This window comes from Thamnophis sirtalis, unplaced genomic scaffold (genome assembly GCF_051295495.1).
Source record: "Thamnophis sirtalis isolate CommonGarterSnake01/CBP01778 unplaced genomic scaffold, rThaSir2_p1.2 scaffold_1, whole genome shotgun sequence".
Taxonomy (NCBI): Eukaryota; Metazoa; Chordata; class Lepidosauria; order Squamata; family Natricidae; genus Thamnophis; species Thamnophis sirtalis.
This window is the reverse complement of record NW_028261381.1, coordinates 152,125,982-152,197,688: the sequence shown is the minus strand read 5'-3', so window position 1 is coordinate 152,197,688 and position 71,707 is coordinate 152,125,982. Positions and strand designations below refer to the sequence as shown.

At 43.8% G+C, this 71,707-nt stretch overlaps 1 protein-coding gene across 5 annotated transcripts; it reads left to right on the top strand.

Annotated features, from left to right (window-relative positions):
- The first annotated feature begins 35,255 nt into the window (after positions 1-35,255).
- Positions 35,256-56,541, top strand: OTX2 (orthodenticle homeobox 2). 5 transcript variants are annotated; one of them, XM_087728011.1, is made up of 5 exons: positions 35,256-35,386; positions 36,828-36,924; positions 44,835-45,078; positions 46,392-46,543; positions 53,185-54,282. In XM_087728011.1, exons 3-5 carry the CDS (start codon positions 44,982-44,984, stop codon positions 53,803-53,805), a joined length of 870 nt encoding a protein of 289 aa, XP_087584137.1. In that variant the 5' UTR covers positions 35,256-35,386; positions 36,828-36,924; positions 44,835-44,981; the 3' UTR covers positions 53,806-54,282. The 5 variants fall into 5 exon arrangements, with proteins under 5 accessions (XP_087584137.1, XP_087584129.1, XP_087584152.1 ...); XM_087728003.1 differs by lacking the exon at positions 35,256-35,386 and adding an exon at positions 35,458-35,656; XM_087728026.1 differs by lacking the exons at positions 35,256-35,386; positions 53,185-54,282 and adding exons at positions 36,223-36,587; positions 56,335-56,541.
- Positions 56,542-71,707: the final 15,166 nt, after the last annotated feature.

Sequence of the window (71,707 nt, the reverse complement as noted above, 5' to 3'; positions counted from 1 at the left end):
AACAGCAATAGGATTTAGACTTATATACTGTTTCATAGTGCTTTACAGCATTGTCTAAGTGGTTTACAGAGTCAGCATATTGCCCCCAACAATCTGGGTCCTCATTTTACCCACCTCAGTAGGATAGAAGGCTAAGTCAACCTTGAGCTGGTCAGGATCAGACTGGCAGAATTAGTCTGCAATACTGCATTCTAACCACTGTGCCACCACAGTTCCTACAATAACAAGTTTTTGCAATCACAAGTAACAGGAGCCAAGGTGGTGCAGTGGTTAAATGCAGCACTGCAGGCTACTGCTAGATCAGCAGGTCAGCGGTTCAAATCTCACCGGCTCAGGGTTGACTCAGCCTTCCATCCTTCCGAGGTGGGTAAAATGAGGACCCAGATTGTTGGGGGCAATATGCTGACTCTCTGTAAACCGCTTAGAGAGGCCTGAAAGGCCTATGAAGCGGTATATAAGTCTACTGCTATATTGCTATATATATATAAATCAAAGGCCAGTTTGAAATGTAATTCTCATCATTCATTTCGGATAAATGGAAAAAGTAGAGTCAAGGAGCCCAAGAAATGTGTATGAACTGATCCTGCTGCTTGTAAAGGCTTGGTGACTTTTGATAACATCAACCATAGTATCCTTCTGGACCAGCTTTGGGAGCTAGGAGGCAGTCTTTGGTGATGGTTCTCCTTTCTCTCTGGCTGCTTCCAGTCATCACATGACATGGAGAAGACAAGCCTAGACCTCTGTAATGCAGGCTGCCTCAGGGGTTCGGCCTGTGTACTCTTCTTTAACATTTACATGAAACTGTTGAGTAAGGTCATTCAGTGACACAGGGTGTAGTATCATCAGAATGCTGATGGTGCCCATTTATATTTCTCCACCCCATGCTGGGCAGATGATGATGTTGTAGTGATAACCAGGTGCCTAGAGGCTGTGCAGGATAGGGATAGGGGAAAAACATCTTTAACTCAACTCTAACAAGATAGAGTGACTGTTGAGGTTTTTTTTCTCCCAAGGCCTGGTGACATGACATCTTTGACTCTGTACAGGGTGGCCCCCTTCCACACTGAGCTGTTGTGAAATTTGGGGTTTTCCTAGACTCACAGCTTATGCTCAAGGCACAGGTGTCAGCCATAGCTGGAAGTTGGAGGTCTTTGCACAGATTCATCTGGTGTAGCAATTCCAGCCTTTTCTGAGCCAGAAGGCCTTACATCACTTCTCACTTGGACTAATGCAATGTGCTCTTCATGTGGCTGCCCCTGAAGACCACTCAGAAATTTCAACTAGTCCAGAATGCAGCAGCAAATACCATGTGGGGAGCCTCCATGTCACATCACTGTTACAACAGCTGCACTGATTCCCAGTTTTCTTACAGATGCAATTTGAGGTGCTGGTTATCATCTTTAAAACCCTACATGGCTGAGGACCAGGCTATTTGCAGGACTGTCTCTTCCTGAGGATATCTCCCATCCTACTATACTGGATATGGTACGTATGTTCCAAGTCCCTTCTCTTAAACATCGCTATCTTGCAGAACCTCAGAAATGCCTTTTCTGTTGCAGCATGGAACACACCTCCCCTTGGGATCTAGAAGACCCCCCCCACTTTTTTAACCTTCCTGAAAGCACTTAAGACCTAGTTTTTCTCCCAGGTACTGGGATAGGGTGAAATCAAAGTGGAAGGACAATGCTGTGGACTGCCCTGGAGAAGCCACCAGAATTTGGATTTTGCTGCGTAGCCACATAACTGTTTTAAATAAAGAAATGAATACAAATAAATCATAAGTATACCCAAATATGCATAAAAATGCACACTGATTTGGATGGACATTCTATTCTGAGAGTTTGGAGTACTGCACAAATGACAGTATCACAACAGCAACAACAATTATAAGAAATGGAAATGACCAAGTCTAGCTTATCCTTTGAAAAGCTCCATGCATTAATTAATGGAGCATTAATGAGGTTCTGGATTGAAAACATAATTATACATCTGGGTTATGAAAGAGCACATGTATTAGTTACCAAATTGCTTTTATTAAAGGGGAAAAAATATATGTTAACGGTGAGCTGGGAAGGAGAACAAAAAACAGACCTGCATTCCACTGTCAATTCCATGGAAGTCCTCCCATCTTCCTCCCTTTGGATATTAAAATTGCCTTCCTTTAACAATGTCCTGTTACACTCAAGCATAAAAGAGATACAGAAGCTGCAACACAGATTGGGTTTGTGGAATATGTTTTAAACATGCCAACAGAAGAGAAAATGCCAGTCCAAGTCCCCTTTCAGGGCTGAGTATTTTGTTCCACTTCAGAGAATCCCTTTCTGCAGTCTCTGATATATTCCCTCTGTACTGATCTCAATATACTGTATGTGGTCATATATTGAGATCAGGGTTGATGTTTAAGAGAAAAATGGAGGGAGAAAAGCAGGCTTTGACTACAATGAAGCAGCAACAGCATTCGAAAAAGATCAAGATTAGGATTAGGAATTTGGGAAGAGGCAGAACACCAGCACATTTTTGTGAAGTCGTTGCATGAACAACAGTTGGTGGTGGCAGTTTATCTTAAATAAAGGGAAATTTAAGCAGTAACATACTATAAACATGGGCATTGCTGAGCAGTAAAATCATACAACATCACCGATTTGAAAGGGCTGAGGGAAACACACCAGGCTCGGCTTTTTTTTCTTTTTTTACCTCAGAAACATTCTACTTGGTGCTAATTTTCCTTGTGACAAGTAGAATTTCTAAAATCCTACACCATCACCAGGCATATTCTGCCAATATAAGGTTGGTATACCTTAATATCAACATCATATGATACCTTGACTTATCTTTAATAAGTAATTTGCTAGAAATATTGAAGCTTTTCAATGATGGCATCACAATAATGGGATTCTCTCCTTGTAAAAAAATAAAAAAGAAACATCCTCCTTTATCCTGAATTTATGAGGATGTTGAAATCGATTTCTATCCAATTGGCATTCTACAGTACATTTTTGTTGTTGTTCCAGATAACTCCCTACACTTACACACATCCAAATCCCCCATGCTGCCTCATTGTGGTGGGGGAATTCTTGGGAGGGATAAGCAAAGAATGCCAGGAGTGTACCCCAAGAATGTATATTCCCAGCAGTGTCACTCAAGATAGAAAAACCATCCAAACTGTCCAGCTAAGCAAGCAGGAACCTATATTGGGCACAGCAATTGAAATGCCCTTCATGTTACATATTACATGACAAAACTTAGAGAAATAGAGTCATTTGAATCCAAAAGTAAGAGTTCCAAATAAAACTAATTGGAATGACTAGGAATGTAGTTAAATGCAGAATTAATAGCATAAAACGTACAGTGTAATAAAATATACTTAGTGGTTTTAGTGTTTCCTTCTCTGCTTGGACATAGTATGGACTTGAATGGGATGTCCTTACCTCCCCACTAAAACTGCTGATGGGAATGCATTAAATTGTGCCAAGGTTAAGGTCCTCCTTAGGTTGGGGACAGTAATTTGATTTAGATATCTGGCAGGTCTGAAAGAATGACTTTGAAGTATGCCTTTGGAGAGGCACTTCAGGTTGGATTGGATATCAGTTTCCTTTAAGACGTTGTTTGATTGCAGCAAAGTATGATACAAATCTGGGAAACAACCCAATGGTTTGGGTTTCCTAATATTGTTGAATCAAAAGACTTAAAAAAAATCATGAGGACTGTCTAGCTGAAACTAATATTAGTACAAGATCAGTATCTAGAGTGACTGACTACAATTCAATCTCTGCTTAAATAACTCCAACAAAGGAATCGGCCATCAGTCTATTAAGGCAACTTGTTCCATGGCTGACCACCTTGTCTCATTAGAAAGCGTTCCCTAATGTGTAATTGAAATGTGCTTTCCTGCAATTCTTTACTAATTCTTTCTGCTCTGCTCTTCAGAGTAAAAGAGGACAAGACTGCCCCATCTTCTCCAGAACAGCCATTCAACTGTTTGAAGACAGCTATTTTGTCTCTCTTTTAATCTTCTCTTCGCTTGCATCCTCCTGGCCAAATTAATAGGGAGCAGGTCACTGCTGGAGGGGAAAGGGTTACTTATGTTTAAATGAAACTTTCAGACCAGCTAAGTGTTCTGTCTCAACACATCACAGCCCAGCAGGCTATGAGGTCTGGGCTGTGGGAAGAGGATGACCTGTGCTATTCAGCCAGCTAAGGAGATGTAACTGGCCTGATTGAATGCCAGAAAAGAGATGAACAGAAGAGCCTCCTGGAAGGAACTCAGGTAAATCATGAAGGAATGGCCTCCTTATGTCCCATTTCCACAAGATTCCTTGTTTGCAGTCTTAATATATGTCACTGTCTCTCTCAACCCAACCCACCTCACAAGGTTGTCATTGTAGGGCAATATAGGAGGAGGAAGGAGTATTATGTATGCCCTGAGTTATTTTGAGAAAAAATAATAAAGATAAGATAGAAATTATAGTCTCTAGGCCTGCACATACCATATGGGATCCTTTTCATGATCTTTGGGTGCCTTTCTGCTTATGATTTCCAAAAGCTTCTTTGAGATAGGAAATCCAGGAAAAACTGTGGTATAAGCCCTAAAGTAGACATGTCACAATTTTACAGAAATATATTTAGAATGATAACTATATAATGCATATATAATGGCATATATAACAAAACTGTGGATATAAACTGGTATAGAGTTGTTGCAAAGATGAAATTGTGATGTAAAATGAAGAAAATTGTATAATAAAAATATTTTTTTAAAAGAAAAGACATGTCACAATTTTAAAATTCTGCATAGGAACTGAGCCCTGTGCCATACATGTGCAATGTGGTTTTACCAATGTTAAGTGCAGCCTTTGCCCATCAGAAAATTGCCCACCCTTGGCCTAACACAATGCAGGCCCTGAATTTTCTGGTGTTTTCCCCCATAGCTCTTTAGATGCTTCGGGACAGCAGGGAACAACAAGTTAGCTGTGTGTTTTAGCCAATCCTCCTGTTTAAAATATTCAAATAACCTTTAAAATGACAGATAACTGTGCTGCCAATTCTGAGCACTTTGCTGCCAAATTTTCAAAATCGTGATTGGTCTCCACAAACAATTAAAAAAAAGAAAAATCAAGGGACTGCATGCGGCTGACACTCTTTTGATTTAAATACCACGCTAGGCATGGTTTACAAACTGCAAAGGCAGCCTTGTTCACTCCTGGAATAATGTGAAAGGTTGATAGATGTATTTCAGCAGATAAAACTGATTCCTATCATGCAGGAAGAACGAAATGTCCCAAGAACAAGTCCACGCCGTAAGGTGGCTTCCTGCAACCAAGAGTCATGCTGGCTGAGGATAATGAGACTTGTGACCTAAAATGAGCTTTCATTAAAAGGCTTAGAGAAATACATTAGGCCTTTGTCTCAAAACCTGCAAGGGTGGACTTAGATTGATGGTTTTAACAAATATATTCCTGAATTCCAAAATGAGGTCCCAGTAGTTGTTTTAAAGAGACTTTTGAGCAGGGCAGTTATATAAATTTAGTATATAGTCAGATAGATAGATAGATAGATAGATAGATAGATAGATAGATAGATAGATAGATAGATAGATAGATAGATAGATAGATAGATAGATAGATAGATAGATGATAGATAGATAGATAGATAGATAGATAGATAGATAGATAGATAGATAGATAGATAGATAGATAGATAGATATAGATATAGATGATATAGAGATAGAGATAGAGATAGAGATAGAGATAGAGATAGAGATAGAGATAGAGATAGAGAGAGATAGAGATAGAGATAGAGATAGAGATAGAGATAGAGATAGAGATAGAGATAGAGATAGAGATAGAGATAGAGATAGAGATAGAGATAGAGATAGAGATAGAGATAGAGATAGAGATGATATAGATATAGATATAGATATAGATATAGATATAGATATAGATATAGATATAGATATAGATTAGATATAGATATAGATATAGATATAGATATAGATATAGATATAGATATAGATATAGATATAGATATAGATATAGATATAGATATAGATATAGATATAGATATAGATATAGATATAGATATAGATATAGATATAGATATAGATATAGATATAGATGTTGTGTTTTATTGTTTTATTTTATTATATTTCACATTTTCTTTTTGTGTTTTGTCTTGCACTCCCTTCCTACAAATTGTAAGCCGCCCTGAGTCCCCTCAGGGAAAAGGGCGGCCTATAAATGTCAAATAAATACATAATAATAAATATATCTATCTATCTATCTATCTATCTATCTATCGATCGATCGATAGATAGATAGATAGATAGATAGGGAGGGAGGGAGGGAGAGAGAGAGAGAGAGGGAGGAAGAATGCTGACAACTGAAGTAGTGCTGAGAAAAATGAAGAAGTACTATGGAGACCTCTCAATGTATTGTTGTGTAAATGACACTTTTCCAATTGTTAGAAGAAAGGTTGAAATCTACATTTGGTAAAATACCTGCCCTTCTCTCTGCAATTTCAGTCAATAATATGCGATCTCTCCTACTTAATTTAATGGAAGCCACTGACAACCAAAATGGCCCATATCAGCAAACATCCATCTCTCTTCATCTGCTCGTTGTGTCTTAGATGTTACTTCCCACTTCTTCTAAAGAAGCTTTTCTTGGAGAAAAATGAGAATTTATTTTCAATACCTTCAATTGGGAGAGGGGGCTGTGGAGAAGAGCACTAAACAGCAAAAGAGAAACAAACAAATCCTTCATTATCATTAAGGCATTGTGGCTGGTGTTTGAGAGAAGTAATGTGATGCCTGGGTGGGCATTAAAGAATTATCTGAACTGAGAAGGTTCAGATACATTTTGACTGTTTCTCTTTCTGCTCCTAGATATGCTAAGTGGAAGAAACATGGCAGTTAACAGAAAGTCAAAAGTATTTGCTAATCATGATGGTTCAACCACAAATTTTGAATTAGCACTTCATTAAAGTAAACAAGTTCTTGAGATTTGCCAAGATTGGAAATATAATGTGTGCTAATTGGGCATCTTTGAGAAACACTTTCAGAAAACACCTCAGCCTCTCCTTCCAAGTCTGACTGTGCTTGGCCCAGCCATCCGCAGCCTGGTGACACCCAGATTGGTGGGATGTCAACTCCAATAATAAATAATAAATAAAGCCAGCTTGAGATAGTAGTTGAGGCATGAGGTTAGAAACCAGGAGTCCTGGTCCTACCTGAGACACAAAGTCAGCCAACTCATTCTCTCTTTCAGCCCTCTGGCCAGCCACTCACTCTGTTTCTCAGCCCTAGGAAAGAGATCGTGGTAAACCAGTTCTGAAATTTTGCTAAGAAAATATCAGAGATTAGCTCATGCAATTGCCAGGAGTCAAAACTGATTCAAAGGCATAAAAAAGCCCTCCTTAGTAGACCCATGATGGCCAACCTATGGCACGCATGGACAAAGTGGCATGCAGAGCCATGTGTCGCTTGCACATGTGACATTGCCCATGCCTCTTCTGGGTTTCTGGCATGCATGTACAGGTGACAATCAGCTGGCCTTCGTGCATGCAGCAGTGCCGAAAACTGGAAGAGCTGGCCTTCTGTTTCACTGCATGAACATGTGTGCTGCCAAGCTGATTGTTGCACACACATGTGCGCCAGAAACCCGGAAGACTAACTGGCCAGCGTGCATGCGTGCAACGGAAACAAAAAGTTCATTTTCGGGTGAGCGCATGTGCCCTGGGCAGCTCCTCTTCTGGATTGCAGCCCAGACGAGTGTGCACTCCGAGTGCCAAAAAGTTTCACCACTATAGTTTCACTATAGACAAATACCACAGGAAGTTCTCTCCCACAGGCTGTTTTCAAAGGGTAAGTAAATTACATTTAGGGTTATTATGTTGTATGTCTGTTTACATACAGACAAAATCTCTGAACATATCATTATAGTCACACATGTGAGTATTATTCTGTTTCTTCATACTTGCATTACATGCTTTGCATAAAAATGAACATGCCACAACCTCAAGTCCAGGCCAGTACTGGGTTTCGGCTTCTGCTGCAACTGGTACGCTGCAACGGGAGCCTGGCGTGCACCATGAGCTTGTGCACTACACACACATGCGCACCCACCACCTGCGACGCTCCAGCTGCTCGGCGGAGTATTGCGCAGGCGCTGTACGCTGCACACGCATGCGCAAATGGCCCATTTCCTTCAAATACAGGTAAGGAATGAGGGCGGGCGAGCCCTCCAAAGCACTATTCCAGTACGGTGGCTGCTGCTTCCGGCAGGCATCGGTACGCGTGTACTGGGGCATACCGCCTGCAACCCACCACTGGTCCAGGCCAGCATTCCTTTGAATAAGAGTCTGATTAAGGGCAAAAAGGAAACCTTAATGATGGACTTTCCTAGAAGGCAGTCAAGAGGCCAGAGGAATATAGAGAGGAATGTAAAAAATGATTGGAAGATTTCCCCCCCCCCCGCTGCTCTGTTATTATTTACACTAATTTTTATTACACTAATCATCCAATGAAGTTGAAGTAAATAACAGTTGAAGTTGTATTGAGTACAATCCAGTGATGGGTTCTTAACTGGTTTACTACTGGTTCACTAAGAAAGGCTGTTTTGCACACGCGCAAAAAAAAATTGTGGGAAAACAAGTGGGAAGTTTACAGAATCTTGTCAATGTCAGTATTATTATTTCACCTAGTTTATTATTTATTTGTTCTTTACATTTATTGTCTGCCAAATTCCAGCGGACTCTGTGCAGTGTATGAAACTAGAAAAAAATCATTTAAAAAGCTAAAAACATTAAATCAGACAGATAGGTCAAACTAAAATATTAAGGACAAGGTGCAAAGCTTCTTTGCCAACATTCCCCTTCTTGGGCCTATGTAGTATTAGTATACACCCAAGAGGAGAGTCCTGCCATCTCCTTGCACCTCCGCATGCTATTACAACTACCGTACATTCCACCAAATATTTTTACTGTGCTTGAACCAATTTCATATTCATCTTCATTGTACTGAACCAATATCTCTTACTTAAAATGGGAAGTTGGCCTAAAAATACAGTAGTGTAATGAAATGGTGAAACATTCTATCTTGTCATCAGTCTTTTCTACTTACCTATTTCATTCATTCATTTTTAAGGCCTTCTATTAACTTCTCTGTGATTCCATAGACTACTCTTGTCCCTCCTGAACACAGGGCAAATGATATCAAAAGAAACCACATCTATCTTCCAAGCAGTTACTGAAAGGTGCTCTAAAGAAGAATCATTTTGTAGATTAACATCTTCTCTATGCAATCATCTGGCTATTAAATTCAGCTTTGTAAAAGTGAAGGAAAGAGAGAAAGTGGAGAAAATATGATTTATCTGAAAGACTGTAAGCAGAACACGTCCCCACCTCCTTACTTCCTTTGTTCCAGTTTAATTCTATTTTTAAGAGAAATTATTAAAGCTAATTGCATTATTTAATCCCCATCACATGCAATTCTCCTGTGTTTCCCTAATCAGCGTAATCAAGCCAACCAAAACAGATAAAGGAAATCTTCTGGCAGGCCTTGATGAGATTTTATCATCAATCTCCATTTGTATTGCAAAGCCATGAGATACTCAGAAGAAACCGTTTATATCTTAGGATAGAGAAGTCCTGATATGGCAGCCAGAGGCTGGTCAATCTGAGAATCCTTTTGCCCATTGTACATCTTGCAAAAGAAGGAAGAGGAAGAAAAACTCCAGGATGTGATCTTAAATAATAGCAAGGAGGAAAAGTAATGAATGAAGGTGAATATATGTGTCCCAAGATAATGTTGCAGGAGCCAAACTGGATCAATCATTGGGACCAGAGTTTTGTCTTCCGAGCTTTTGGACTCATGTTGGAGCCCATCTTCAGGGAACTTCTCTCTACCAGGGTGTATCCTGTTCTGGGTGTAGGATTTATAGTCCATGTTGTAAGTGACTTCTTAGATGTAGATTGGGGTGTATTAATGGCTGGCTTTTAAGTCATAAGCTGTCCTTTCCTTGTGCTGCCCACGCCTTCTAAGTACTTGATAGACTGGTGGTAAATCAGATACCTGCTGACTGAGGAGGGACGTGTATCTCAGGCTTCAATCACTTCCCTTTGCTGTTTTTGTTCCTGCTCGTCCAACAATCTTAATAGCTGCAAAACTTAATGTACGTCCTTGTTCATTGCAGTGTGAGGCTACCAATGAATTTGGATCTTCTTGTCTGATCGCTCATTTGTGTTCTTGCAATCTGGTGGTTAGTTTCCTCCCCACAGGAACAGTAACTTTGAGGGTTGCAACCTCAGGTGATCACCCAAAAAATCAAGCAGATTCAGGCCTACTAGTATTGGAAAGAAGAAATTCAAAACTGTGGTCCAGGGTAGGAAGTAGACAAAAAACAAAGGAAGGCAGTAGCAAAACTCTTCCAACTGTTGTTGCCAAGATCTGCATGAAATCATGAAATTCATGAAATCATCAACAGTCAAACTTGAGAGTCAACGATGATTTTATTGTATATATTTTTCAAGATTTCCAGAAAAAAATGTATTAAACCATTCAGATCTTAAATGAACTGAAAAATCCTTTCATTTTTTTATCATTTTATTCATATTACATATGGGAGGAAAATGCCAGGAAAAAAACACAAAAGTCCAAAGCTGATGAAAAAGGCAAAGTGTTCTTCTTTGTATGTCCTTCCTCCAAAAATAATCAAGCTGAAGACTCTACCCTAAGAAATGAGATTCTCCAAAAAGTCCAGAAAGCTGGGTGATCAGCTATTTTGGACAGCTTGATTAAGGATTTGGGTATTCCGTCTCATATATCCCTCCGCCCACCCATCCATCCACCAAGCTCTCACTTTCTGTCTCTCTTGCTCTCTCTGACTCAACAGTTTTCATCAATATTCTTCTCCAAATACAAGCACCAACTTTCCAAGCTTACTTCCTTTAGTTCCTACCAAGAAGAGGGAAGTTCAGATTGGCTAGACCTTCCAGTAGAACTGGAAGCCAAGAATACTTAATACAAAGGCGAAATAATTTTCCACAGGTAACATTTCTCCATCTTCTCTTCACAGAATCACAGGGGTTAGAAAGAACCTTCAAGGTCTTATAGTCAAATTCCTTGCCCAGGCAAGAAATCTTCATACCATCTTGAGCAAATTGTAGTCCAACCTATGTTTAAAACCTCCAGTGATAAAGTCCACAGACCTCCAGGAAGCAGGCTATTTCATTGCACAACAGCTCTCATGTTCAGGAAATTCCTCCTTTTGAGTTTGGATTTCCTTCTAAAAAACTTCCATCCATTGGTTCTTCTCCTACTTTGGGCCATTATGGAGAATAAACCCATATGCTCTTTACTATTACAGCCCTTCAGGTATTGGAAATCTGCTATCATGTCTTCCCTTAACTTTCTCTTCTATAAACTAAACATACTCAGTTCCTTTAACTCTTATCCTAAAGTTGCGAGTATTGTGCTAATTTTTCTCTTTTGTGTTTTATTTAGGCTCTCCAAAACCAGTCCAGTCTATCAGACTTCTGCAAAGTTTTGATTTGAAGATCTGATTTGAAAGAAATTCAAGTGAGTTTTTAAATTGAACTAACTTTCTGAATCAAATCAACAATTCAAATAAAACCACTTATCCCAACACCTCTGAATCACGTTGATGATTTGTAAGATCATTTATATTGCACAAGAACACTTTATTCCAGTTTGATTGAAGTTCAAATCAGAGTGAATCAATATGTTCCAGTGTTTCAAGTCAAAGCATTGGATCAAATTTTCCAGATCAATTCCAATCTTTGAATGGAAGCCAAGCGGCAATCTAGATCAGATCAATTATTCCAATTAGGTCAGAGCTGATTTGCCAGCATAATCTCTTCTTTAGATCAGAATTAATCCAGTTGTCAGAGGATAAATGTTTCCTTGGAAGGAGCCATCACAACATGATCTATTTTTACAAACTGCAACTGTTAACCTACAAAAGAAGGAATCCTGTAACAGTAGTATGGCATCGCCTTTGCATGTGGATGATTTCAGGTTCAGTCCCTATGTAAGGCTAAGAAAATAGCTGGTCTTGTTTCTGTAGGCCATACTAAACTTTCTACATTCCACTGAGAATTTTTTTAAAAAATCCTCCAGGAGATTGCAAATAAAGGCCTAAAGACTTATATCATGAAGAAACGGGTTATTAACTTATAACTTGAAACATAAAAGTATTCTTTACATACTGAAATGGAAAACAAGATTAATATTTGTTTACTGTGGAGGACAGTTGCTTTTCAAGAGCCAAAAGAAAGATGCTTTCCTGCATGACCTATCCTGACACAGAATTCACCTTCTGTCTTCATACACTAAACATACAACAAAAAGAGTGCAGAGAAGAGCAACAAAGATGATTAGGGGACTGGAGGCTAAAACATATGAAGAATGATTGCAGGAATTGGGTATGTCTAATTTAATGAAAAGAAGGACTAGGGGAGACATGATAGCAGTGTTCCAATATCTCAGGGGCTGCCACAAAGAAGAGGGAGTCAAACTATTCTCCAAGGCACCTGAGGGTAGAACAAGAAGCAATGGGTGGAAACTAATCAAGGAGAGAAGCAACTTAGAACTGAGGAGAAATTTCATGACAGTTAAATAATTAATCAGTGGAACAGCTTGCCTCCAGAGGTTGTGAATGCCCCAACACTGGAAGTCTTTAAGAAGATGTTGGATAGCCATTTGTCTGAAATGGTATAGGGTTTCCTGCCTAGGCAGGGGGTTGGACTAGAAGACCTCCAAGGTCCCTTCCAACTCTGTTACTCTATTCTATTCTAAGCTAGTAAAAGGTGGGAGAAGAGTTACGGCTCTTTGGTTTATGGATCTGTATGTCAAAAAGCCCTTGTTAAATTTTAACAATAGCAAATTTACTGATTGTAGTGAAAGGATTTTTATATTTCATCCTTTGTATGAGACATGGCAACACATGATGCCTCAGAAAACAACTGGACTGTGCATTTAGTTATCCAAGAGCTGTAGCATCTCTTAAATGATATAATTTTTACTTTGCGATGTATTTGGGGTCCAAGCAGCTTAAATAGAGTTAAATTGAATGAATTATGAAAGGGAAAGCTCTACAAAATCCCCCCCCCTCTCTCTCTCACACACACACACACACACTTATTGCAGCCTTTTCCATTTCTCAGTACTTGTTCTTCCCTCCCGTTTTCCACCCTCTTTCCCTTCACCTTTTTTCTCAGCAAGATGCACACATCAAGTACAGCCTATCTGCATGTGCACACAAGCATATTCACCAAATTCACAACCCAGGTTGGCTGCTGTCTTTGAATCATGCTTCTGCTTGGGACAGATATGAACCTGCTTGTAGAAACATGCTAGAAATATCCAGCACCGATGCCTGCCTCGTGGCTCTTATGCTTCAGAGTTCAGATAGCTGGGGATAAGATCAGCCATTTAAAATTCCCATAGTTCCTCTGTGCACTGTTGCTGCTGAGCATTTTGGGAAATTAAGCCGCCTGCTGTGAATTCTGAGAGCTGCAGTTTTAATTTCTGTCCGCTGCTTGAATTTCACGCAGAGCCCAGGAGGCAACAATAGAGCCAAGGCTTCCATTTGGGGCAGGGGGGGAGGGGAGGGCTGTCAAAAACAGCAAGATGATAGTTGAGAAGTCAAAGCCCCACTGCTTGATGAATGTGTGTGAAGTTGATATGTGTACAAAAGGGGTGGGGCTTCTATTATGATGCCACAACTATCACTTTGCCTGAATTGATTTGCTCCAATTGATTAATGGCATTGTTGGAAACATCAAGGTGTGTCTTTGAGTGTCCCCAACGCCATTTGGCACCTGAATGGGGATTTTAGAAGAAAACTGATGTTTTTGGGTACAGTGTTATATTCACACCTAAGAGCATGGAATTCCTTATTGCAATTTTTATTACAATTTTATTACAATTCTTTATTACAATTTTAAGCAAATTCATGGAGGGTTTTGGATGCAGTATGCCTCTGTTCCTGAGGAACATGAGTGGGATGCCACTGCTGTAGCCCTCAAGATCAGTTGCAATGGAAAACATCTGGTTAGCTATTGTGGGAAACATAAGAACAACAATATTCGTCTCAGAGAACATCACAATTTTTCATCAGGCACATTTCAATCCTTATTGTAAGCTTTTTGATGAAATTATCTCGTTATTTACCTATTTTCAGATAGCCCTCAACCTACGACCATAAATGAGCCCAACACTTCTGTTGTTAAGTGAGACATTTGTTAAGGGAGTTTTGCTCCATTTTATGATCTTTCTTGCCACAGTTGTGAAGGAAATCGTGACAGTTGATAAGTTATAATACAGTTGCTAAGTGACTATGGCTTTCCCATTGATTTTGCTTGTCAAAAGGTTGCAAAAGATGATCACATGACTTTGTGATCAGCAATAATCATAAGGATGAACCAGTTGCCAAGCATCTGAATTTTAATCACATGATCCTGAGGATGCTACAAAAGTTGTAAGTGAGAGAAATAGTCATAAGTCACTTTTTCAGTGCCATTCTAACTTTGGACAGACACTAAATGAACATATTGTAAGTTGGGTACTACCTGTATAAGCAGTTGAATCTATTCCTTCATTTTCCCAGATACACCCAAGATATACATCAACATAATTTAGTCAAAAAAGTTTTTTTTTAATTCTAAAAGTAGTTAATGCAATGTAACAGCCTAGGCAATTTAATCATTCTTTTTATACTTAGCCTTCTTTTGCATATACAGAACATGAAATAAGGAGGTGGGGAGAATCTGTTGTATCCTAACTTGTGTTTCAAAAACTGTAGTTTTTGCATGAAAATGAACAAGATTTCAGGAGATCCTTTTCCAGTCTCAACTCTTAACAGGAAGGGGGGGATACTTGCAGTGGGCTTTTGGCATTCCCTTCATCTCAGCATGCCACACTGCTGCTTTTTGGATGGAGCTCACAGGGCCTGGAGATCAAGCTGTGGAGGAGTCTTCCCAAGCAACTGGCAGCATCTGGCCCATTGGCAAACCGAATGAGCGGTTGAGCTGGTGACAGTGGCAGCAGCTTTTGACTAGCTTCTGGGTCTGTCATGCAATTTGGCTCTCTGAACTGTGTGGCTGTTTTTACAGATTTTTTTTTTTTTTAAAATGCTTTTCTTTTTAGATGGTCTTCATGGTGCAAAATCCTTCTGCTCTAGGGAAGCATCAGCACCAAAATGTTCTTGTCTAGGCCACATTCAACTGAAAAGTTTCTTTTCTGTGTTCTGCTTTGGTTTGTCAGTTGGTTTTACAAGTGCTGCCCTAGAACTTTAAGAACAGAAACTTGTCTTTTCTTAAAGCATCACGGAAGGCTAATTTCAGATGCTATCGTGTGTGTGTGTGTGTGTGCGCGCGCACGCGCGCAAAGGAGAGAGACAGAGACAGAGAGATTATTCTGTTCCCACAATAGCAAACCTTAGGACAATCCAACCCTTGTTATGGTAACAGAAAATGCTAATACGGGAGTGTTAAACTCAAGGCCCGTGGGCCAGATCCAGCCCGCAGGATGCTTAGATCTGGCCCATGGGGCCACCCTGGAAATAGCGAAGGACCGGCCTGCAGTGACTCTGCCAGAAAAAACAGGCTGCTCCCCAAGCTTCGTTTTCAGCTGTGACAACCTCCTGCACCCTCTGTCAAAGAGGGCTGCAGGACATCAAACTGGCCATGCCCATCCCAGCCACATCCATCCCATCCACACCCACTTGGCCCCCGAGGTCAAACACAACCCTGATGCAGTCCTCAGTGAAATTGAGTTTGACACCCCTGGTCTAATAATATTTAAATTGTCCTGATCATCTTTATAATAATTATGGTCTGCAGCTGTGAGTTGTTTTGTGGTATGGGGAAAAAAAACAGGATGAACAAATCCTCAGGGATGAAACAAGGCCAATATCACAAGAAGATAAAGTAATCTTTGATTTTAGGCCAAGGGGGATATATGGGAGTATGCCCAACATGCTGAGAAGACCAGAATATTATTTGTATTCCAAAATATTATATTTGTAATTCAACCTGTATATAGGGATGTATCTTTGAAGGAGACAAGTTTTCAATGTCTGAGCTCAGCCTTCAGCATTTGGGTGCCTTGATCTTTTTAGAATTAGAGTTGAAATGGAAATAGAATAGCAATAGCACTTAGACTTATATACAGCTTCATGGTGCTTTACAGCCTTCTCTGAGCTGTTTTAGAGCGTCAGCATATTGTCCCCTGACAATCTAGGTCCTCATTTTACCGACTTTGGAAGGATGGAAGGCTGAGTCAACCTTGAGCCTGTTGAGATTCGAACTGCCAAATTGTAGGCAGTCAGAAATGTATTCATTTATTAGTATAATGCTTGCTGCATTCAAGGAGACTCTTTGCCATGTATAGAACACGTTGATATAAGTTTTATGATGCAAGTGGGAAAATAGCTTCCACACTTGCAAAAATAACTCTGTGAAATAGCTATTTCAAAAAGGGGATAAGAGCCAGGTCTTTGTCTTCTATGTCAACTTCCTTGTTTTAACTCATTATCATTATTCTCCCTTTCTCCTTGTAGCTCAATGCATCATAATGCCATTTATGCCTCCATTTTTCTCCCCATAATAATAATTTTATAAGGTACACTTCAGTTGACAACAGCTAACCCAAAATCACATAGTAAACTTTTGTGAACTTGGGACTCCTAACCTTAGTCCAACAACTAAAATCACTGCACTAAAGAACCCCAAAACTGTTCTTCCAATCAACATAAATATTCTATTATCCTGATCTTCATTGTTCCTTGCTGGCAGTTTGTAGCTTTGCTACCTGAACCACAGACTTTGCATAGATACCAGACATAGCAAGCCACAACTGAAGTATAAGATTAAAAAATCCGTTTATGGTCTCCAATATGCCATTTGACTACTTGTGAAAAGATTATTTGTTGCCCTTTTCTTTTGTGGAGAGCAAGATCTCTTGACCTCTAATGCCCACACAAGATGACCTTTGACTATCTCCTTCCATCTTCAAGACTCTTCTGGCTCCACCACTTGAAAAACAGTTCCTCCAACATGGATATTCGAAGGAGAGTCAGAAAGAGTTAACATCTGTATTCTGTATGAATTTAGGGTAATTTAAGGTGACTATAATTCTATTATTCTTAGGGTTTTAAACCTGAAAAAGTTTTCCAAGGTCAACTACCCCAATCCTTTGTTTGATGCAACCAATCCATTACTATGACGTCTCTGATAAGTAGGTTGAGATTTAATCAACTTCTGAGGCAGTACATTTCTTTATCCAGCATCTCATACCACCAGGAAGTTTTGTCTAATATTTAATCTGAATGTAATTTATGTCTTTTGGTTCAAATGAGTCTATCCCCTGAAGCAGTAGACTGCAACTGCAGCTCCTATCCAATGTTCAGCGTAATTTTAAAGCTCTTTTCAAGATATCAGTTCAGGCTACTGGTTAAGAACTATCTGTCTATTCCCACAGCTTGCTGCTTAGAAGATAGAGAAGAGAAGAAAGGACTGGGTGTGTAAAGAAGGGGAAAAAATATCAGAAGCAAAAATGTCAATTTTCCCCTCCTGCATTTTGTTTTCATTGAGTCCATCCACCACGTAGCCTTCAATAGAGTTTGACTATTAGTAGCAAAAAGTTGTCCCAGTCAGGTGACACAATGGGGCAGAGGAAAGATCAAGGGCCACATTATTGTGGTGTTGACAAAACAGGTGTGGTTAAGATTTTCAGAGGAATCTTTGAGAGGGCTTGAGGTTTGTTTTCTTTTTCTCTTGGTTGCTTTTCTGTTTGCAGTATTAAGCCTAAAAAAAGAGGCTTACAGAGCTTGAGAGCGCTTTGCATTTGTGTATACGTGTGTATAATGACTCTGGCCATTTCTTAATTATTTGCCATTGAAATTTAATGGTAGGATTTCTCGGGGTTTGGAAAATAAAACAAGAGGAAAAAAGAATTGGCTTAGTGGTCATTTATGGCTACCTTTAGCTCAGAAGAATGAACTACATTTCATTATGTCCCCCGTGTCATTTACTGTAATATCAACTGCTAAAGGAAGATCTCCCCACATTTGAAGATCATAGGAGTCTAGAGAAAGCCACTGTGATATCATGCCCTCTTGCCCTCTCCATGGACATCCATGTGTTGGCTTGCCATTAATAATATTCGGTTTCACATCTCTATTCCGTTAGATTCCAAGAACAGAATATAAAGTACATACAGTACCTGAACTGTTGTTTAAGGACACTAATGGACTAAATGTGGCTTTCACAAATGAAATTTATTCCAGAAGCAGTGCTTTGGGATTTTTTTCCCAGGGCTGCTTCCAGTGGTGGGTTTCAAAAATTTTTAGAACTTCTTCTGTAGGTGTGGCCTGCTTTGTGGGAGTGGCTTGCCAACCATGTGACTGGGTGGGAGTGGCTTGCCAGCCATGTGACTGGGTGGGTGTGGCCAACTTGTAAAATGTGGTGAAACTCACTTAACAACACTCTTGCTTAGCAACCAAAATGTTGGCTCAGGAACTCTGGCATTGAAGTGTGCAAGTCTTAAAGCTGTCAAGTTACAAGACCCTTGCACCCCTAACCCTTTAGAAAAAAAACCAGGGGTGTTCAAACTTGACAGCTTTAAGACTTGTGGACTTCAACTCCCAGAATTCCTCCTCTCGCTCTTCATCTTGATGATGTGCAGATGGGCAGTGGGGGGGGGGGGGCAGCTGGAACCGGTTCTAAATGGCACTGTAGATTTGTGGAACCTCTTCTATAGAAGAGGTTAGAACTGGCAGGAACCCACCCCTGGCTGCTTCTGAGCTGAAGGTGCTGCTGTTCCCTTTGAAATGAAAGCTTGTTGATGCTTCTGCCTCTGTGTTCTTCCCTGCCCCAGGAAGAGCTTAATTTCTGAAATCTTGTGTAACTGTCTTATAAGCAGGGGTGTTCCAAAAAAGTCAAGATAGTGGCTGCAGCGCATATACGATCTTGGGATTTTTTTAAAAAAAAAAATCATAGCCTGCAAACACCTCTGGCAGTGGGCCTTGTTCATATTTAGTTGTGCTATTTATGTATTTGGCTGAGAAGAACAGGCCAACTGTACCATTACATTTTTATGATGTCCTTTTAATGCTTGTGATTGTTCTTTTAAAATAAGTCTCTTTTTTTTTAGCGTGTGGTATTTTAAGAGGTCTTTCGTGTTCTGCCCCTCACTAAACATTTTGGGAAGAAATCAACTCATGCTTTTTAATAAAACACTTCAAGAGAGGAAGTTCATCAAAGGAAAATATGGGCAAAAACTCAGAAAGCCCAGAAACTTGTCCTTTCTAAACAGGACCACTGAGATACAAGTGAATTCCTCTGAAACATAAGCAGAGTAGTCTGGAGGGATGTGTGATGTACTGTTTGTCTGGCGTACATTCACACAATCATCTCCTTCCCTGATCAAAATATTCATTCCTGGTTTTGCTGCTTCGTTTGCTTGACCCAACCACCACCCATCCAGCTGCAAAGGGGTTTGACTCTTGGTCCATTTCTGGGCAAGAAAATCAAAACTCTCTGCCTGAAAGCGCTCTGCCTTCAAATGTCTCTGCAAAGATAAAGAAAGGCTGACACCAGGACAGTTGTCAGTCAGTCTGTCTGTCTGTCTGTCTGCACAGGAGAGAGGAATCGGCGTAGCCCTCTGTGCCTCTGAGGAGCAGATGGTTTACAGCTGGTCCTCCTAACAAAAAAAAAAAGATCTTAATTGGGGCATTACATCTGCCTGCTTGCCTCTTCATTTCTGCTGGTGGCCTGGCTTCAGGGTTGCCACCAGCCCTCTTGGCTGAGCCCTCCTCTGGTCATCCGAAAGGGAGTTTGCAAACTCGGTCCCCGGATATGACGGGTTTCCAGAGCAGAGCTGGACAAGGCCTGCTCAGCTGTCAGCAAGACGTCCCTGTTTTGGAAGGCAGAAGCAAGAGCTGGGTCTGGCAGCCGAATCTGCCAGGAAGGAGTTCAACTTCCTTGACGGACGGACGGTTGCCCAGGTTGTTTGGGCATAGACTCCAAGCAGGAATGGAGGAGGCAGGGAGGGCCACGGAGGTCTCTCTGCTTCTGCCTTCCCACCCCCACCCCTTGGAGATTAGCCTGGCTGGAATCTGGCTTGGCAAAGGCTGGGAGGAGACGCGTCACTGCCTTTGTGTTGCAAACGGCAGGGAGAAAAGCTCAGGAGCCGGCATTGTCAGCTCCAAATCTGCCACATGGTCTTCCCTTTCTCAGTGTCAACAAATTGACAAGGAACCCCAGTGGCAGCCTAGGCCTTGAGGCCTGGGCACCTGGCCAGATGGGTCCCAAAGCCAGCGAGGGGGATGGAGATGAAAGCCCCAGAGATCAGAGACCCCAGATGTGGACCACCTCCACTCTCCCAGTCCAGATCCTTTGGCTTCACACACACACACACACACACACACACACACACACACACACACACAACCTTTCCTCGTGTAGCAGGTGAGGTCCTTTCCATGTTTAGCTGTCCTTCTGAGCAGCTGTGTTCCTGCAATCATATTCCTGAACTGCACTTGCATGAAAAATTGCTCCTACCAATCATTTCCTTGCCTAAGTAGGAGAATGCAAGTCTTCTTGTTATGACTTTCCTTCCATGAACTGGGAAATCACTGGGCTTCTGTCCACAGGAGGGAAGGTAGAGATGGCTGCTGTTGTGAAAATATGTAAATAAACACCTACATGCATACACAGAAATTCAGATCAAGATCCGAATGTAAGTCACGTCCCAGAGTTTAGATATAACTTGCAAAAAAGGAGGACTGGGAGGAAATAAGTTGAGCGATCCATCCAAGCCATGTACAATAATGGGTTAATACTATGAATGGATTAATAGCAGTAATACCATTAACTCGGAGGCCTTTTCTGGCCATTCAGAAATGTTGACTCTTCCCCCAGGCCCCACCCTCATTTCCCTTTACCACAAAACAAAAACAGCCATGTATTTTGCTACTAAAATTCAGTAGCAAAATTCTATGCCTCTAAATGTCGGAGGTAATCCATTTGAAAACACTTTCTGGGTGAGTTTTCATTATTGTCTGAACCAGAAGCTGTTGAATCTCTTTTTAGCTTAGCCTAGTGTGTTGTGTGAACTCAGACACTTAAGTATCCATTCAGTTAGGAAGAAATACTTTTATTTATTTTTAAATCACAATTATTTGTATTTAGGAGATAATGGCGAGCTAAAAGGAGCATTAACAATCAATAGTCTGAGTATTGAAGATTATTATGTTACTGGTACATTTCCACACTGCAACATTGTCAAATCACAATATAATGCTCTTCAGATTGCAAGCTTTTGTGGGGTGTTTTGGGGAAAGCCTTAAAGCAGTTACATACATGCTTCCAAAGAATATCTCAATTATTTTATCTGCAACATCAGTGTAGTGTAATAGCTAACCAGCTAAACACAACTCATGTAAAGTCAACAGAAATACATATCAAGATAATAAGAAACAACAGTGTCACAGTTTTCTCCCTTAGTCAGACCTCCTTAGGACAACTCCCAAGTTCTGGGCATGAATCTAAGAAAAATATCAACAAGCTGGAATGGATGTAGAAACATCACAAAGAGGTGAGGGACCTGAACATTAGGGATCATGAAACAAGATGAGGATTCTGGAGAATTTATGATCAGGAAATGTCATAGTTATCTTCAGGTATCTGAAAAATTACTGCCTAGATTGGAGAACCTGTGCTCCTCCAGATGTTTCTGACCTCAAATCCCAGCATCCTGGATCTGCTGGAGGTTGTTTTTCAGCAAGCTGTGAAGGGCTACACAGGATCCCAAACTTTGTTATGTTTCTTGGATGAGAAGCAAAACATTTTCAAAATTAAAAAAAACCTGAAATCCCAGTTGCTTTTTGAAAAAGAACCTTTGGAATTGACCCAATGTATTCATATTACAAAAGTATAGACATTCACTTCAATACCAGAGAACCTGTCTGGAAACTCACTTAGAAGTCCTCCCCAGTCTGGAACCTTCATTCTACAGCTCTCAACATACAAACTCTGGGGATGGGATGATAAGGGGAAACATGCAGCAATTTTCGTTGTGCTCACAAAAGGTTCCAGGCAGGAAAACTTTGATATCTTCCATTCAAGGACTTTCTGCTGTGGCCAGACTTTTCCTACAACCTGATCAGAATGGAGGGCATTCTGATCTTCAGCTTGGCCAGTGGCATAAAGCCGCTTTCTCTTCATTTCCACTTTGGGTTGGGCTGCCTCTCTTCCCCGCTACATTTTATTCTTCTTCCCCCTTCCTCCCACACACAACCTCCCTGGCATTATCTCCCAAATTAGGGCAGTTTGTTGCTCTTCAAATAATTTGCTTCTCAGAGAGGGTGCCTCTTAAGAAGACAATTTGGAATGGTCTCTTCTTTGCTTTCAAGATGGGAGGGAATGCCAAAGGCAAAGTGGCCGACCTCTTGGGAGAGGGTTATCTGTTGGGAAGGGGAAATATCTGCCTTTTTAGAAAGCCCAGAGGGCTCCAAACTCTCAGGTTATCCTCATCCCATTAAAATACCTGCCAAAGTTGGAATATTATTGAGGGAAGAATACTTTTGTGAGTGGAGGAATAAGAGAGATGAGGAAAGAAAATCAGTCCAGAGCTCAGGGGTTACCTAGATTTCTGTATATAAATAATAATTTAAATATTTTAAATGAATGAAAATATGTATTCATTTCCCCATTCATTCATTCATTCATTCGTTCAAGTGGAGGCCACCCAGTTTATCTCTCTATGCTGGATTTGGATTACATTACCAGTTTATAATGGTTCACAGCAACATTTTATGGAAATTCTCTTTAAAATGTTTTAAAATAAGATATTGGATGTCATCTATGCAAAGTGAAGCATTTCATAGTATTCTTGATATCCAAGGGACTTACTCATCTTTTGGTGTGGCTGGATAATAAATCCAAGTTTGGGGTATTCTTTGCTCTATATTATTATATTTTTTAAGCTTGCCACTACTTCTTCCAGGCTGTTTTTTTTTAAACCAAATCTCTTACTTTAGCATAGGAGCTGAAAAAGATTCCTTGATGATTTCCCATCCAAGTTCTAACCAGACCTGACTGTCTTGACATTTTGAGATTAAAGGTAAAGGTTCCCCTCACACATATGTGCCAGTCGTTCCTGACTCTAGGGGGCAGTGCTCATCTCCATTTCAAAGGCGAAGAGCCAGTGCTGTCCGAAGATGTCTCTGTGGTCATGTGGCCGGCATCACTAAACACCGAAGGTGCACAGAATGCTGTTACCTTCCCACCAAACTGGTCCCTATTTTTCTACTTGCATTTTTATGTGCTTTCGAACTGCTAGGTTGACAAAAGCTGGGACAAGTAACAGGAGGTCACTCTGTTATGCGACACTAGGGATTTGAACCACTGAATTGCCGACCTTTCTGATCGACAAGCTCAGCATCTTAACCACTGAGCCACTGCATCCCGACATTTTGAGATTAGACAAGGCCATTTAGGGGCAGCCACTGGCAAGGAAATGTACTTATAGTCAACACCGCTCTGGATCTCTCTCTCTCACCTAAGATCAACCTAGGAAATGTACTTATATTCAACACTGCTCTGGATCTCCCCAAGTTGGTGGTGTTTGCCCCACCAACTTGGGGAGACCCAAGTATTGGGACATGTGTTTATTTGGTTTACTGCTCTGAACAGTTGTGGCACCACAGAGATAGAAATTCCTTATTGAGAGCTATTACATTGAGTGGGGTTGACTTTAAATAGCACCCCAACCAATTCCAGTTTATCTGTATTAGAAATGGGGAACCAAAGCAACCTGATTTTGCTTGATCTGATTTTTCTCACTGGCTTTCCCCAGCTCTCTATGCAGTTACCCGCACTCACTGAGAATTCATTCAGGTGGACCAGTTAAAGTTTAAGTCTGGTCTTTGAGTGGGCATAAAAAAATGGTACCCCGTAGCAAGGTCCTACAGTACTTCAATAATCACATTAATAAGTGGCACTGTCTCTATAGTTGTAATGTCAAATGAGTTAAGGAAAGTGGTTGGTAAATACTCCTGGCTTTGCCACCTCTCTCAGTGAGCAACCAGCAATTAATCTACAATGGGGAGGGGTGTTAGAATAGTGTAAGTGGGTGCTTGCAATTCCCCTCCTCTTTCATTCCACGCCCCTCCTTCTTCCATGGAACCCATGTTCAGGAAATGCCCAACTGGAAGGTCAATATCATGGAGGAAAATTTCAGGTCCTATGGGGTGAATTTCCTCCTGCTTCACTTCCAAGCTTGTAATCTGTCACTTCCATCCTCATCTTATATTGTAAGAGAACATTGGTCGTGGTCAGCACCAGAAATAGCTGATGGGGTGGACACAATGATATAAGCATAGGAAACATGGCATTCCCTCCCAACGTAATAAAATGTATGGCCACATTGTAGGGAAAATAGTGGGAAACCAATGATGTGTTTTTGGTGGCACAGAACCAATGCAATGTGTTGAATAGACCTGACTTTTTCTGCTGGTTTAAACTCATTTTCCTAGGTAGCACAAGACTAGTGGTGTTTTAAAGTAGCAGTAAACTCATATATAAACACTGGGCAGATCCAACAAGAGCTTCAGAAAGTTCCGATCAGACATTATGATGTAGAGTCCAGATGATATAGAATCCAGTCTCTCCTGAAACCCAAACCAAAATGTCATGGGGAGGAGGAGGGGGGCAATGCTCAGAGGGCAGAGAGCATGCCTGTGGCACCCTAAAGTGTCTTGCAGCAGCTGGATAGCCTCTCATCACATCACCAACCACATGAAGCATGATAGCTAATCCCAAAGGTGTTTTTCAAGGGGCAATTGGACTTCCTGGTTTTTCTTTGAAGACGTTTCGCTTCTCATCCAAGAAGCTTCTTCAGCTTCTTCTTGGATGAGAAGTGAAACATCTTCAAAGGAAAACCAAGAAGTCCAGTTGCCCCTTGAAAAAGCACCTTTGGGACGACCTGGATGACTGAGAGTCTCCATAGACATGCTTGCTAATGTCCCTGGCAGAAACCATTTTGGGAGAAGAGAGGAAAGATTAAGCGAAGTCTTTAAAACATCACAGCTTGGCCTGGGAATAGGACAAGACAATGCAATGAGGATTCGCCTTACGTATCTTACTGGGCCATACTTGCTCCGTGGGTTAAGGGAAGAGAGGATGAGCACCCGAAAGTCATAATGCTGTGTTGCACAGGTGTGATTCCTACACAGCACTACTCAGATTTGTTAGAAAGAGATGGAAGGTTGAGATCAATGGATTCCTGGCTTGTTCTTGGAAAGCCTAGTCCAAACATGGTGGAAAAGAAGACCACTCACAGAGAGGAGGGGGATGGAAATTGCTTCAGTCAAGTTGTCGGGGCTGAAGCCAAAAAGAGTAGAATTTTTTTCCCATTATGATTTACAATATCTTTTATAATCTCACCCAATTATGTTGTGCTAATATTGCAACAATGAAGGCCATTTCCACACTAATGATTTATAGCAGGGGTCCCCAAACTTGGAAACTTTAAGACTTGTGGACTTCAACTCCCAGAATTCTCCAGCCAGCAGAGCTGGCTGGAGAATTCTGGGAGTTAAAGTCCACAAGTCTTAAAGTTGCTAAGTTTGAAGACCTCTGATTTATAGTGGCATGCAATTGTCATTGGTCTTTCGAGCTTATGCTGTCTCCACCCAGCCATGGTTGGATGAGGCAGAGAAGGTCTGAATCTCTCAATGGGAAGGCCAATAGACCCCATATACAGGCAGTCCTCAACTAATCAAAATTACAAGGGCATTGAAAAAAAGTGACTTATGGCTGTTTTTCCCCACTTGTGACCATTGCAGCATCCCATGGTCAGGGGCTCAAAATTCAGACGTTTGGCAACTGACTCATATTTATGACGGTTTGCAGTGTCCCAGGGTCATGTGATTGCCTTTTGGGATCCCTGGAAAGCAGAGCCAATGGGGAAGCCAGGTTCATTTAAGAATCAGGTTACTAACTTAACAACAACTATCTTGCTTAGCTTAATTAACACAGAAATGTTGGGCACAATTGTGGTCGAAGTCGAGGACCAACTGTATCCACAAACAAACACACACACACACACACTTAATAGGAAGCAAATTTGGGAAAGTCCACAACATGCAGGTGGATTCAATACAGTGGTGAAATTCAAAATTTTTAGGACCGGTTCTGTGGGTGCGGCTTGGTGGGCGTAGCAGGGGAAGGATACTGCAAAATCCCCATTCTCTCCCCACTCCAGGGGAAAGGAGATTGCAAAATCTCCATTCCCACCCCACTCTTGGGCCAGCCAGAGGTGACATTTGCCGGTTCTCCGAACTACTCAAAATTTCCGCTGGGGGTTTTGCAGAACCAGTCAGAACCTGCAGGATTTCACCCCTGATCTAATAGCATGTTACCCCCTGGATTTAAAGCAGCAAGGCAACAAGGCAGCTTGGGGAGGGGGAGCACAAGTTCCCCTTTTGCATAGGCTGGTCTCCATGGACTCCAGATGTTTCCCAGGATGCTTCTAAAGAGGGGCTCAATTTTCACGGCTGTCCACCTAACCTATTCCCAACCCAGATCCCAGGACGGAACCCGACTTCTTCTCAGCCTGCTGCTTGACGCCTCCGTTGCTGTCCAAGGGCTGAAGCGGCCACCGCTAATCCCTACCTGACCCACCCGAGCCCTTCTTTGGATCGCCGCCCGGTGCCGCGCAGCCGGAGGTGGGGGATTCGAGAGACGTTGGTGGGCTGAGGGAAAGCCAGTTGATTCAAGGCGATCAGCGGAGGAGCCGCCTGATGTAAGATCGTTTCCCTTGACTGGCCTACGAGCCAATAAGGCCTTTTGACCGCCCAGGTCAATGAAATTTGCCTGCCACATGAATCTGCTCCAGATCCCCCGTTAAGGAATCCTCCGGATTCGGGATCCAAGTGCGATCTCCGAGGTCGATTGGGACAGAAAGCTCCGTTTTTTAGAAGTTTGATAGGCGCCGACCTTTTCTCAACGTTTTAGAGAAACTGTTGTTGTTGTTGTTGTTGTTGTTGTTGTTGTTGTTGTTGTCGTCGTCGTCGTCGTCAATCTGGAGAAATGACTGAAAAAGGCGAAAGCAAAAGCCAGCTGGCTTTGCAAAAAATAGAACCTAAGTCCGGAGCTTTTGGGGAGAAGGTGATTATTTATCAGGCGTGGGGCTGAAAAATCCTGCCTACTTCTACTGGAAGCACCATCCTGAGCTCCTCCTTCCCTTCTCTTCCCAAGTCGCTTCCCCAGTCAGGTCTTCCGGACTTTCCTAGGGAAGAGAGGCAAGTAGGGCTGCACTGGACCAATTCCCTCCTGGCCCGCCTTGGTCTATGGAAGAGATGAAATTCAGCAGGTTCTGACAAGTTCTGGAGAACCGGTAGCGGGAATTTTGAGTAGTTCGGAGAACCGACAGATGCCACCTATGGCTGGCCCCAGGGTAGGGTGGGAATGGAGATTTTGTAATATCCTTCCCCCAGGAGTGGGAAAGGAATGGGGATTTTGCAGTATCCTTTCCCTGCCACGCCCACCAAGCCACGCCCACAGAACCGGTAGTAAAAAAAATGAATTTCACCACTGGTCTATGGCAATTCATTGGAAAGGCAATTCATTGGAAAGAGAAGGACTGGGGTCGAAGGGAGGGAGGGAGGGAAATTCTGCAAAACTGCGACCTTCACGCAAGGAAGGGACGACTCCTCTTCCACGGGCCCTGATCTGGAGAGTGAAATCGGCCAGGTGGGAAAGAGGGATGCGAGGAGTCCTTGGTGCTCTCGGAGTTTGGCTGTTTTACTTACGAACGTTTCCTTACTAGGTAAAATCCGCAGTGCTAAGACCAAGTTTAGGTAAGGAAAGGTCTGCAAGAAAGCATCCAAACGCAGAAATGAACCAAGCGACCCCTCACCTCAACTCTGAGCTACAAGTATTCCCTTTTAAAGATGGGTTCCTGAGGGTCATGGCTGCCCCCCCCCAGGCCCAAGTAGAAGCTGTCCCTCCTCCCACGTGCAATCCCAACAGAGAGGCTTCTCCATTGAGGTTAATGGCCACGTTCTCCCCACCCCCACCCCCTTTTATTAATTGACTCCTTGTTTGGATAAAGTCCGTAATCTTCTCCTCGACCGCACCATTAAAACCAGGTTGCCTTTTTTTCAATTAAGAGCTGCTTTGCACCCCCACCCCCACCCCGACCGTCCATTGTCCTAAGGATAATACACGATATTTCCACTGTTCTTTCTCTGCCTCCTTCCCCTCCCCCAGGCCAAAATAATGGGCAATCCTACGTTTTCATTAGACCTGATTAGGGGAGGGGGGAGGAAGTCCAAGAGGGGAGGGAGGGTTGCCTGAACTAAATGCCCAGGCCTTGTTGGGTATTATTAAAGCACGACGCTTTTAAATAAATTGGAATTTCATACAATATAAGCCCGGGGAGCAGTCGATGTGTCCACAGCCGCTTCTTTCAGATTAAAGCGGAACATTATATATCACAGAACTTGGCGGTTGGTGTTTTTTTCTTTTCTTTTAGTCCCTTGATTGGAACCGAGGCGGGCTGGGGCGGGAGTGGAAAAGGGCGGATGATTATTTTGTTCATTTGTTTATTCGATATACACCCCGCCTTCCTGCGCTCCAACTTCCCTCCACACTGAGCTGCCATTCTCCAATAAACTTCGGCGGCCGTCGTGGTGGTGCTGGTGGTGCTGGCTGTTTTTTTCCCGGTTTTCTCCCTCCCAGCTCGGTTTAAGTCTGCATATATTAAAGGCCAGAGAGACGAAGCTCTTGAAATGGTCTCTTCCTCCCTCCCTCCCTCCCTCTCTCTCTCTCTCTCTCTCTCTCATTCTCTCTCTCTCTCCCCCACCCTCTCTCTAGGGTTTTGGGAGAACAAGTCGACCGCTTGGGTCAGGCAGAAGCCCGGGATAAATTCGAAAGATCGAGCCGCGCTCCGGGTTTGTGATTGTGATGGTTTTTGTTGTGGTGGTGTTGCACGAGGGCGTTCAGATTTATATATATATATTTTTTGTCCAGCCAAACCAGATTGTCAAATTTTAAAAAAAGTTTCTTCCCCCAATGTTTATAAACCAATTAAGGAGGCCTGTCTTTCCATGGTTTTGTAACATTCAACCCTCTGTTCTGTTAGGGAAGAAAAGGCAGAATCCCGACCATCAATTCAAGATACTTTTTTTTTTCTGGTGTAGAAATGTAAAGAGATGGGGAAAGGGGGCTTTCCCCCTTTCCTCCTGTGCAGGACGACAAATGGGATTATTCCCCACTTTGCCGTCCCCCACATGTAGTTATTTTTTTAAAGCAACGTTAATTTCCTTTTCCGAGTCAAATATTTTGAAAATCTTTGATGAAGAGAAATGAGAGGAATAATTTGTGAAGTTGTAATTTGGAAATGCAAAAGAAAAAAATAACAACAACAACATCCCAAAACAGCACTTTCCGAAGAAAATGGGAAAGAAAACAAAGCGAAGGTCTGCTAATGCTTTGTGCATCTCTGTTTGTTATCTTTGACACCCCTTTGTCACTTTTTACACTTCAGTCTGCTTTTTATTTCCTCCTGGAAAGTGAGATTTTGCCTGTGTGTCGAAGTAAATGCACCCCTCTGATCAGAAGCTTTTAAAAAGCAACACACACACACACAAACATCTTTTCTTCTGATTAAAACCTTATCCCATCTCACCCCAGATTATATGATATCGATTCTCCAAATAATTGATGGGGCCTAATTAAAAATCTGAACAAAGGTGGAGGGAAAGTTCTTGGACAGACCTTTCCCATAAAACAGGATAGTGGGCTTTTTTTTTTCTTAAGCAGGAAAATAAAGCTTGGGAAAAGTAGCAAACGAAAATATTTAGAGGCGATTGAAAACTCCTTCACTGGGTAGCGTTGGTGTCTTTCTCACTGCTTCTGCTTATTCGACTGAGGCTAGTTTCTCCTTTCTTTCTTTCTTTCTTTCTTTCTCTTCTTCTTCTTCTTCTTCTTCTTCTTCTTCTTCTTCTTCTTCTTCTTCTTCTTCTTCTCCTTCTCCTTCTCCTTCTCCTTCTCCTATTCCTTCTCTTTCTCTCCCCCCCCTCTCTCTCCTTCGTTAGCTACGAAGTTTAGAGACCCAGGAAAATCCGAGGACCGTGCGGGTCATTTTTTTAAATCTCGGGTTTGGATTCTCCTGAAGGGTTGTGTCAACTGAGGGACGTGGAGAAAAGGGTGGGCAGAGGAAGGAGTTATGCCCCATCGGGGTGAAAACTCCCCAATCCATAGTTGTCTGGCCATTTGATTAGGGCCGGCTAAAAATAGTGTGCGAGTTTTCAGAAGTCCTTTCCAAGTTAGTGATAAGAGAAAGTCACGGGTCGAAAAAAAAAGACGCCAAAACTAAAGCCGAATGTGGACCCTGGAGATCCCACGGCTACACACTTGCACCAAGAAGAGAGATTCACTCCCCGGTTGGTAAGCCCCTACCAGAAATCTGTGGAATATCTTTCTCTGGTCAACCTGCCCGTTTCCCAGCCAAAGTCCACTGAACGGAGCTCTGAAGTGCCTTCAATCCTTGAAGTTTTCTCCTACTTTTTCTTCTTTAGGGCCTCTATAAAGTTTCCTCCACGGTAAGCGCTTCATCCCTGCTTTGGGGGATCCAGTCTTCAACTTTTTTTTTTACGGCGCAGCGGGAGTGGGGAAGGCGATCTCTTTCTGGTTCCCTGAAAATCCAGCTTGAAATCAGAGCCAGGGCGCTTACATCTCGGGAAGCGTGGGCAGGGAGGTAAGAGGAGTGGGGCTTGAAGGTCGGTACCGTGGCGTGACAGACATGCTCCTTGCGCGGCCATAGGTGCCCCTCATTGTCTCCCATGGGGCCTTGAACGTACAGCATGTGCACCGCTGCCGGGGGCTGGTGGGGGGGCAAGCATCTGCGCGCTGCCCACTTTTTCCACGCCGCTCCGAAAGAAGGAAGGGCGAAGGGGGTTAAAGAGAAAGGCTGGACTGGAGAAGGGATGGGACTTGGGACCGAAGTAAAGGCTCTCTCCACCGCTGATACATACCAATGTTAAAATAGTGCTAAGCAATCATATGAGGAGTCGGGGTGGGAAAGGGGGACTCCGGGGAGGGGGAGGGAAAGGTGATGGGAGAAAATCGTTCAGGATGCGCCCCCATCCCCCCCCCAAGCAGAAATTTTCTCTCTATCCCAAATCTCCGGATGGGTGATAGCTAGGAAACCCACGCAAGTCCAAGAGCGCTTTCGGCTAGGCTGCGGGGGCGGGGAGGCAGATCGGTTGCGCCCCCCCCCCCTTTTCTGGTAACTCCTCGCCTTCCTCCAGCTCCTTGCCAGCCTTCCAAAGAAAGAAACGAGGGATCGGCAGGCACCTCAACTTCAAGGAAGGTAGAACCAACTTCCCATTGCCAACTCTCCCGATAAGGAACACCCCCCCCACACACACAGAGAGAGAGAGACACACATACGCGCGCGCACACACCACTTTGGTTTGCCATAGTATCTCTTGACCTTTCCTAATCTCTAATTTACGGTATTGGAGTTAGAAAGCAAGCATAGAAAAAGCCCAAGTTGGCCGCTACTCCGGCTGAAAGAGAGAAATCGTTGACAGCTTCAAAGCCCTTTGGCCGCGCAAAAGTTCCCGAGTCGGTGGCAAGTCCCCATTCCCGGAATATAAGTGGAGCACGGAAAATTGTTGTGAACATGCTCCGGAGAGGAGTGAATGGGGAAGGCAGCGGCGGAGAAAAGTACATATTTCACTGACAATTCTTATTTTCTAGGGGAGGGGACGTTTCCCCCCCCCCAACCCCACTTCCAGTTTATCGCAGACTCAGAGCAGATTACGAAGTCGAGGAAACTCCCTCCTTCCCAAGGGGGGGGGGACCCGTAAAGGTAATTGGGAAGAGTGTGGGAAAGTACTGGGGGGGTGGGAAGCTGTCCGCAGGGAGAGAAAGAGGATGGGTGAGTGGAAGGCAAGGTAGAAAAAGGAGAAGGGGGGAGGGAGGGAGAGAGAGAGGAGCTGGTCTCTTAAACAGCTGGCGGGACGGAGAATGGCAAAGTCACTTACTTCTAAGAAGGTGGGCGCGCTCTCCCGTTCCCAACACCGCAGCAGCGCCAAAGTTGGAGCCTTATTCCAGTTCGTTCGGATCCGAATTCGGTTTCAGATGGGACTATAAACAGTTTCCAAGTGGACCGGGTGGGGGGGATTAGAAACATGTTGACGGGGAAATCCGGATGCATCCTTTCCCCCTCCTCCCCCATCCCCAAAAATCTCACGTTTCAGTGGAGGAGGAGAAAAAAAAACCCCACACACAGTAGGATCCGCGAGAAATCTGCAACTTTTCTTTTAGCTGCAAAAGCCCCGGTGGTGTGAATGGCTATTCCTCAATTTATTTATTTTTAAATCAAAGTTGGTTCTGATTCCTGTAGAATACACACCCACAGTTCCCACCCTCTCTTCTCCCCTTTCTCTTCCTTTCAGGTCCATTCTTTTTCCCTTTCCTTCCTTCTTTTCTTCCTCTCTGTCTCCCCTCCTTTTTTCCCCCTGAAGAGCCCTATGGACGCCACTATGGCTAAGCTAAAAGGGGGGAAATTTCTCTTTGATAGAGCCGTGTTCCCAGCCACTGGGTTTTAAAACCTAAATCTATATTCAAATCTGGCTGAAGGTGTGTTCTGGGATTTATGAAAGCCTCTTAAAGGGGTAAATTTACCAAACCGTGACAAAATCATCGCGATCTTGCTTTTTTAGACATCTGGAGTGGAGGGAGAATTTTAAAGAGGGACCTGTTGTTTATTTAAGGCGCACAAACGCCAACAATCCGTTTTCGGGCCCGGCTTTATTTCGTAGCCGCGCGAGAATGGCAAGTCCCAGGACCAGGGGGCCAAAGGGCCGGAGAAAAGCGGCCTGTGTGGTTTATGGCTCCCTTTCGCCGCCTCAAACCGCTGCCACGCAAGGACCCCTCTGCAATTTCAGCAGGACATAGTTAAGCTTCTATAGACAGATGTGGGCATGTATATGTGTGCTTGTGTGTGTGCATATACACGCTATATATATATATATATATATATATATATATATATATATATATATATATATATATATATATATATATATATATATATATATATATATATATATATATATATATATATATATATATATATATATATATCCATATTGTGTGTGTGTGTGTGTGTGTGTGTTCTCCCCCAAAAGTATTTATTTACAATTAGGGGTGCGAGTTTCATTTAGTGCCCCTTTTCTCTCTCACACACACACCCCATCCTCGCTTTCTCTTGTCCCCTCCCTTTCACTTTCTCTCTCTCACCAGACCTCCTCCCTGAAGTTTTCCTTCCAGCCTGGCTGGCTTTTCCAAGTCCCATTTTCGGTGCCAGGAGAAAGCTCCTCACTTCCAAGAGAAAAAAAAAACTTGTAAGTAGCATCGGAGAGTCCCGCGCACCGAAGAGCTTGTCTAAGGCGGAACTTTAATAGACTTCGTTATAGGTACCCGCAGATACAGACGCGTCAAATACAAGGAACGCAACAAGCAGCCCAACCGATCCCCCCCCCTGCCCCTCCTCCCCCTTACTGTGATCCTAATGAATCGCAGGAGCCCTTCGGAGCTGAAGGCGGACTAGGAGAAGAGACTCCTTATCCAGAGCTGGCAATGGGGGGCGGGAGGAAGCGGTCCAAGCGGTCCGGGCCGAAAGGGTTGGGCAGGAAGCAAATCACCCGCGCCCGCCGCCCTCGGTTTCTTGAGGGAAATCAAGGCAGGGGTGTGCCGGAGGCTTTTGCCCCGGGAACCCAGTCACAGGACTTTCCTGCTCTCCCTGCCGCGAAAATGTCTCCGGTCACCGAGCCGTGGCAGGGTAGATTTTCGGTGGCAGTTTGGAGAGATGGAAAGAGCCCGCCAAGAAAATAGAGCACTCAAAAGCAAAGCATCCGAAGGGAAGGGAAGGGAAGGGAAGGGAAGGGAAGGGAAGGGAAAGAAGGAAGGAAGGAAGGAAGGAAGGAAGGAAGGAAGGAAGGAAGGAAGGAAGGAAGGAAGGAAGGAAGGAAGGAAGGAAGGAAGGAAGGAAGGAAGGAAGGACACTAACTACTAGGCAGTTTGCGAGAATTAATTTATTGCGGCGGGAAAGCCGTTTGCTTGAGGCAGGGCCCAGCCAGGAATTAACATAAAGAGGAGATTTAACAAATTGCCTGAATGCGAAGAAAAGTCCTTAAGATCCCGAGAGGAGCCAGAGGAGGATTCATTCGTCTTGAAACGCAGCCCTTCACCCCGGCCAGAGAAGTTCACACAACTCAGACTAACGGCTACACCCGGAGAACCCTCCTTGGCGTGTAACCTTGGTTGACTTCTTGTGACTTTAAAGGGCTGGGTCAGCCTGGCCTTTCTCGTTCATTTCGAAATATAGCACGGACGGACCCAAGAAACAAGTTAATTCAGTAAGGGTTATTATTATAAGCGCCTTGTGTGAACGCAGTTATTAACATTTGACGCTTTGAATGAACGGGCTTTAAACTTAGGGAAGAATGAATATGTCCAAGAAGAGGGGGAAGCAGATTTCCTCCCTCCATTTTAGGAAGAAGAAGAAGAGGAGGAGACCTCCGGGATCTGAAGTCGATTTAAATCGATTTCGTTTCCTCGGGTCCTGTTTTAAGGACCTCGGGGTCTATATCTGTAACCCAGCCTCGAGTCGTGGGAATGGCTCAGGTTATCCGTCGAAATCTCTCTGGTTCTCGAAATGCCTCCTAACGCCCAGGCTACTTGGCTCTCCCCGACGGGACGCGCCCCCCAAGGCAAGGGGGGAGGTTTCTGCAGTTTGTGGGAAGGGGAGACCCGTGTCTTTAGTCAGCTTCGCTGGGAAGGGAGACCTACCGGACTGAAGAGAGGACTAAATATTCGTTATGTGCTCCTGCTGAGGGTTGTCTTTGCTCGCTTTCAGCCAGGCCTTTCCATGAAGTTAGGCCAGCAGCCCTCCCTCTCTCAAATACCCAGAACCCCACAAATGAGCTTTCTCCGAAACCCAACGCGTGGCAGTCCTGGGGGCCACCTCGGGGTGTGTAAGAGTGAGGGAGTGAAAGAGTGAGTGAGGTTGTTTTAATCTCCCCCAATGAAATGTGTCTTTATTAGCCGCCGTCTCCCGATTGACTTCTGGGGAACCGTGGTTGGGGGGCAAGTGACTTAAGAACTGCAAGTTTAGGCAGGTCTCCGCAGAACAAAGTCCGACCGAGTCCAGGAGGTTCTGACTCCCGAGCAGAGAGGGGGTGAGTGTCAGGGAAGCTCCTCCCCCACTGACGCTCAGGACTTTCACCTCCCTCGTGGAAACGCTCGCCCGCAAAGAAGAGGCGAGTCCTCCTTGCGCAGGTAGGCTACACAGGCGCGCCCGCAATTGCTGCTTGGCTCGGGGCTCGGGCACACTGGCTGCGGTCCCAACGCAGGCTCGCCTGGGCTGAGATGGACCTGGGTAGCTCCTAGCCCAGCCGGTTGTGGGAAGCCAGCCTTAGTACCCTCGCTTGGACGAGCCCAGCCGTTTCCTTTAGCGTTTCGTCGAGGGAGATCGCGTCTTACGCCACTGGGGTCGCGTTTGGGGAGCCCCGATGTGAGGGTTTAGCGCCGGTGGTGAGAACCCAGCCAGTGAGTGCAACCGTGGACATTGCATGAAATCTCCGCCACGAGTCTATGGGAAATAGGCTGGCTACCATCCCCGTTCTCCCTCCTGCCCATTTTGGCGGACTTGCGGAGATTGGGAGGCTGCGGGTGGGAGGGGGACGGGGTGGTGGTCTTCCTTACCCACCAGCAAAACCGCAGCGGCTCGACTCTCCTTCCCTCCTAGGACTGGGGAGCTGAGTTATTTAAGAAGCTGCGGCCGACTGAAACGCCGCGACCTCAAGCCCAACCACTTGGCCTTGCGAGAGGGAGCTCCCCCACCCGATTTTACCCACCCGCGTCCTGATATTTATTTATACGATCAAGGGGCTAATTGCCCCCCATCTCTTCTCTCCGCCCTCCAAGCGATCCTTCGTTTTCTCTGCCCCGCGGCAAACAGGGTAACCCGATCCTGGTTTGTCCACCCGGAGCGTCTTGAGAGGCTTCCAGTCAGAAGCGCTCCGAAGGCTGGAGGGCTGGAGTAGGGGGGGTGGGGTGGCAGGAGAGGAGAGGGAGGGGAATGGGGGATCCTTTTCTCCTGTATATTTTTCTGTGCCTGCCTGTGCGCCTCTTTTTGAAAAAGAAAAAAAGTAGCTGTTATTTGTTGCCTGATTGTCCCCCCGGCGAAGCTGGGCCCCTGTTTTCCTTTCCCCCCGTTGTCTGTTTTTATTCTTTTCCCTCTGGCTTAGATGTGTCAATCATTCCCTGCTTGCCATTGGTTGGAGAGCCGCCGTCAAAAAAGTTGCCCGAGAGGCGCTTGTGCAGCAAACCCAGCCGGGAGAGCGAGCGAGAAAGCCCGACTGCCGCGCGTTCGCCACCATTCTGCCCCCGCCCCCCCCCCTCGCCCAGTTCCACCTCGCTCCGGCGCCTCCTGCCCCTCCGCTCGCCAGAGGGGAGGGGGGGTTAGAGAGGGAGCTTGGTATATTTTTTCTTTAAATCATTATCCTTATTTGCCTTGACTGTTTAAGAAGCAGGTCGCGGTTTTCCAGTTTGCCCTCCTCTTTCCTTCCTCCCCCTCTTTCATCCTCATCCTCCTTCGCCGTCACCGTCGCCCCCTTCATCTTCATCGCCAGAAGCGAAAGGGAAAGAAGGAGAGAGGACCGCTGTCTCGGAGGAAGGGTCTTTTTTAACCCTCTCCCCCTCTTGGTTTCTTTTGTAGGAGAAAAACTCGGCTTCCGGAGCTCCTGGAGATCCTTCGGCCGGGCGGTTTTGCCACAACATTTTTTTTAACTTGCAGCTTTTCTGGAAGCTTCAAGGTAAGTGAGAGGATGGTACACACACACACACACACACACACACACACACACACACACACACACACACACACACACACACACAAACAACCGCCGGGCGTTGTTTTAGAATGGGCCTTTGATTATGGCTATTGGGAAATAGGAGGCGAAGGGAAGGCTTCTTCTTCTTTCGTTTGGCCACTCGTACAAATCGGGTGTCCCCCCTCCCCCGCCACCTCCACCTCCCCCACACCCCGTCTTGAGACTCTCAAAGTTAGGCTGAAATCGACGGGCCTTTTGCTTTCTAGCGAGGTGGGTGCGCGCCTGTGCCGGGAGCCTTTTCCAGGATCGGCGATTGGGTCGTTTTTGTGCGGCAAAAAGTTGTTACTGGGGGTTGAAAAAAAAGGCACCGATCTAAGAGGTCCTCAAACTGAAATTTTTTTGTTTTGTTTTGTTTTGTTTTGTTACACTCTTTCTGGCCCGCTTGGTTCCTTCATCATATCGCTTTTCTTTTGTCGGGGTGGGGGAAAAAATCGTTGAGTAGTGCGAAGTGAAGTGTTGGAGGGTGCGGTGTGCGCTTGTGCGTTTCCCCTGCAGAATCCTCCTAGATTTACCTAAAATTCGGCCCAATCCGACCATTTCTTTTGCTGGCTGTAAATTCGTCTGAATTCAAAAAAGATTTAACCAGAAAGGTTGCAGTTTATCCGGGGGGGGGGGGCAACTGAACTGAACTGGGGCTACCTCGGAGTAGAGAGGAGGGAGCGTTACAATTAGCTTATTTTAAAAATGGGTGGCGAACAAAGATCCCTCCGGAGGAAAGCAAAGTTAATGTTAATTCCGCGATTTAGCTGGGCTGTGTGCAGCCAACAGAATCACACTCCCCACATACGCAAAGCTCTCGTTTTCTTCCCTTGTCTTCATGGAGGGGCCGGGCAGGGCAGAGAGAAGGAAATTAAATCCACCTAGCTCATGAGTTATTGATAAATAGTTTATCTCCGAGAGTCCGATCAATAGACTAAAAATCATTGGACATACACACAGCATTGGATTTTCAAGTATACTTGAAAGAGTTGCAGTGCCCAGAGGAAAACCTTCGCTCAACTGAGGGAAAGGAAAAGGAAAGGAAAGGAAAGGAAAGGAAAGGAAAGGAAAGGAAAGGAAAGGAAAGGAAAGGAAAGGAAGGGGGGTTGGGTTTGAAGAGAGGGAATCTGGCTAGATAGGATCCTGTTGAAGAGATTTCTTCCCCCAGTCCAGCCTTGATATTCTTGGACCAAGAGTATTACTAGACAACGCAGCGAATTTACGGAAGGAGGGAAGGAGGAAGAGCAAATCAGTCAATCTGTTCTGCAGAGGAAAGGAGAAATCCAGTCCAGCTAAGGGAAAGTTGCGGGGTGATTGGGTTTCTCTATGGCTGCTTCTACAGGCAACAAACCAGCCGGAAGGTAGACAACTCCAGAGATTTTGGACGTGCCCTGCCCCCCCGCCCCAAATTCTAAAAGCCCTTCTTTGGAAAGCAACCCTATTGGAAGCCTGAGGCCTTTACCTCCGAAGAATCTCCCTAACCCATCTACCGACTTCCAACTTTCCTGGGCTTGTGGGTGCTTCTTTACACCCGAACCAGGAGCGCTTTAAAGACTCAAAGTAGTGAGTTTAAAGGTGTCCACAAAGTTCGCTCTGACGCATCACCTTGCAATGTCTGAGAAACGGCAATAATCTTCTCCATCGGGTTTGTTTGCTCTCTCCCACCCCCCCACCCCCGCTCCCATCAGGGAAGGGAGAAGCACATCACTATTCCTATGAGTTGTATTAGCCAAAAGGAGGTTTCGAACGGGGAGTTTCCGAGCTTCGAGTTTTCTCACGCAGGGCCAGCTCGCCGCTTTTGAATTCGTTTTAAGTCTCTCTTAGTCTTTCAGGCCAGAAAGCTACGAGGGCGTAGATCTAAATCTCCCCACCGAGATCCCTCCACGACTGTACGCAGGTCTAAAAAGTGGCACACATTGCAGGTTGCCAGGTGGACCTTAACAGTATTGGTAAAAAGATGTGGTTTAAACGGTTGTGGCGTAAAAATGTTCGGCTCTCTCCTGGGCTGCCTGCAAGGGAGAAAAGGCGCGGATTTCTGGGCCCCAGGGAAGATGGCAAATTTGCTCAGGAAAAAAAAAACCTCAGTCTTTCTTGCTGCCTTTCCCCACCAGCTACGCTTCTCTTCTCTACTTTTCTTAACAACGCCTCTCCCATTAGCAAAGAATTCGATTTTGCGCGCCCTCCTCCCCTACTACTTGACATTAGTTGCAAAGCGAGGCTCTTGGGGATTTCGGGTTAGGATGGCGGTCAGATCCTCGAGTCTAACCTTGCTTCCCAGTCCCCTGCCATTGGCCTCGCTCGTATTTCAAACCAAGATTTTAAAAGGTTTTTAGCAGATCGATTCTAACTAACCCCGTACAACTTAAAAGTAAAACAGAATTGCTTTCCCGGCGTAAAGTTGCACGGAAGGCTTGCAGTTCTGTTTCGGGGGGGGGGGGGGTCGGGAAAACACACACAAATCAACCGGCCTGGGATCGTAGCTTTGAGGAAAGGCAAACTTTGGTCCCGATCCGACTTCCGCGGGATGCTCGGAAGTCAGGCCTATGGCTGGTTCCCCGAGCCTCAGGAAGCCTTAGAAATCGTTGGAGAATTGTTGGAGAAAACGGAGGAAGGAGAAGTCTGGAGAACTCAAACTGCAAACCAGCCTAGAAAACTTCCTAATGAGTTGGGGCAAGAATCGCGCTCGACATGGCCCAAGCCGGAGCGACTCTCTTTGGCCCAAAGGCGAATTTAGGCTTTGTACACCCCCCCCAGGGAATTCCTGGAGCTCCTGTCCCACTGTGGAAGGCCTTCTCCACCGTCCAAGCTGCCCCCATCAAAAGAAACGGCCGGGGAGGAAGGGCAGGAGGCGGTAGGAGGCGCGTCGGCTTGGCAGTCGGTTTGAGAAACGACTTGGGGGTTGCCTGCGCCCCAAGGCTCACTGAGCCGAGGGTCTGGGGTGTGTGTGTATGTGCGCCGTTTGCTGGGCAGCTGATGCCGAAGATCTCGGGGCAGGACGGAAGGAGACGGGCTCGTCCATCTCCCTGCGTCGGTTAACCGGTGGAAGCGCCTGCTCGCTCTCGCTCTCTCCCCGCACCTCTCCGCCAGTCGGTTGCAAGGGTAGGACTCTATTTTTTTTTCTTTCTTTCATCGCCATCAGGCAGAAAATTAATCAACCCAAATGATCCTGAGTGCTGTTGCAGCCGTCCCGTAATTAGGGGCCGTGTGCCGCCCGGATTATCTCGTTAGTTTATCAAGAAAACATTTATTATAATTAATTCTTGGACGGGGTAATTATAATTGAGCGGGGACAGAGCAACTGGTAGATGGGGGTCCGCGCAGGAGGGGGAGGAGGAGGAGGTCTGGCGAGGGAAAGGGAGCGCCCTGGCAGCGACAGATTGCGGAGAACCGGCTCTTTGGGGCGGGGGGGGGGGAAGGCAGCTGTCGCCTTTTCCCCTCCTGGCTGAAAGGGCGTGACTTCGGATCAGGTAGGAAACTGGAGGGAAACTATTATTTCCCTTCAGGGCTTTCCAAGGGGGCTCGGCGTAGCACCTGCCCTCTCGGCTCTTTGGAGGCCGCGCTGCGGATTGGTTGCCAGTAAACGGAGATGTGGGTTGCTGTCTGGGTCGCGGAAACACGAAGGTGGGTCGTGTGGGGTGGGGGAAAGTGGCGTGGACCGGATGGGTTGAGCCAAGGGCAAGGGTGGAAAAAAAGGAGGAAAATCTCTCTTTCTCCCCACCCCACGAAAGAGTTTGCTTGTTGCGGGACACGATCCAGCCCAAACCTTTTGGAATTTCGAGACAGCTACGTGCTGTTCTTTTACCTCCCCATCTGTTGGGGCTGAGGGCCGAATCGAGTTAAAAATGTCTGTGGGCCGTTCACTAAACCTTACTCTGAATTTAAGGGAAGGGGTTTCTGTCTCTTAACCAAAGCAGACAGTAGGATGCGGCTATATATAAAAGAAAATAACCATCACCAAACAAACTTGGTTGGAGTGCTATTTTTAAAGTTTTAGGTGTTTGTTTTTTTTAAAAAATAAATCTAATAGAAGATTGGCTTTAAAAAAAAAAAAAGCCAGAGAGAAAAACATCATCTAAAACATGGCGAATTGGCGATCCCGTTTCCTTTTTTGCAGAAAGAAGGATGGCGGGAGTGACCCGTAGCAGCGCGCAGTCCCACCCTATGTTGAGTAACATAGTTCCAGTGAGTTCAATGCTGATTACTTGCGAATAGGTGTAAAAGGGGTTCTCTAAAACGACCTTACCCGTGTGTTTACTCAGAAGTAAGTCTTACTGTATAGAGGTTTGTCTTGCCCAATGTGTTAGAGAGTTATACTCTCACTATTACTGGAAAAATAAGTTTATTGAGGCTTTCTCTTGGTTTAGTAAGTAAAGAGAAGATTGGGCTTAGCTTGGGAAATCAGTCGTTTTAAGCAACAATAGTCCTTGTCTGCTTCCTTGGGACGAACAGTTTATATAAGGTGTGGCAGAAAATGAGCCAGCTGTTTCCAGCTGGGCTCTTGAGCTACAGGTGTTTAACCGTTTCTTTCAGCAGATTGAAAGTTTTGTGATCTCAGCTCAGCAGCTTGAGATAACGGTCAACGAAAAATTTGAAATCAATCAATGGATCAAGATAAAACTGGGACGGGGAAGATGACGCGACCGCCCCCCCCAATCCATTAATACGTTTCAAAGATTTTTTTAAAAGCAACCTGTAACTTTTTCCTATTCCTTTCCTCAAGGACATGGTGGTTTTTAAAAAGAAGCGCTATGTATTTGTTCCAGTCTTCTTATTCAGACAAACGCATATTCGTAAAGGGATTGAAATTCGTAAGGGGACAGGTTCCCTCATGCAAATAAATACACAGCTTTCAAATCTCTTCCTAAAGATAGAGGACTGATCTCTTAGTAAGGATCCCTCCGTTCTCGACCCCCTAAACAATCGCTTACTTGAAATAGTGTTTACTTTTTTAAAAATATCGGGGGAGAATTGCACTTGTTTTTATTCAGAAGCAGAGAAGGAAACGTCTGAATTGAATTTCCTATTGCTGATTTTAAAAAACGTTAGTTGCCCCGGGGCCATACACGTTTTATTACCCTTCTCTCCTTTTCCCTTTTTCTCTTTGAAAATAGGTTTATTTTATGAGACAAATCTTGAAAAAGTTTCGTGCAGGGATAGATTGATTTGGGCAAAATGTATACTGTAAACTGAAATTCCTTAAGGAATAACAAGGCTTGTACGAATCCCCTATACTGAAATCGCCAGGAAGGAATCTTAGGGAGTACCCCACATTTTGTGTACCCAGAAACTTTTTTAAGTCCTAATTTGTTTGTGTGGGTTAGGTGCTCTTTGAATAAAACAGGGTTTTGCTGCTGTTGTTTTATTTTAAAGTCTTGTCGGAGGTTGAAACTTCTTACCACAAGGGCTCCCCAAGGTGAAGTTTTCACCTGCAGCTGAAACCACTTTCTCGTGGTGAAAGTGAAAAGTTTAGTGGGACTTTTTGGAAGCTGCAGAAAAGTGGGGCTCTTATTTAGGATGCTGGTGAAAATATCCCAAGATCTTTGAAAGGAGACAATCAGGCTGCGATCTTTGCCATCGCTACTTCTGGGTAATTCTTCTGTGAAAGCTAAGCCGGGTTTGTCTCTTGTTGATGCCCATCTGAGCAGTAAACCTCAGAGGCATATTCTGCTCTGGTGTCAACACGCGTTTAGGGCATGTCTGAAAGGGAAGGCTGGCTTTAGCTTTCATCGCCCACTGGCGCGAGTGTTGGCGGCGTAAGCCTCCCTTTCCCGGGGAACCCTCTTGCTCCGGATCTGAAAGCGACTTTTGGCCGTAAAATTCGAATTGACTGAAAATGGTGAATAACTTCGCTCGGAAGCCCTCTGACTTCGAGCGGCGCGCCAGTCCCCTGAAGAAGCTGTAAAAAACGCCCTTCGGCCTTCCTCTGCCCAGTCCCCCCGTTTGCTTGCAAGCCCTCGGAGGAAGCCTCTAGAGGTCAGCGGGCTGCGTGGACTGGATCGCCTTTCCTGTAACTTGGATCGCCTTTCCCAAAATAGAAGGAGAGCCGGGCGCGGAGCCTCAACGTTGCCTTTGGAGGGAGAGCAAAGGGATTCCCTGCGAGGAAAGTGGGGGGGGGGGAATGGACATTTGAGGCGGCCTCTAAATTTCCAGCCCGTCCGCCTCTTTACTTACGTGTCTGGTTAATGCACAGAATATTTTTCCCCTGTAAAAACTTTTTGTGCCGTAAAAATCCGGCTTCCCCAAGCAGGAATTGCCTAGGGATGGAAGGCTCGGCTAGAATTGCTACGGAGATGTTGGGCACTATATGCCCACTATTTGGTTGCAATTAACTTCGTTAAGTTTATTTGGTTGCAATTAACTTCGTTAAGTTTATTTGTTTCTTGAAAGAGAGAAAAGTAGGAGAGTGCTAGAAATAATCTAGCCCCTTTTTTGTTTGTTTGTTTGTTTGGTTGGTTGGTTGCCTACCTCCAGACGGCCTTTGGTGGCGGTGCAGAAAGAGGGAGAAGACCTCAGCCTCCTCCTCCTCCTCTTCCCAAAACTTCAAACCCATTAGATCCTCACAGAAATCTTAAACACCCCCTCTCCTCCGTTTTCCTCCTCGATGCGCGAAGGTTTGATCTGTCAGGATCTATTACCGTCCCCCTGCCTGGGATGAGAGTAGGGGGAACTCTCTGGAAGTTTGCCGAGAAGGTTGCTGACACCCAAAATCTTGTGTTGAAACGAAGAAATGCACACCACGAATTGGTGCGGAAGTTGATGTTTTGCAGATTGGTCTCCAGACTTGCTGGAGGTGCGGGGGGGGGAGGGGAGACTCCCAAATCAACGAAAACCCAAGATCGCTTCTTTCCTGGTCCTTCACCCAGGCGCAGGTTTCAAAGGCTCCGGTTAAGGCCGACCTTTCTTCCCCTTCCATCTTCTCCAAAAGCGAGGAAGGCAAAAGCCGACGGTGGCTTGGATGAGAGTTTGGACGAAAGGATTCCCCCCACTTCATGCAAAAGTTAATTACTTGTTTATTTAGCTTGCTGCGGCCTTCTCTCTCCTCCTCCTCCCACCCTCACTAAAAGTCTTCAAAATCGGGGGTCCCTTCCCCCCCTCTAAATCTAATTAGCGCAAGTGCTAATTAGGGGGGGGGGCTAGCTGAAAGAAATCACTTCAGGCATGCCGAGATAGAGGGACGGTAAATCAGAGGAGCGCCCCCACCCCCCACCAACCCCCCCTCGCTTAGATCTTCTTTAAAGTGGGCATTTGAATTCTCAACTTTCGTGGGGGCGCTTCTTTTGCAGTTGGAAAAATCCGGGGTAATTAAAAAGCTCGGGGTGGGGGTGGGGACAACAGATACGCTCCTTTGTCGCCGAGGAAAATTACGGCGTGGGGTGGGGAAGCTTTGTTAGCAGCCTTATTTATTTAGCCAAGGGGTCCTTTGTGTCCAAAATGGGTCCCAATCAAGTTTTGTTGGAGGCAATTAACTACTTGCTAAACCCAGGAAAACCTTGGCAAATGCCCCCTGGAAAGCAAGGCCGAGCGGAGGAGGCTGGAGTGCCTGCCTGCCTGCGTGCTTGTGTTCGGTGGGGGTGGGCTGCTCCTAAAACGAAAGGAGCTGCTACTGTACGTCGCCCCTCTGACTTATGGAGGGGAAGGAGTTTCTCGAGGCAGTCCGGGGGAGGGATGCGCCCCTCCAGTCGGCCGGGGTTTGGCAGGTCCTGCAGCTCAGCGGGTGCCACCCTGCAGCGAGCAAGACTTCGCTAGTTCGAAGACCCCCGTGGACAGGACTTTTTTTTCACTCTGCTTTCTCTCCTTCTCTCTCTCTCTCTCCCCTCCTTCCCTCTCCCTGTCTCCTTTTTTTTTTTCTAAAGGCTCCAGATTTCAAGGTTAACTTCTCTCCCCGAAAGCTCTGGAGAAGAAAGAGGAAAGGAGCAAGAAGTAGGTCCAAGAGGCATCTCCTTCCAACTCCACCCAGCCCCAGAATTTTGGCCATTTTTTCTCCTCACCCCAACTTTAGCATGATGTCTTATCTTAAGCAACCACCTTACGCAGTCAACGGCCTAAGCCTCACCACCTCCGGGATGGACCTGCTCCATCCCTCCGTCGGGTATCCAGGTAAGACAGGACACAACCTGCCGGCGAAGGGGGGGGGCTTCCAAAGGGTGGGGATTCGTTGGACTTGGGCCCTCATAGTTATTCTATTTCCCGGGTGCCCATGAAAACCAAGAGGGTAGCTGGAGTATCTCAACTCTCCCCTTAAATTTCTCCGGTCCACGGGTTCAGGAAAAAGTTCCTTGAACGGACGGACACACACACACCACCCCGAATTTTTGGTCTGAACGCACGCTAGCCTTCTGGGGCAAAGTGCTATTCCCGACGATTGGAGCAAGTTGGTCCAAGAGGCATCTCCTTTCAACTCCACCCAGCCCCAGAATTTTGGCCATTTTTTCTCCTCTTTGTTGTTGTTGTTGTTGTTCTGAGGTCTGGAGGAGGGGGAGAGGATTGTTCATGGGGTGGAGGGCGATTAGGCTACTTCTGCGAGGGAACCTCCGTCTGTGGAGCCCTTGCAAAACGTTTCATTACCTAACTAGGTAAGATCATCAATTAGACACTATTGATCTTACCTGGACTGGTGATCTTACCGACTTGGGTAATGACACATCTGCGAGCAAACCGCCAAGGTCAGAGAGCCCCAAGGGACGGTTCAACCTATCTTCTCTTCTATTGGAACCTCCATCTGCACGGTCGTTCCAGATCCTGCTAGCTCCTCGCACCCAGACGCCACCAGCAGGCCTCCCGTTGTATCCGAATCGATTCCCCAGTCGGTGCACCGTCAAATACGGCAACTCTGGGGCTGCCACCCTGAGCTCACTGCTCTCCTACCGGCGCCCTTGAAGCTACGCTGGCCCACTTTCTTTTCTTTTTTTCAAGAAGTCGGGCTTGCACACACCACCCCCATCCGCACCCCGGCCTCCCCAGGTCTCTCCCGAAAGAGTCCGTCGCCTTCAGCTCGATAGGGCTCTTTTAGAAGGGAGACGATAGGATCGCGCGCTATTGCGGCCTGTCTTTGGGCCACCTGGACCCGGACCCGGTTAGGCTGCGGCCCGGAGAGCTTGGTCTTCTCTGAGCTCGGAGAAGTGGCCACCATCGCGCAGCAGAGATCTCTCCCTCAACCGGATTCTGCCCGAGTCCGCCCTGGAGAGAAGCTTTCTTTAGGAATCAACCTTCGCGAAACCGGACTTGTCTGGGCTTTACTCCCAAGGAAAGAGGAGGGCAGGGCTTTCGGGGAAGTCAGCGGCGCCGAAAAAGGTTTAAGATGGACCGATTGCCCCCGTTGTAGTGCGGCCGACTCTTCTTTTCCGGACTTAAGCCCGACTTTCCGGGGCTTTTCTGCTGACCGCTCTGAGCTGGCGTTTGTTCTTTCCCAGCCACCCCTCGGAAACAGCGGAGGGAGCGCACCACCTTCACCCGCGCGCAGCTGGACGTCCTGGAGGCCCTGTTTGCAAAAACCCGCTACCCGGATATCTTCATGCGCGAAGAGGTGGCCCTCAAGATTAACTTGCCGGAGTCCCGAGTGCAGGTAAGGGAAGGGCTGGTGCGCGTGCCTCCCCCTTTTACTTTTTCCTCTGGATCTCCAGGGAGCTGGGGCGGTGGGGAGGAGATGGGGGGGGGGAGGACGATACAACTGGTAAGGGTCTGGGTAGGGTAGTGAAGGAGGAGGCCGAAGAAAGAAAGCGCGTGGAATGGAGAAAGAGATGCTGAGATCCAGGGTGATCTAGTACCGTGTCCTCAGCATCCTGACTTTCCTCTCAGTCCAAGAAGCTCCTGGGAAAGAGAGGGGCTCTGAAACTCAAGCCTCTCTCTTCCCAATGGACAGAAAGCCAGCTTTCTAGGCAGGCGAATGTTTTAAGAAAGTTTTCTTCCACTCCATTTTTTCCCCCTTTTCGCTACTTCAGCCTCTTTTAGCCACAGACCCTGTTAGTAACAGTAGTTGAAGGGAATGAGAAGAGCTGTTGCTGAATATACGTATCTGAAGACCCCTAAGAAAAAAAAATAGAATGGAATGGAATGGAATGGAATGGAATAGAATAGAATAGAATAGAATAGAATAGAATAGAATAGAATAGAATAGAATAGAATAGAATAGAATAGAATAGAATAGAATAGAATAGAATTCTTTATTGGCCAAGTGTGATGATTGGACACACAAGGAATTTGTCTTTGGTGCATATGCTCTCAGTGTACATAAAAATAAAATAGAATACATTCATCAAGAATCATAAGATTCAACACTTAGTGATAGCCATAGGGTATAAATAAGCAATCAGGAAACAATCAATATCAATATAAATTGTAAGGATACAAGCACAAAGATACAGTCATAAGTGGGAGGAGATGAGTGATGGGAACAATGAGAAGATCAATAGTAGCGGAGACTTAGTAAATAGTTTGACAGTGTTGGGGGAATTATATGTTTAGTTGAAAAAGCCATCTCCAGGTATGGATTGCCGCCATCCAGAGATATCCCACAATTTTAAAAGAAAGGTGGCATTGAAGTGGAGGGCGATAAGCTAAAATGGGACCCAGGCTCCAAAATTCTGGATCTCTGAAAACCAGAAGTTTGAAGTGGGGCAAGACCTGATGTTTAATGGCCTGTCTGGGGAGTGGGAGAGATTTCTGCTTTGCCATTATCCCGCCCCCCAAAAAAGGACTCTGAGTTTGCAGACCACCAGTCTAATTCAGCAATGCTCTAATTCTTGATCCTGCACCTTTCCTTGAAAGAATGTCATGTGTACCATATCAGAACAGTATTTCATCCTTGCATGTTGCTAGGCCAGTATTTTTTCAACCTGGACAACTTTTAAGACCCGTGGACTTCCATCTCCCAATATTCCCCAGTCAGCATAAATTCTGAAAGTTGAAGTTCACACAACCTTAAAGTAGTCAAGATTGAAAAACATTGGGACAGACCCACCCAGGACATTTCCTCTCTAGTGATTTATATTGTCATCTACCTGTAATGTGCCATAATGAGATCCACCTTTATGAGGACTGGGATAGCACTGTAAGATTCTATAGCTCTCTAGGGAGTGAATAGGCCAAATCTACTTTGCTTGGACAATATCTTGGACTGGGTTTTTCTCCCTCCCTCTCCTTCCAGTATAGCTTATTCTGATCTCAAAAAGTGACTGGGATGAATTAGGTTCAATGCAATCCTCCCATGCAGTTGTTGAGCAAACTGCTGGCACTTGGGCAGCCCTGTGCTTCCCATAACTATGAATTCCTTGCAGGCCACCCAGTAAATCTTCATGGTTTCTTGAGATAGGATTTATGAAGAGGGCTGACAACTGAGTTCAGTTTGGCTGGGGTGCATAGAAGAAGATTCTCAGCAAGGCTTAAAGTCCTGACAGACAGGCCTACTGGTAATATTAACTTGCCAAAAAAAAGCAGAGGATTTTTGGAGCATCTGCTTGCTGTTTGATTACTTTTCTTGTATCTCGTATGACTGTAGCAAGATAATCACATTCCTCTCCTTTTATTTGGTGGGAAATGAATGAGCGCTTTTAGCATGGCATTCACAGGCAGAGGCCTCTTTAATGATTTAGCAAGTGGCCAGAAACCAAGATGATTTTGCAGATACTCATGCTCAATCTGAGGAGAAGAAGAAGAAGAAGAAGGAGAAGGAGAAGGAGAAGGAGAAGGAGGAGAAGGAGAAGGAGAAGGAGGAGAAGGAGAAGGAGAAGAAGAGGAGGAGGAAGAAGAGGAAGAGCAAGAGGAGGAGGAGGAAGAGGAAGAAGAAGAGGAGGAGGAGGAAGAAGGAGGAGGAGGAGAAGAAGAAGAAGAAGAAGAAGAAGAAGAAGAAGAAGAAGAAGAAGAAGAAGAAGAAGAAGAAAAGAAGAGGAGGAGGAGGAGGAAGAAGGAGGAGGAGAGGAGGAGTATGCAAGCAACTACTTTTGGAAAGAGATCTTCAGAGTGCAAGTCATTAGACTGTTCATCAGACTTCACCAACTCTGATATTATACCCAGCTGAGAACAATCATTTAACATACTGTTCTTTCAAGCAACAAACATGTACACCATTAAGTACTTCTAAGTGATACACCCTGAAAAGGAAAGAGGAAATATGAGAAAGTGGTGAACCTACATATGTTGGGAGATATGGGTTGAGTTATATGGAACTGTGCCTTCTTGGCATAGCTCACTAGTATACCAGTGTTGGCTGCTATGCATAATGGTGAACAATTTTCTAGAAGTTTGGAAAATGAATGAAATTGAGAGAGTGGGTTCTGATTGGACTGGCACTAGCCATGTTATTGGACCGGCACTGTACCTTCTTACCTAAGCTTCTACCTAGCTTCTCTATTGATTTTGATTTTGCCAAGAAACCAGGCAGCTTCTTTCATTGAAAACCTATTGCTTTTTCAGTAGACTAGGGATATTGTTTGGGTTGTTGCTAGCATCATCGTTGTCATCCTCATGCCATGAAATATAATGGTACCGCTATAAAACCAGGAGTCATTTAATGTTTATTTAGCCATCAGATCAGCTTTTGTACTTTTTAACAGCAACATTCGGCTGTCTCTCTTAGCTAGAAAATATATGAGCTGCGTACTTCAGAAATGGCCCCAAAACCGATTTATGACAGATGTCATGTAAAAGCAGTTCTTGGGGGGGGGGGGTAAATGCAAACCCAGTGACCAAGGGAAATTCTTTCTCCATCCAATGTTTTCTAATCCTAACCATAATTACAGGGCGAAATGACATATTGCAATATAACATTTTTAAAAAGAACTTGGTTAGCTTGTAAGAATGAAGTGAAATCTGGATAGTAGTAGTACTGTATCAGTTTGCAATACCTGCATTGCATTCTGCCTACTCATACTCCCATGTTTTGCAGCAGGGGATGAATATGAACACACATACACACACGTGCATACACCAAATCGCTACACATTTCAATTGATAAGCAGGTTTCCCGCAAGGTCCCCCAAGAAAGGCTTGACATCCAAAATGGTCCTTAACTTGAAAGCATTGTCCAGTGATTCCATCTATACTTGCTTTCCACTAAGCATGAAATGAATTGAACAGCCCAGATATATTCAGGAGGGGGTAAAATAGATTTGCCAAAAATAAAAAAAAATAAAAAATAGGATGGCCACAGGACACATTTGCTGATATTACATCTGGGAATTCATAATATGTTGTAAGCTACAGGAAGAGGCAAGGCACATTTACACTTGTAGAGTTAAACTAGTTTAATAGGTTTTCACTCTCGCCAGGAGATTCCCGGAGCTGAGATATTCTCTGGAGCATAAAGGATCATTTTAAAAAGACCTCTCAGCACCCAGACTCAATTTCACTTATCATATTGTTTGAATTTGATCATCAAACTGCTATAAAACATGTCTTTTCTGAAACAGGGAAACACATATTTAAACATAAATTGATTTTTTTTAAAAGAATAGTGCTTAAAAAAAAGAAATCAACTCCTTTTCCAGATACATCATAAATGCCATAGGACATGCATAGGACAGACTTGATGAGAGAAATCTCAGCTGATTTCATAGGCTTTGCTAGGTGATATAGTTAAACCCCAGGTTCCTAGCAAGCCTGAGAGAGATACTTGTAGGGTTCTTGATGCTCTTTGAGCTGAGCTGTTTGCTTCCATTATCCAAGTAGATAACATCATCAGGGCAATGCTTGGAGCATCTGCAAGCAAACAACCAGGCTCAGAGAGAGTACTAAGGACTTCACCGTTCAGCCCTGAGTTACAGATACTCTCTTCTGTTGGAGACATACTTGTACCATTCATGTGATTCCTTTTGGAATCACAAACCACAAGGTTTTGCACCATACACCTGGAAGAAAGAACTTTTTAAAAACACTGTTAGGCATTCCTAAGGTGCCCAAAGCTAGGGACCTAAATTTGTTGTGTTTGGTGTAACATAGGCTTGTATGAATTTTAGTTCCATCATTGTTTTTTTTCCTTTTCCATGAGCTGCATAAAAATTTTAGCCATATTTTCTAACTGGCATCTTGGCTGTGTGATTTGCTTCATGACTTCCTATCTAGCTTTCTATTTTATTAATACCATTTATATTGTTCACTGTAGTTAATATTACGGGCTAGGTTAGGAATAAAAAAGAATGAAAAACATATCACTAATATATATTTTTAAATGAAAAACGACACATTCAAAATGATGATTTCACAAAACACAGTTAAAAAGCAATTTAAATGGTAGGTGAGGGGAACTGAGATGAATATTTTATTGAGTAGCTGTGTGTGAATTGGGCAGCTATATACATTTTTTAAATAAATAAATACAATCTCCTCCTCTTGAAATACTTTCTTTTTTCTTTTTTCCCCTTTTCCCTTTTTCTCCTATTCCTTAACACTCCCTAGTAAAGATAGTTCTATCATTTGGATAGAAGTCACAGATATGAGATCGGATCAGAAGAAAAGCACACTTGATGCGCCTTTTTCTTGCAACAATTACTCCAGTCAAGCACCAAAATTGTGGTACTTGATAGCAACTACTTATATGATGCCTAAAAAGATGCCTGGTTTGGGAGGAATTTCTAGAACTGTCATTGCTTATTTGAGTGGGGATGACAAGACAAAGCCAGAAATATGTCATCTAAGGAGAGATGAGAGAATGTTGTGACAGTTGCACGCAGTGCTCCACCCATGTGACTTGGGTGTTTTTAAATAGATATCCGTGTGTTTAATAACAATGTACACAGAATCCTATTTGCATTGGAGTGGCCAAAATAGCTAAGATCTAAATGGCATCTGTTGTGCAAGAGAGCACCTCCATCACCAAACTGGAAAACGTTGTTGAGTGGCATGCCTGTATCTCTTACTGATCTCTTCATATCCCAGCAAGTAGAGAATCGAAGGCTATTTTGATCATAAATGAAAACAGAACATCAGAGAAGCAAGGGATAGATCTCAGAGGAGTTATGCCTCTATGTTGGTATGAAGGGAATTTTAAGGATCACAAAGGTGCTTTTTCAAAAGGCAACTGGAGTTTAGGAGTTAGAGAAAAAAACACACAGAGAGAGATGCTCTGGTTGGAAATCACGTGATTTGAATCACATGACTTACTTCCATGAGATGAAGTAAATGAAGACCTTTAACATCTATCAACAGGTTCTAAGGAACTTCCTACTATTGAATTGCCCTTCTGAGAGGGGTGGAAAGAAAGAAAAGATACAGCTCATTTAATTGGACAAGCATGTTTCCCTCCCATTCAGTTGCTCTCTTAATTGATAACCTCTCCTTTCTAATATTCTATTCTTTTTAATTAAGGGCTTGACTTCAGTAGGACTTAAGTGGAAGTCCTTGGGGTACCTAAGCTGCCAGGCTCAGAGGCTTGCAAAGAACTTTTCCCCTTTCTTCAAAGTACTCGTATTAAAGGTTTGCTTGGCTCTACATTTCTGAAAGCGCTGGTAGTCTGAAACTCTGCAGTGGTTTTTCACGTACGCTATTGCTTCATGGTTTCAGATAAAAACAGCAGTCCTTTGAGTGGCCGTCTTTAAATAAAATGTAACCACATATTTTTCAGCCTGGGGTTGCAGTAGATGCAATAAAGCTGGGATGAACAGGAGAAGACAAAGAATGGATGAAGCTTAACAATGGGCAACTCAATGCTTCTGCAGTAGATTCATGGTTATCTTTGTGGGTTCCCATGAATTAAATCATAATATTTTCTTTTGCTCCTAGTCATATATTTCAGTTGTCTGAACCCATTTTTAAGGAGCAAGGCGTAGGCCTCAAACTAAGTACTGATAGGACTCCCAGATAAAGTCTGGTAATGCCCTGTTTTAGTAATGCTCAATGTTGATATGGGCTTCTGCATTATAAAAGTTGCTACCATGTTCCACCTGGATTTAAAAAAAATTCAGACAAGGTTTTTTCCATAATGCATCAAGGGATGTTGAGGGAAGCCCAAAGGGAAATTGAGAGGACTAGCAACATTTCCGTAACAACTTTTAAACCCCTGAGATCTTTTGCTTAATATATGTTATATAGCTATTATATATAACATATAATAAACTGCTGCTTAATATGATATTCCTCCCTAAAACACCATATTCTCCTCGGTGCAGTCGTTCTCCCTGGTGATAATTATTCTCCTCCCATTTGTCCTTGTTGTGATCCGTATGGCTAATACCCTTCGCTCTTCTTTCTCCTCCTTCCTGGTTGGTTTTCCAGGTGTGGTTTAAAAACCGTCGGGCCAAATGCCGCCAGCAGCAGCAGCAGCAGCAGAACGGGGGCCAGAATAAAGTGAGGCCTGCGAAGAAGAAGAGCTCTCCAGCCAGAGAAGTGAGTTCAGAGAGTGGGACCAGTGGCCAATTCACACCTCCAGCCAGTACCTCAGTCCCTGCCATTTCCAGCAGCAGCGCTCCAGTGTCTATCTGGAGCCCAGCATCCATCTCTCCTCTCTCAGACCCCCTGTCCACTTCTTCTTCATGCATGCAGAGGTCCTATCCTATGACCTACACTCAGGCTTCAGGCTATAGCCAAGGATATGCCGGCTCAACCTCATATTTTGGAGGAATGGACTGTGGATCTTACCTGACCCCTATGCATCACCAGCTCCCTGGACCAGGGGCCACCCTTAGCCCCATGGGTACCAATGCTGTGGCCAGCCATCTCAACCAGTCTCCAGCTTCACTCTCCACTCAAGGTTACGGAGCTTCGAGTTTGGGGTTTAACTCGTCTACTGATTGTTTGGATTATAAGGATCAAACAGCTTCCTGGAAGCTAAACTTCAACGCTGACTGCTTGGATTATAAAGACCAGACATCTTCATGGAAGTTTCAGGTTTTGTGAAGACCTGTTAGGAACCCTTTGTGATAAACAATAATGGTGATGATGCTAATGCTGATAAACGATGAGTGACCACAATGATGATGTTGAAACAGACAAGACAATAGCCATAGTAGGCTGACATTTCCAGTTTTGAGATCTTTGATTTAAGTTAAAAAGAATTGTGAACAGGACACAAATTAATAACAAAGGCAAGAAATTCAGTGGTCGTGATCATACCTCCCAATTTCACCTCTTGCTCAGATGCTCTGGAAAGGAAGACAAGAAGGAAAGACATGTTGTGTAGACCAAGAACAGAATTACATCACTTAGTTTCTCGTTGCTCCATAGTTTTAGCCAATTGTTGGGGTTTCTTTGCCTGGATAGGGATGGAAGTTTATTCTATGACCCAGAGTATCTCTCTCTCTCTCTCTCTCTCTCTCTCTCTCTCTCTCTCTCTCCCTCCCTCCCTCCCTCTCCCTCTCTCCCCCTCTCTCTCCCTCTCTCTCTCTCCCCTCCCTCCCTCCCTCTCTCTCCATCTCTCTCCCTCTCTCTCCCTCTCCCTCTCCTCCCCTCTCTCTGGCCTGTCTTCCTACACTTAGATACCTTGTTTTTGGTATGGCAAGAATGACCCTTCTTTTCCTTCCCCTTCCATCCAACCTTGGTTAAAATGTTTGTATTATGGGACAATACATCCATATACATCTCTCAAGCTTCTTCGATTGCTTCGGCCACATTTGGCAAAGTTGGCCATAGGAGAAAAAAATGAACAAAGAACTCGGTTAAGAGCTCTGTGGATCATGGGACTGATTGTCTTAGCTGCACTACTTTATTTAAGAGGGGGGGAAATAAGAATAATGTCAATAAGGAGTCAATATGTAGTTTTTAAGAGACAATCAGTGTGTGTCTTATATAAATGGTACATCTGTGGTTTTTAATCTGTGCTAGACTTTAAAACTGTGATCTCCTGTATTGTATGCAATTATAAACCCCACACCAGCAGGCGGTTCTGCTGCGATTTTACAGAGGTTATAATTAACAGTGAAATTTGAGCAACTGAGTCACATATGACCATCTTTCTATTTCTTCTTTCTTTCTTTTTCTATCTCTTTTCCTCTGCCTCCCCGTCTCTGGTTTTCTTTCTGTCTTTCTCTTGCTCTAAAATTGCCTTTCACCAGAGGTAAACTGCACTGAAAAAAAACAAAAAAACAAAGCAACTTTTAACAGCAAGCTGTGGCTGAATGAACATCACTGAGATCTTTTTTTAAAAAGTCACTAAATAAAAATACACTTGGACTTTTACATTCACCTGTACTACAGTAGCCCACTGTTGGAAAACCTAGCAGTAAGGAGAAAGAAGTATATATATTTAAGACATCGGTCAATTGCTCTGACCTTGAATTTCCAAACAGCAAAAATACTTGTTGTTTTTAATGCTTGCAGATGTGAAATGGAGAAAAAAAAAGATATATATGCATAAACCTTTTTTTCCTGGATTTGGCAGATATGTATAATTCTATTAAATGGTTCTAGCACAAGTGATAGTCTTTGTCTCCCCATGTGCTTGCCAGGGTTGCCCCCTCCTCAAAAAGCTCGTTTTAACTTCCATAAAGTTGAAAGGTTTTAAGAGTTTGTTTCTTGAACCGAAGGGGGGATATGTGTGTGTGTGTGTGTTTGTGTGTGTGTGTGTGTGTGTGTGTGTGTGTGTGCAGGGTTTTGATTTAACCTTTTGTGGCATTCCCAAACCAGCTTAGCTTTGCCGGTCTTCGCAAACTACAAAGAATCCAGATCTTTGCTCTCTTTTGGGGGGTTAACTCAGGAAGCAACCCCCCGAATTTCTTCCACTGTTTGCTAGAATAGAAAATGGTGGTGGGCTGTCCCCCACTTTCCCTCGCCCGCCCGACCTCCTTTCCCACTGTCTTTTATTTCGTTTCAGCTTTTTGCTGATTAATTTAGAGACTGAAAAGCAGAGGAAAGGAGATAAAGAACTTAAGGGGGGGGGGAGAGAGAGAGATGCTTTGGAGGCTCAGGGGGTGTTTGAGCCTCTCCTATAAAACGTCCTGAGAAGAAGGGATATAGGATATACGCGAAAACAGCAGATGCAGTCACGCACAAACGATGGGAGGACAAAAGAGTTGGGGTAAAGTTTTTGAAAGCTATGATTTCTACAGCTGGACACAAAAGGACTTAGAGCACCCTTCCCCCCCCCTTCCCTTTTCCTCCCTGTCTTCCCCACCCCTTTGAAATCACCAGGAAAATTGTTGCCTCTTTGGGGGGAGAGAAATAGCCTGCCTGACTCTCCCTCCCCAGCCTTCTTTCCTTCCCTTTCCTCCAATTAGAATATCTTAAACTTTTTGGAATTGGGGGGGGGGGAGGGCGAGGCATTTAAGGGGCAGCAACACAACAATAAACAGGCGCTTCGAATTAACTGCCTTGCAAGCGAATTCTCCCCTTTTTTCTTGCCGTCTTTGAATCAGCTAAATTCTCCCTTTCCTCCCCTCTACCGCCACCCCCGCCACCCCCCTTGGCACTGATCCCCCATTTCTTCTCCAGGCGTCGTTTATTCGGGACGCTGATGGGGGCCCCGTTAGCGATTTCTGAATATGAATCATATTCCCGGTCATGTCGCCCAACGGAATGGGCGGGGATTACAAGACGTCCATCGCGACCTACAAAACGAAACTGCAAATAAAGTGGCAATTAAGGGGGAAAAAAACACAACCTAACGAAAGGGGTGGAATGTAAGGCTCAGGTTCTGTTTGCACTGGGAGAGATCGCATTTAAGGCCGGCCTTGGCTGAGGCTTGACTGAAAGGAATGGGTTGTTTCTCCCGAGGCTTTGGCGCACAAGAAGTCCGTTCTAGCGAATTCACTTCAAAATCAGCAGCCTCGAGGGCAAAAATCGGCTGCTGATTTTGAAGTGAATTCGATAAAAAGGACTTCTAGCCAGATTTGTTCCAAACGCAGAAGTTCTTTGAACTTCTCCGTTCTATTTTTAAAAAAAATTATATCTACAAAACTTTTTTTCCCTTTTAGTTTGCTTTTATTCCTAGATTCTGGATTATTATTATTATTATTATTATTATTATTATTATTATTATCATCATCATCATCATCATCATCATTATTATCTTTATTATCTTTATTCATTAAACATGAAACTCAGCCAAATGCACATTCAAAAATGCATCACAAATACCACTGACTGGTGTTAATGGTTGATACGGGTTGCTGCCAGAGTCCTAGGTATCAGCCAAGTACCTTCTTAAAATATACGATGTTCTGAGTAGCACAGTTTTTTCGCAGTTATTGCAGGAAGCTACAATTTGTTGATGTAACTTATAAAATTCTTGGACATGGTGCCAAGTGCCCCGATGACAATAGGTTACATGTTTCATCCATAATCGGATAGTTTCGATGGCCAGGTGTTGTTGTTGTTGTTGTTGTTGTTGTTGTTGTTATTATTATTATTATTATTATTATTATTATTATTATTATTATTATTTTAGGGACGGGGTAGCAATTCCTGACCGGTGACTTCCTTTTCCTCTAAGAAATGGAAACTTCGCTTTCGGTTGATGCGTGCCCTGTAAACGCGGAGCCAGATTATCCTTTTCAAATAAACAAAGCCTCAACGCTCCCAGCGCAAATACTCGGACGCCTTTGCGGGGGGGGGAGGGGGGCTGCGGGTGTGTGTGTGAAGGTTGAGTTGGGTTGGGAGAAAAGCTTCAGTTTGCTGTTATTGGTTTAATTCAGGCAGGAAGCAAAAAGGCAGAAAAATCTCCGCCAGTGGTCGCAGATCAAAGAGGAGCAACAATTTTATTTTATTTTTTTAAAACTTTTCTCTAAACAATTAGATTACAATAAAATTGTGTATGGTGTGCGAGGGGAGCGTGAGATAGGAAGCTTTCCGGTGAAATTCGTTAAGTGTTAAGCGAGAACGTCAGTGCGAAATAATCGTGGTCGTCACCAGAGGTCTGCCTTTTTTAAAATTTATTTTTCAAGCCTTAGTTGCCTCTACCCAAAAAGGAAAAGAAGGTTTGGATAAACTCGCCAAGGGGATTAGAAGTTGCCCCTATCGGCTACCATTTGGCCCCAGTCACTCGGCTCGCAATTAAATCTATTTTGATCGAAGCTGGAGGTCATCCTAGCCTCTTGCAACTGCCCCGGGGATTCCTTCTAGCGGTGGGAGAGGCCTGATCTGTTTGTGGTCCGTTTGGGGGGGGGGCATTCTGAAGCCAAACCGAACCCTAAGCCTTTGATAATAGAACAGACAAACTAGATCGAAAGTCGAAAGAGTTTGGGGAAAGAAACGGGAGAGGTAAGTTCCTTTGGCGTGGAAAAGTCCTCGCTTCCTTCCTTCCCTATTAGGAATCCCCTCTCTCTGTAAACCGGATGCCCACAACTGCTGAACGAGAACGAGATTCAGAGGACGCTTAAAGACTGAGGACTAGTCTCCCGACTTTTGCCCAGTCCTGCCTTCGAGACCACTTCCCTTCTCTTTCCATTGCTTTCAGTTCTAAATTGCCAAGTTGTCCTCCCCCCCCCCCCCCCATGATGACAATGGCTCCAAATGAGTCTACTGGAGGATGGAAGCCTCTGAATTGAGGCTGTGTCGTAGCTGGGTTGGTAGAAATTTGTGGGGAGGGAAGAATTCTAGGGCTGAGAGAGAGAGAATATTAAGAAATCACCAAAGCACCCAGCTGGCTTCTGTGCATAAGGAAGAACTAGGACCTGCTTCTCCCATCTCCTAGCCAAGCCAGTTTGGTTTTGATGATTAAGGCACCAAGCTAAGAAGCCATTGATAGTGAATCCAAGCATTGCTTTAGCCATGGAAGGCAGTTGCTTGACCTTGAGCCTCCCCCCCTCTCTCAGCCCAACTCACCCCACAGGGTTGTTGTATGGAAAACAGGAGGAGGAAGGTGTATTGGATGTTTTTGCCATCTTATTTGTAAAACATAGTACAAGTGGGATATAGATAAAATAAAAAGAATAATTAACCTCCATTGGCTTACCAATGAGAAAAAAAGAGTGGAATTGCTGTGTTGGGAACCTGCAAAGGAGCAGCCGAGGTCTGGCACTTTGGAAAGAATGGGAGATAAATGTTGTTTGGCCAACATTGGTGAAGGAATCCTGCATGTATTTCTTCTTGGCGATGACACTCAAAGGCCAAAGTGGTTACCACCTCAGAAGCAGTCAGGGATCAATGTTACTCAAACAGATGTGTAGCCCTGTGCGTGTGTATATTGTCCGTGTGCTCACAGAACCCACTTTGCCAGGTCAGGGAAAGACTGACAGGATGCATTCACACATGCTTATGTAGTCTGAAGCATGGTTAGTTTTTTCCCCCCAGAAAGAAGGCAAACTCTTCGCTAGTTTATGATTCTATCTAGTGTGCAATCCCAACTAATGGTTCCATCCAAAAATAGGTTAAGAGTGTTGCACAAACATGTCGGCTGAAAATGTTGCCTGTATACACAGCTGTCCCTTCTCCTTCCTCCCCACCCAACTGTTGTTTGAATACAGGTAGTGACAATATTTCCCCTCTTAAAAGAACTAAGCCACTGGTGAACCAGGCAGTAGTCAGGAAAGCTATGTGATCATAACAATTGGTTAGGCTTTAGAACAGTGTTTCTCAATCTAGGGAGCTATGGACTTCAACTCCCAGAATTCCCTAGCCAACTTTGCTTGCTGGGGATTTCTGGGGGTTGATGTCCACACATTTTTCAAGCTGTCAAGGTGGAGAAACACTGCTCCAGAATATCACCACACTCTTTGCTGCGCTTGGTTAACAGGCGGGAGGTGTTTTTGCCAAGTGGGCCACGGCTACCTTCCTGTTCTCCAGATGTTGCATTTCTGAAGCAGCAACATTATTGGCAACAGCTGCAAGAGAAACTCAGCCTGGGCCTGTGCTTCCACTCTCCGTGACTGTGGGGAAGGCAGCCAAAAAAATGCAGAGCAGGACAGAAAGTAGCTGCCTTCTGCTTGTTGGAGGATGAGGGTGGTGCATTGGAAATGGAGGTCTATGGAGATTTTCAGTCATCCCGGTCATGGCTGTCCCTTCAGAGCTGAAGGAGAGCTCCTTGGATGAGAAGCAAAACATCTTCAAAGAAAATCCAGAAAGTCCAGTTGCCTCTTAAAAAGGTACAGTTGGGACAGTGAAGATGAAGGCATCTGCTTAATCTGGGAATGAAAGCAGCTGGGGGCTGCTGAAGGACTTGGCTGAAACTTTGGCTGTGTTCACACAACACACTATAACTTGCTTATCCTGATAGGGATAGCCCAGTTTTTAGATCTGGAAGCCTTGTTGAACTCTAATCACACAAACACAGAGAGAAGGCTGGGTGGGGAGAGAGCGAGCAAAATGCAAAATAAATTAAGGTTAAAACTGACCAAACTTAAGATGCTGTGCCTTGTTAAATGGATTGTGAGAACACAGTCCACTTCCTTACTCAGAAAACCTCATGAATGGGAGACCACTAAAGGTTGCTATTTCATTTTAACAATTTTATTTATTTAAATTTTAATTTAATACATTTATTTTCATGTATGTATGTATTTATTTATATTGCTGTTATTCAACCCTCAAAAGTTGGCCGGATGAATTTTCGTTTTTCTCTTTTCTGTGCATGCTTGGGAAAAGCAAAATTCACCTGGAACCCGGACAATTTCGACCCCAATCAGTCTTCCAAGCAGGGGGAGAAAGGTAAGAGAATTAGGGGAAGAAAGGCCCCTTTAGCTCTGCCAGTGACTGCAGAAGGATTTCCCTGCTCTTAGCTGCCTCCTCCTGACACATGCATATTCCCCTCCCTCTTTCTCTCCCCCTCCCTCCCCAGTTCCTTAATATCATTTGTTTTCATTTGAAACAAAAGAGGTATAAATCCCTTCTCTCCACCCAGCGCTAAGGAGTATTGTCCGTTTCCAAGGAGACGTGCAGAACAGCTATTTATTTATTTTAAATCCGGTGTTATTTACTCCTGGCTGCCTTCTTGTATTTGTCCTTTTGCTCAGAAATTTGAGTTCAGTCCATTCCTGGATCTGGGGAAGAAGAAGAAAAAGAAAAGAAACGAGTATGGGTGGACTGGTGGGGCTTCCCTCCACGTACATTTTTTTCTGAGCGGGGACTGGGGATTGATTTTAAAAAAATTAAATTAAACCAACATCAGCAAAAAAAAAGCAACATGGGAAAGGGTTGAGGTACCAAAGCTGGTGGTGGAAACACAAACCCAACCAGCCTGATAGGAGAGATGCCAGATCAAAGAAGAATTAAAGGAAGCACTTTTTGGTTTTTGCGAAGATATAAAGCTGTATGCCTTCTTTCCTCCATCTTTCCACCCCAAATTCCTTGAATATTCCTGATGATGAAATGGAATCCCAGGCTGTTGAGAACAGAAGGTTGCCTCAATGAATCCTAAAGATCTCTTATGTTGGGGTTGAATTTTGACACCAAAAAGAGATTGGGTTGTCCTACCAAGATAGGAGTGTGTGGGTGCTTCCAAGTCAATGATGACCCTGGCAACTGCCTGGAGTAATTCCTGCAGGGTTGTTTTTTTTAAAGCAAGGTTTCAAAAATGTTTTGCCATTGCCTCCTTTCTATGGTTGAGAGACTGTAACCAGCCCAAGGTCACCCAGCTGGCTTTGTGCCAAAGGCAGGAGTAGAAATCACAACCGCCAGGATTCTAGACTGATGTCTTCAACATTACACCAATCTGACTTACTTCCTACTGAGATGTTCTCCTAATTAATATAAGCCTTCCTAGCTCCCAGTGTGTTAGGGTTTGTAGATCCTGGTAGATCCTTAGGGAAGGTGGCAATGTTGCTTTCCTTTCTCAGTTATCTAACTCTTTGTTCTCCTCCCTTCATCAAGAAGTCCTAGCCAAATCAGAGGAGAAAAACCAACCCTCCCTTCTAAAGCACACAGTTTAGAAATTGTTATGAGATAAGATTGGCAAGAGGAAGAGGAGATTTGAAGTTGGTAGTATTTTGTGCTTATTCAAGGATGAGTAGAGAGAATTTCGAACATGATTGGCTGGGAGAATCAGGAACTTAATGCCCTGTGGTTACTCTCATCTACATGCTGAAACAGGCACGGAGGTTTGTTCAGGTCTTGCCAGATATTTACTGAGCTACAGAACTTCTGATACAGTCAAGCCAATCATGTATGGGAGCTTAATGAAGCGGCCTTTGGTCAGCCTGGAAGAGGATGGAGATATAATACCAGCAAAGTTAGCAGCAACAACATCAACACTCTTAAATGGTATTTTTCAACCTTGGGAAATTTAAGATGCTGCACAGTTAATATCCCAAAAGCTGGGATATTAACTGTGCTGGGATTGAAGAGATCCTTTTCAAATCCAGTCACAAACTTTCTGCCATTGTTTCTACTTGTCATTATGCTTTTTTTTAAAAACCACCAAGGATTAGCAATCCTGCTCATTTGAACACCTTAAAAAACATAAAATATGTGGGCAAATTTAAATGGGAACAACAGCAAGGATACGCCTGTTCCTCTGGAACAGCTTCCCTCCTCTTCATATCTTCTATAGGTTCCTGAAGATCTGGTTTTGCCCCCATGGACTTGGGGCATTTATGGAGCCCCCAGTTAGTTAGTTATTTTTTATTTAATTTTTTTTAATTTAAATTTTATTTATTTTGTCAAGCATGTATAAGATAACAGATATATGTATAAACATGATTATGAATACAGGAAATGGATACGAATAAGTGGAGACAGAGGACAGGGATGGTAGGCATGCTGGTGCACTTATGCACGCACCTTACAGACCTCTTGGGAATGGGGTGAGGTCAACAGTAGACAGTCTAGGGTTAAAGTTATGGGGGTTTGGGAATAAAACCACAGAGTCAGGTAGTACGTTCCAGGGATTGACCACTCTGTTGCTGAAATCGTATTTTCTGCAATCTAGTTTGGAGCAGTTTACCTTAAGTTTGTATCTATTGTGAGCTCGTGTGTTGTTGCGGTTGAAGCTGAAGTAGTCATTGATAGGTAGGACATTGTAGCAGATAATTTTGTGTACTAGGCTTCTATTTGTAATATGTTTTTTTTAAGTTGTAAGCTGTCTGGAGTCTTTGTGGAGTTAGGTGGTCTTGAAATTGTATTGATCAAAAATTTGGTGCACCTAATTAAATTTCCAGTAGACGAATCAAATAGTAGAATCACTCTGGCTAAGGAGCACCCATTATGTTGTCAGTTTCAGTTGACATTCTTCAATTGACATATTTTACCATTGGTATATTCTTCCAGTCCTGATTGCTAAAAGGAATAGTTCATTCAGTTCCAAAATTGCTGGAAATGTAATGAGTAAATCAGATCAATTTTTTACATTTGATTGCAATGGTGTAAAGCTCAATAATTCTAGAAAATAATACTAGAATCAAACAAATGTATAAGGTTCAACCTGCACTATTCATATCAAACTTTATTAAACCATGTATTCCTTCACAGTGTATCAAATTAGCTTTTGTATATGTTAGCTGCTTCAAGTATATTACATGGCTCTTACTGGAAAGTTTATTAGAGCTCCTTAATAGAAGAATGGTGAACCACTGAAGTCTAGAATAAAGTAAATTTGACATAGAATTTGATTCCTAGACTATAATTTAATAGGTGGATTTGTACCCCATCCAAAAGGTGGGTTTTTCTATGGATAGACTCTATCCAATATTTCATTTTAAATTATAGTTTTACAGTATATCTAATTTTATAGTATGTCTATATATGAATCAATTCTTAGTCAAATGGATGTAGGAGATGATGAGGTTAAGCGGGGGGGGGGGTGTCAAATGCATCACTAGTTGTGAGTCCTTCGGGCCCGCAAGAGATCTACTGTATAAAAACACTATTATGAAAATGGATTCTTCATGGCTTTTCCACAACTGCATTTAACATTTTTCCCTGTTGTGTACTTAGGATGTTACCTTCATCTCATTCCAAGTAATGAGTGAGACAGGCTTAAGTTGTTCTCTACTGTGCCAGCTTTACAAAATATTATTAATTCTGACTCTGTCCAGAAAGAGGCTCAAGTTGCACAAGGTGTTAGGCTTTGTTACCCCTCTGCTAGGAAGAAGTTATGAGAGTGACTAGGAATAAAGGAAATAGTGGCAGGATAGGAGCTGGCAAATTTCATTCTGGTTTAGTTTTCTGACATTCCAGGGAAAGAACAGAGCACTTAAACTCAGCTGTTAGTAGAGATCCTTGGGTCGGGCAGAAATAAAAGGGAAGAGTTTCCACCTTAAGGAAACATGCAGGACTTTATTTTTCTCACTACTGCACTGCTTGGTGTTTGCTATGGCTCAATGCTCAAGTCTGTCAAGATCCTTTTGAATCTTGAGTCTATCTTCCAAATTGTTAGTAATTCTTCCTAGCTTAGTGTCATCTGCAGCTTTGATGAGTTCCCTGTCTATCCTTCATCTAGAACATTTATTAAGATGTTGAAAAGTACTGAGTCTAAGACAGAACCTTGAGGTACCCCTCAAGGTTCTGTCTTAGATACTTCCCTCCATGTAGATGCAGTTCCATTGAGGACTACACACTGAGCATAGTTGGTCAGCCAACTGCGAATCCATCTGGTGGTGATACTGCTCAGCTCACATTGTTTGATCTTACCAAGAAGTAGGCTGTAGTCTATTTCAGTAGTGGGCCCCTATTGGTTTGGACCAGTTCGGCCAAATCAGTAGTGGCTTGGGGCCCTGGATTGTTGAAACCGGCAGCCGCCCAGGTCTGCCACACCCGCGAACCGGTTCTCCAGGTGGCACCATCTTGTTTTTTGCTTCTGCACATGTGCAGAACAATTTTTATTGCACTGTGCATGCGTGCACATTGCACATGTGTGCATAGCATGCGGCACAACCATGAGCAAAACAGCAGTAGTGACTGCCAGAACCCACCCCTGGTCTACTTTGTCTAATGCCTTACTGAAGTCCAAGCACACTATGTCCCCAGCATCTTCCTGATCCACTAATTTAATTACTTTATCGCAGAAAGCAATAAGGTTTGTCTGGCTTGATCTGTTCTTAACAAACCCTTACTGGCTCCTAGTAATCATCTTGCTTGTTTCTAGTTGCTCACAAATCTGCTTTTTGATTATTATTTTTTCCTGGATTTTCCCTGCTATTGACGTTAAGCTGATTGGTCTGAAGTTTTTTGGATCCACCTTTCCCCCTTTTCTGACGATTGGAGCCATGCCAGCTCTTTTCTAATCCTCAGGCGGTTCCTCCATGCTCCAGGAGCTCTGAAAGATTTTGTTCAGTGGTTGTGAGATCTCATTTGCTAGCTCCTTCAGAACCCTAGGAGATAAACCACCTGGTCCTGGCAATTTGAACTTGCCTAGAGGGGATGAGTCAATTCTTAGCAATTCCTTCCTATTTTTATTTGTACACCTTGTCTGTCTCCCATGTTGCTGCTTTGGATAAGTTGGACTTTTTTTTCCCTTTTGCATGAAGGAATTGAGCAATTCCACTTTTTCTCAGCTCCCTGTCACTTCTTGCCATCTTCACCCATTAATGGACCAGTCAGTTCCTTGACTTTTTGCTGTTGTTGCTTACATATTGAAAGAAACATTTTGTTAGTTTTGGCATTTGTTGTAAGTCTTAATTCTGAGCCTTAGCCTTCCTGACTCCACCCTTGCAGATTCAGGTATTCTGTTCTACTTATATGACCCCTTTCTATTTTTTTTTACACTTGTTCTATTTGTCCCCCAGTTTTTCAGAGAGCTTTTTATACAACCCTCTTGTTTTTCTTTCTTTGACCTATTGTTTTTATTTGGGTCTTTATTATCTTGTTTTTCAGTTTTCCAAGCATCCTGAAGTGTTTTCCCTGTAGGATTTCTAGCCAGGGAGTCCTTCCTATTCTTTCTTTTAATTTGTTGCAGTGCTCCTAATAATATGGATGTGGATATGAAATGAATGAGGATATGAAATAAAAGACCTAAGAATTGCAGAATACCTGCTTGCTTTCACTTTAGAGTCCATTGTTACTTGGGGCAGAAGATAGGAGTAATGAGAAAAGCAGAATCAATCTGAAAAATAACCAAAAACGTAGGAGCATACCAGGACTCACACAGAGTATGTTTATATTTATAGTAAGCCACAAACCAACAACCACATTTTAGCCCCAGCATGTTGTAGCAACCCAGCCTGTAAAAGTAATCCATCATGCAGTTGCCATGCATGCCCATGAAACCAGCCGGAGTAAATATGTTTAGCCATTATTATACAACCTTAGCCATTGACCATGGTATTCAAGGAAAGTTAAATCAAAATAGGAAATTGTCTCAATCTTCTTATTCAGAAGGATCAAAAGGCCAGCCTAGGTGGATGCAGTCTGTCCAGGACACTATTAAGTAGCACCTGCAGTTTAAGGATTCATAACACTGCACTGCCATATATAGATCAAATTCCCAACAACATTATAATTGGTACCATTCATTGCCATAGTTGGGCTTCAAAAACCCAGAAGACCACGAGAGTGATACTGAAAACTGCTGCCCTCTGGTGTTCATCCAGATTTTTGCAGTGTATATATGCTAGCCTTAACGGCTCAGTTGTATCAAAGATCAGTGTACATTCAGTAGGGAATTTACGTCTCACTTGACATAATATATTAAGTGACCTTTTTGGTGATGGGTAGAATAACCGATGTCATTTCCCAGATGTCAAAGTTGCAGAGTTGAACAAAACCTGTTACACGATTTGCTCTGATCGTTGGTAAAATTGAACCACTAGAAACTCAAGTTGACCAGTTGTGGCTATTTCTATTCAATATATTTTTAAAAATAATAATAAGAACCATCAACTAGAAAACTTTTGTCCTTGGCGCACTTGATCATGCAATATCAGCACTTGTATAAATGCATCAGAGGTAACAACAATGGGTGAAAAGAAAAGTGTTGGTGTCATTGGAAATGAATGGCTCAACCTGAGAAAATCTTTTTAGCAATCACAAGCTCCTTTGGAATCAAAATGACATGTTTTTTCCATAGCTGACTCTGGCAGGAGGAAGTCTAAAGCAGGGATCTCCAACCTTGGCAACTTTAAGCCTGGCAGACTTCAACTCCCAGAATTCCCCAACCAGCAAAGCTGGCTGGGGAATTCTGGGAGTTGAAGTCTGCCAGGCTTAAAGTTGCCATGGTTGGAGATCCCCTGGTCTACTCTAAAGCATCCTCTTCAGATAAATTTAAGAGGCAAATCCAAGGGGCAGATTAGGACCATTGTCTTTCCTCCAAAGATCTGTCTCTCCTGTGTTTCTCTTTCTTGGCTCACCATGGAGAAAATAGGTTCCTTACGATGATGAGGAACACCAATATCACATGCAAGTTTTCTCAAAGTGGTACCCAATGCACTCCAAATGTACTGAGGTTATAATTCCAGAACATACATCTATGGGTCTCCCACATACCTCGATAGCACTGATTTGGGGACTGCCAATGTAGAGTGATGATACCTTGTCTAAGATGGCACCACAGGACAGCAGCTACAGCAGCAATCTGAAGGTGGGTGGGAAAAGGGGAAAGGGGCACTGAGGTGTTGCTCAGAGACAGCTAAAAGCAGTTCTTCTACCTCTCTCTCTCTCTCTTCAAGCTACAGGTTGCTTCCATTACCAGCCTGTGGCTCACCAGCTCACTGCTTCAAGGCACTTGGTAATTATTTAGGGGCAATCCATGGAACACAGTATTCTAAATAACAGGCTCCATTCAGTATCTCAGCACCCAGGGAAAACATGCGTTCACTGGCTCAAAATACCTTTTAGTGACACCAGCCATTTGCCAGGATGGAATCATTGTATGTAATGGATAATTGCTCACCAATTAAACAATTTGGAAGCCATGAGGCAAGATCATTAGAGGAGAAACAAATGGAAGGCAGAACGGCCTTTATGAAAGCAACAGCAACCCAACAGAGTTGCTTTGGAGAAAACACACAAGACTTTTGCCAGGATTTTTGGAGAAGGGAGATTATCACCCACAGTCTTCAAGCTCTAACTTCCAATCCGGATTGATTCAGGAAATGGATGGGGCTTCCAAAAGCTCACCTTTAGAAAATATTAACATTGCAGTAGAATTGTCAATGTAATAATTTTGTATAAATATAGGGGATGTTTTGTGTACATATATTCCCCTACTTTGGGAAACTATAAGCTGCTGACAAAGTCCTATATCATGGTCTGGCTTTCTACTTCACTCCACTCCAATCCAGCATTAATATGAAGTTAATGTTTCATAACTAGATGTCTTCATTTTTTTCTGCTTCTTTTTCAGTTGTTGCCTGCAGGGAAACATGTAGTAAGGCCAATATTTAGGATACAGCTTAAGCTGAAGTAAATAGGCCACCAAAAAAACCTCAACATAGGATGGGCATTTTTGACATATTATTTGCAATGGGGCAGATTTTGCAGTTGTTGAGTGTGTGGATACCCTGTTTTCTATATTATTTATTTCTTACATTTATATTCTTTTGTATGGAAACTCAGGTTTGGATCCTGATTTCATTCTCTCAACAATCATATATGGTAGGTGAAAAAGTTACCTCGCGGATTCCATGGTTGAGTGGAGACTTAAGCTTGACCCTCTTTAAGACAATCTTAATTCCCCAAAGTCCACTTTAACCTCAGTATTTTACTGAATTTGTGAACAAAGTTGTGAAGTTGATGATTCAGTAAGAATCTACTGATGACAACAGCTTATGATGCCTAGATACATTAGATCTACATTATAGATTGCTTAATATAAGTTTTTTATATACTTTTATATATTTTTCTGCAAGCAAAGTAGACACCTGTCCTATTAGGCCTATTAGTCTTCGGTTGTTTCATATACAATATAATGACCCCTGAATAATGATTCATGCCCTTCATCTATGCAGCAACATTGAAAGATTACTTACCAATGAGCATGGGTGGAATTTTGAAAGTACACCAGGCAGCTGAAAGAGACAAGGGGGCATTGGAAGAATATCTGAAGGAGAGAAAAAAGATGCATTGAAGCTAGTGTGCCGTGAAGGCTTACTGACAAGACCAAAGTGGCCTACAAAAATGACCAAATCAAGAGTAGAAAAGAGACATGGCAAGGCAAAGTATTATATAGCCAGTACCTTAAAAAAACTAGCAGGCAAAGCAGATAGAAAACTAGCAGGCAATGACTAAGAGTGGGAAAGTTGAAGAAAGAGATCGTGGGGCTAATTCTGGCTGTATAAGACCAGACCTTAAGAACAAATGCACACAAAGCCAGAATTGAGAAGATAGCAACAGACAAATGCCGCCTCTGCAAAGAAGCTAAAGAAACAATGGACCACCTAGTTAGCTACTACAAGAAGATTGCACAGACTGACCACAAACCATAATATGACAAACTAGCAACCATGGGGCATTGGAAGATCCGCAAGAAATATCACTTGCCTGCAAGCAAGAATTAGTAGGATCACAAAGTAGATGAAGTTATAGAAAAGGAAAGAGCTAAAGTGGTCCAGGACATTAGAATTCAAACAGACCTGTCGTATAAGACTTAACAATTGTTGGTAAGAAACACGAAAAAGTCTGGATAGTGGATATGGCAGTAGCTGGAGACAACAGACTAGAAGAGAAAGAACTGGAGAATAATGACAAAATACAAAGCCCTGCAAATAGAAGTAGAGTAACCATGGCAAAAGAAAGCAAAGATAGTTACAACTATAGGCATATTGGATACAATCCCAAAACATTTAGCACACCACTTGAATACTATTGGCATTGACAAAATCCCCATCAGTCAATTTCAAAAGGCAACTTTACTTGGAACAGCTTATATCCTGTGACAATATCTTTAAAACTATCAAACAACAACATCCACATATCCCATATCCTTGGGAAGGACTTGATCTATGGTACAAAATGCTAACTCTTGCTGATTGTGTGATCAACTATAATAATAAAAAAAATGAACCTCAATGGATCTGTCTTCCTATCCACTGAAAGCATCTGAAGTGGAAATGGGAAGATTTCATGGCTGTAAATACTGGTAGCTTCTACCAAAGGTTTTGTGAGCCTCCAAATATATAATTTCTTCATTTCTTTGACTGCTAGGCTTGTGAAATACAAAGTAAACAATCTATTCTGAAGCTATATATTACTTATATGGCTTGCTTCGTTTCTTATTTCTTTCTCATTCTTTTTCTGAAGTGGTATTTGGAAATTCAACACGGAGGTTGTCTCAAGTATTATCTTTCCACATTCCTCAAGCCTGTGCAATTGTCCTTATCATGAAACCTAATCCCAAACAATGTCAAATAATATCTTGGAATTGTTTTATTTCCTTCCCTTCCAGTCCAGCATCACCTCGTCCATACTCTTTCTACTCTCCTCTGGTGTTGCCTTCCCGTTTCCTTCCCCATTGCAGAGACATTGAGAAACCCTAATGTCCAGATGTGCAAATTTGCTCTTTCCTGACAAACTCTTGGAAAGCTGTCCTGAAGTGAACTACTTAAGGCCAAAGTGAGGTTTTAGAAACACCAAAGAAGAACAGAAAAGGAAACCAAGATTAGTTTTCTTCTTGTGGTTACCTTGGCCAGATTAAAAAAGATATTATTGAAGGTTATACAATCTGGAAAGGCACAGGTTCTCCAACGTACCATATGACACTACTGCTCTGAGAATGACACTGGCTATCAGAAGGCTTTCAGGTACAATTTGTCAGGCCTGGAAGTCACCTTTTGCATTGGGCCTTCAGGCCTGCCACATTTATTGCTGTGGGAAACTGGGAGGAGGGATTATATGGAGTGAGGTAGATATAGTCAAAATAACATTCCTTTCTCAGAGAGTCGAAGGACATCTTGCCCTGCAGCTGTGATGGTGTGACTGGGAGGCATCTCCAGTTGGGATGGTGCCTGATTGGACCATGTGATGGACATGTGGGTGCTGGGCAGGGACTTGAACTTTCGGTTGGGTGGGGAAAACCTGGAAACTTTTGGATTCGCGTTTTTCCAGATATGCCAATATGACATCTCTAATTAAATGGAACTTTGAGGAAACTCAAGCTTCAGAGTCTTCTTTCGTTGGGGGTGTCACTTAGAACCCTGATACAATTCAGGATGCTGGCTGACAAGGCCCTTCGCAATAGGTTATTTGAGAGACTGCTCATCTTCCATGGTTTCTACTCATCCAGATAGATAAGCAATCTTTCCCAAAGTATAAATGAACATTATGTTTATTTATTATTTGTTAGCTTTGTATCCAGCCTTTATTGTTTTTATAAATAACTCAAGGGGGCAAATATTATGTCCTCCTTCCAATTCTAACCCTGTAAGATGAGTTGGGCTGACAAAGAGTATTGGCCTAAGGTCACCAGGATTGCTTTCATACCTAAGGTGGGGCTATAAACTCCTGGTTTCTGGGCCAGAATCTTCACCACTACACCAAACTGGCTTTTTATGTTAAGAATATGAGTAGGTACAAGTAGGCACCAACTACACCTTCATCTCAACTTCAGCCCATGAATGAAACAGGTTTAGGGCATCCTTCACTGTTCTGGCATTAAAACAGGGGTGGGATTGAAAAAAATGTTAGCAACCAGTTCTCTGCCCGGTTGCTGGGCATGGCCTACCTGGCCACCTGCACCACAACAGGAGGGCATGTTCACCCTCCCCAGGCTCCGGAGGCTTTCCTTGAGCCTCTGGAAGGGTGAAAAAGGCCTCCCCCATCCTCTGGAGGCCCTCCAGAGGCCAGAAAAAAGCCCGTTCCCGGACTTCCAGAACTTCTGGAAGGCCTGTTTTTTGCACTCCCAGAGTCTCTGTGCAGGCATGATAAATGGGCCACTTGGAGACTCCTGGGTGGGGCAGATGGGGTGGACCAGGTCAGCCAGTCCTTGCAACTATTGGTTCGGTAAACCAGATGTAAAATTAACATCCAGTTTGCCTGAACCGGTCTGAAGAGGCTGATTCCC

Excerpts from the sequence above, each read along its gene's own strand:
- OTX2 (XM_087727996.1), top strand. The coding sequence starts at position 36,358 with ATGTGTCAATCATTCCCTGCTTGCCATTGGTTGGAGAGCCGCCGTCAA. Across the intron at positions 36,925-44,834 it reads GCTTTTCTGGAAGCTTCAAG|GCTCCAGATTTCAAGGTTAA; the intron begins GTAAGTGAGAGG and ends TTTTTTCTAAAG. Across the intron at positions 46,544-53,184 it reads TGCCGGAGTCCCGAGTGCAG|GTGTGGTTTAAAAACCGTCG; the intron begins GTAAGGGAAGGG and ends TTGGTTTTCCAG.